Below are 71,611 nucleotides of genomic sequence, written 5' to 3'. Positions count from 1 at the left end.
GGATGCTCTTTGCCATTCAGTCTGACAAATTGCTATTTGGAATTGTCTACTTTTCGTTTATGTTGCAATACAAGCGATGCCAGCACTTTTAGTATTACAAACACGTAGACAGCCCGATGCAGTTAAGTGGGTGGGTGTTCCTAACGATTACGCTGTAGGATGCACCGGCAGCAGCGCTGTTGTGCAAAAGCGACGCGTTTAAGAGCGCTGTTCTTAGGCGCCCCATTCCCGCGGCAGCGTCGTGACAGAGCGAACGAGCACAGCGAAGGCTGAAAGCGAACGCGCAGCGCAGCGGGAGAAGAAAGACGGTGACAGCGAGGAGAGCGCTAGTAGGAAAGCAAAGGAGGAGGGTATGGCGAAAGCGTGAGAAAGGAAAACGTAGTGCCGCGCAAGACGGGCTGTGCGGCGACGGTATATCTACGAAATGGCCTCCATGGTAGGGCGTGTCGTCTGTACGGAAACAAAGCGCTGCATGAGCGGTGGTCTGCGTGCGGCGGCTGTTGTGAATCGCGCCCACGCGTCACCCACGCGCTGCCTCTCGCGGTATTCCGATTAGCGAGGCAGTCGCGGCACACTTCGCTCCGTTTGCAACGTGCCGCACGAGGCAGGCGCGGTCCACGCCAGCCAAAATCTTGCGCAGTGAAAAGACGTATAGAGCTGCGCTCGAATTTCGCAATAGGGAGCGTCGTAATCGTCGGTGATTTTATGCGAAGCATATTACTAGAGCTCAACCCAGCTCCTCAGGCGCGGCGGTGTCGCCTTCAATACCACGTGACACCGTGACGTCACGACAGAGGAGAAACGGGGCTCCAACTCGCGGCGGTATATAAGCAGCTGCGCTTGCCTCTGATAGACACTCACGAGGTGAGATGCCTCCTGGAGACAGAGCTGCTCGTTGGAATGAGAAGCGAAGGTTGCGGCGTGCTACAGAGACTGATGAAGAGCGGGAAGAACGTCTGGCCAAGCAACGTGCTCAGTATGCGGCTCGGTGACAAGTTACTTACCAAGTTTAGCCACCAATATGCTTCGCATCTGACTAGGCTTAACCAAGCTAAGCCCTAGCCAATTTTTTCTTTAGCATATCGGCGTTTCTTGGGAACTGTTTCAATGCGCGTGGAGACAGAGTGAGCAGGTTCGCCTTTGTGGGCGGTAATTGCACCGAATTGGCAAGTCGTTAGCGAGTGTACATGCACACTATCTCACTAGCAATTCCATGCAGCAGGGCCAACGCTGCGAGGCCTGCAAGCGCATGACGCTCGCACGGGCAACAAAGCGCGGGCGACAAATCGCCGAGAGGGGCCCAAATCCACACACATGTTGTGTGTGCCACGTCGGATCCTTCTGGCTAAGTTTTAGTATTTGTTCGCATGGAGTGCGGTCGTGACGTAGTAGTTCCATTTTAAAATTATCTTAAAGGAGAAAACGTGTATTTTCGTGCAAAGCTCGGATATATAGTGAAGAATTTGAAAAGGCTCGTCTGTATTAAATGTTTATTTTTCTGACATTTACACAGCAGGCAGGGAGAGGGGTCGATCGTAGGGCAGTATGCTGCTTATCCTGAAGCGTTAACAACGTCCTAGTATAGCGAGTAGATTTCGGGCAGCGGCACCACACAGACAAACCCTCGGTATTTCTCGTGGGTGTGAGAACTTTACTTTTATATACGAGTCGCTCGGAAGGCACGTCTTTTTCCGATCGCCGCCACAACAGGCGCGCGCCCAGCGGAGCTTTTCGCACTCGCGCATGCGTCACCTTTGAGGTAGCCCTCGCCCCAGGTCGTCACTTCACCGCAGGTCCTCGTGTGAGCTCTCGTCTCTGCGCTGTAGAAGTAGAAGAAGACGACGATGCCAACAAAGGCAGCGACGGAGCAGCCGAGGCCGAGTGCCATCGCCAAACAGGTGGGCTGCGTGGAACGACGAAAGCGGTGGAGCCAGTCCAGTTTTCCACGAAGGTCTTCCCAAAGAACAAACATCTCTTTCTTTCTTTATTCATTTATTCAAGACATTCCTTACAGAAATGCCTTGGGGGACGCGACAAAAAATCAGTTTGTATGACCAGTAAAATCAGTTTGTATGACCATAACAAGAAAGAAGGTGCCTTTGTGGTACAAATACAGCATAGGTCCACAGGAACTAAATAGAGTAACAGAATATAAATATCTAGGACTAATATTTACTCAAGATTTGAGATGGAATGCGCATATCAATCAGGTGTGTAGCAGAGCAAATAAAGTCTTATGGGGTCTCAGGCGAAGACTGTACAGCGCAACTCCTGAAGTGAAAAGCTTGGCATATAAAGTATTAGTAAGGCCAATTATTGAATACGCTAACATTGTATGGGACCCACACACTGTAACCAACCGTCATAAATTGGACAGAGTTCAACGACTCGCCTCCAGATTCATATTTAATAAGTATCGGCGCGTGCACTCTCCTACAGAGCTATGCAGACGTGCAAACCTCTCCGCTTTAGAACTAAGGACTAAGTTTGACCGGCTGAAATTTTTCTACCTAATTGTTCATAACCAGGTTAAACTTAATTTCACTGATTTCTGTATAATTTCACCAGATCAACGCTCCAGACACAAACACAGTTTATACATACACCCGCCAGTTACACGGAATGATATATTCAAGTATAGTTTCTTTCCTAGGGCAATCAAGGAATGGAACGAATTACCCAATTCACTTGTCACATGTTCCTCTGTCAGTGCTTTTACTGCTGGTTTAGAGAATCTTATTTTTCCGGATATGACTGCATCATAGCATTTGTTTCTGATGCGCATATTACGAGTGTTTTGTCTTTGATCACTGCATGTCACTTTTTACAGATACTGCTATTGTATTGTTCTTTGTTCAACATGTACCGATATTTTGTATATGTGTTGTATTTCTATCCACTCCTGTAATGGTCCATCCTTGGACTGACAGTATAAACAAACAAACAAAAGGCACTGAACGTGCCTGACTGGGCCTCGCCACCCTTGGCAGCAGCAGTCACACATGAACAATAATAACAAAAGTATTGACTACAATAGGCTCAATTTGGAACACGGTAGAACTTAAACATCAATAAGTGTTCCTTATCAATAACATAAATCAATAACATAATAACATAAATACACATACACATCAATAACATAAATACACATATAATTAGATACATTGTACAGGTATGTCGCACCTATCGTCCTAGTACAGAAAATATCTCGGACTTTCACAATGAAAAGCCAAGACACAGAGTAAGAGGAAACCAACTGGGATCAGTCCGGCACGATTTTTAGTCTGTGTTAAGGAAAAAAAATTTGAGCATTTTTCTGAAAATGTGCACTGAGGTAGCTGTAACATGCCCATTTGATTCGCCGGCCCTTCCTGAGCCACAGTTCCTACAGTGCAGGTGAAGCAAATGCCGAGGCGCCGCACCTTCGGCTGAAGCGAGCGCGCGAGTCAAATTCCGGAATTGCACTGGTTCAGGAAGGGGAGCACAATCATTTAGCCAGTGCAACGTGACGTTGTCTGCACGCCGCCATTCGATTAACTCGGTGCAGGCTTCGGGCAGAACGAGCTCTGAGCATTCCCTGCACTTGGTGCAAAAGTGGTGCGGCGACCTGCATGCCCTTCTCACTTCACGTCAATTTGGTACGATGCACTGTAGCTTTACAACTCGCAAGTATTATAGAACGTGGTTTTAAGGTGCTAATTTACGCGGGACAGGGCTTGACACTCAGCTTTCAATTCTTGCCTGGTTGACCAAGACGAAAAGGGCCAAGGTACCTTCGTCTAGGCCTCTCACGGTAATTGGCGCCTAAAACATGGACGCTATGACGTCGCCTGGTCGCTTCCGTCGTTTCCCGTATACAGGAACGCATGACCTTTGAGATTGGTTTCCATTACTCGCTGGGAGGGTGGCGATGTCGAGGTCACGATGGGCGCAGAAGAAGGCCGATTAGCATTGTTGTGTTAACAATGCAAGCAAAGTTAAGACAAGTTAAGAAAGAGAGCTAAGAAATCAGGTTTTATGGTATTCAATGAAAACAGCGAGCAAACAGCGTCAATACAGGGCCAGGAAATACATTGATTTATGGATAAACGAAGGTAACAGAGATATAGAAACGCAGGAAAAACCCGTAATAGCAAAGAGGAAGAGAAATGCGGCTATATGAAACACAGAGTGCTATGGGGATACAATAGGTACGAGGTGCTACGTGGTATGTGAAAAGGTGTAATGGTCCCAGGACTTAAAGTGGGAATGTGGCTGCTTGCTTGGTGTCAGGGGTACAATTTGGACTCGATGGCAACCAAAGGTCAGTGGGACGCCTTACATTAGGCGCTCACGGGAAAACTACAAATGCAGGGTGATGTGGGCTTGACAAGTTTTGAAGTGACGGAAGCTCGGAGTAAAATTGATCGTGAAGTATACGCCTGAGGAAAATGAAAGTAAATGAGTTGCGAGAGTGTTCAGGTATCTGTGCCGGAAAAAAACATTGACTCACAATGGAGGAAGAGGACTACAAAGCTTGCCAGCAAGTATGCTACGGGTATAGTAAACAACATGGCAACAAAGAACGTCAAACGCAAAGTCAGAGAGGCTGAGACAATCTCATGGATGGCGTGAATGGAAAAAGAAATCTTCTTTGAGTAACTATACCTGAGAGGAGTAAAACGAAATCAGGAAAGAAACAATTTATGATAACTTAAAGAAAAGCTCCTCACTTTTCCAAGTGAGATCAGGATGCCTTAGAACGCGCAGTTATAAAGCGTGGTACACCAAGGTAGAAGTATGTGCTTGCTGCGGTAAAGCTAGCAGAATGATGGAACACAGGTTCAGCGATAGCAGAGGGTAAGTAAACGTTTCCGCAATGGATAGTAGTAGTAGTAGTAGTAGTAGTAGTAGTAGTAGTAGTAGTAGTAGTAGTAGTAGTAGTAGTAGTAGTAGTAGCAGCAGTAGTAGTAGTAGTGTGTGCGTGCGTGCGTGTTTCAAAAAGGTAGGTAGGAAATAGGCGTGGCATGGATCAGGTGAGACGAGTCAGCATTTGTGCACGCGTGGCACCAAGCACGCGTCGTAAAGACACACAACGCGCGATGAACCGGGCCACGTGTCCCGCCGTCTGCGCCGTTACACTGCACTCTTGTTCCTACTCGCCCAGCTCTCGATACAGCAGCAGGGCACATTGTATACCCACGTCGTATTCGCATCCTCGATTGCGGGCGGCAACCACCGGCGGGCTCGGGTCGGCAGCAAGGTCAGCCTCCTCGCGGGGCTCTGTCTCTTCCGGCTGCTCCATCGACTTGGCTGGGCTGCGCGGCAAAGGAGGCGTCCCCGCAGTTGCAGACATGGTCGCCGATCACAGCGCCACTGCGCGGATGAAGAAAACGGCGCGCCATCACCCTGTAGGCGGCGACTACGACGTTCTGCGAGGAATCTTGACGACCTCAGCTCGTCACACGGAGGAAGGAAACTAAGGAGAGGCCCTGACGTCACTCTTTGTGAAGCAAAAGTGAAGCCGGAAGTTGGCGTTGCTCATGGCGATGCTCCGCCTTTTGTGCCACCCTCCTCTCTTGTTTACATCTTTCGCGAAACCACGCCGCGCTGCGCGTGGTTTCGCGCGCGGAGCGCGCGCGCTCGCGCAACATCCGGCAGAGCACGGTGCAGGTAACACAGCGCGACAAGACACGGTGCCTAACGCAAACCCGCCCACACAGCGCCTTTGCCACGGCACGAAACCTACCAGAGCAACACGTGTGAGCGCTCAAAATCAGAACAATGCCGCCATTGTGGCCCAAAAGACGTGACCATACAGCAAAAAAAAAAGCAGCAAAAAATGAGAACCTACTACGTCATTTCCGCCACACTTTCCTCCTAGCGCGCGGAGGGGGTAGGGCCTCTCCTTAGTTTCCTTCCTCCGTGGCTCGTCAGGAGTGGTCGTCTCTTTCTTCGGCTCGTGACAAGCCCTGCTGACAACGCAGGTGGCGTTATAACATCACTGAGTTTACTGAAGTCAAATTTTTTTCTGAATATTTGCGGATGTATTTCTACGTTCTAACCATGCATGTCAGTAAGACACAAAACGTCGATAGACTGAGCCACTGTGGTAGTTTTTCTTCTAAAAAAGAAACGTGAGCGTCAGCTTCCAACTAAACGGTGTCTTGGTGATCTAGAAAATGCACATTGTCTACGAAAATACACTCTTTAAAAAGTTCCCGCGCTTGGTCTTCGTGATGTGACGAGGCTCGGACAGCACTCCGATCAGGACTATATAGTAGAATGTGGGTGTATAGGCCAGTTGGTGATTCATGATTTTGGGAAGTTACTGCAAGCAAAGCACGAGACTTGAAGAAAGGGACAACACGAACCGCTCCGTGTTGCCTCTTTCTTCAAGTCTCGTGTTTTGCTTGCTGTATAACTTCCCAAAAACTATGCCATAATTTGTCACTAAAAAGGGATTATATTGCAGTCTTTAAATAATTGTGCTGAAACCAACGAAGATGATTGCCAAAGTAAGCGATACTTCTACTGTTTTGTATCACAGTGCACGTTGCTTTAATAAAGTCACAACCTATAGTGGGTTTTGATAATTTTGTTAATCAGAACAGCCTGGACAACTGAAAATACTTTTTCATGCGTTACGTCATGCTATCGTGCCAGCCATGCAATTTGAAGGCGAAAATAAAGAAAGAAAATATTGCGCTTCGCATTCCTCGGCCACCTTGGCCACGAGTGCTTTTTTTTGCTATATAATCTCTTTTAAAAGGAGTAAAACGGTACAAACTAGTATTGGTTCGTTAAAAGTACCATTTTTCATTCGCCGAGAACTCTGCCGCACAGAAACATTTCCAACGTCACAGCCGGACTGAAGCACACGCAGCGTATCGTTTTACACCCTTAAGGGAGTTTTCTTATCGCACTCATAGCACGCTTCCCGTTGGGCTCTTAGAAAAATTTATAGAGGCCGACAACGGAGCTCGAACTAGACGTGCGATCACAAAAGACGTAGTTGAAAACTATGTAGTCATTCTGACAGCCTTGGGCGCACACAAATATCTTACAAGAGAATTTCACAAGGAGAGACATAAAACTCTCCTGGGCGCCCAATGCTGTCAGAATGATTACGTAGTTTTCAACTACGTCTTTTGTCATCGCACGTCTAGTTCGAGTTCCGCTGCCCTCTATAATTATTTGGAAGGCCCGAGCGGTAAGGGCGTTACCAGTGCGACAAGAAAACGCGCTTAAGGGTGTAAACATGTGTACCATGTAGCATGCTGCCGCACAGGGCGTCAAAAGGTGGTGGTGACAGTACTGTAACTGCTGTCTGCGTAACCACGGTGTTCCGGCGTACCCGCGGTGTTCTAGTAATCTAAGCACAGGTTTTCGGATATAGAAGACAGCACGCTACATGGGTTAGCTTATTACGCGTTTTCAGTTTGTGTCTATCTCGAGCGATGACCCCCACCCCGTCCTGGTCACTATATACCGACAGTTCATGGGGTTTTGTGGTTCGACAAACCCTCACGATACGGCGCTGCTAACGCTGTCGCTGCGGGCGTCCACGGATGTTTTCGTTGCGGCATTCCGTAAACTGCGATATGCATTACAGACAAGCTCAATCTCTCAGTTGTGTCACAAGCATATCGTGTCAGCTTAGGAGCGGACAGGCCGTGATCGAAATCGTTTTGCACATTATTATGTGTTAATGGCGGACGAGGCAAACTTCTGCCCGAGTTCACGTGATCACGTGTGATGTGTTGACGAAGCGGACAGTTCTTCACCGCGAACACGCCTGAAGATTGCTCGGGTCAGGGCAAATGTGTAGCCCGTTACACGCCGACGTAACCAGAGGAGCGTATTCTCTCTTTTCTTTACACATTTGTTTTGAAAGCACCAGCGACGCTTTCGCTACTTCGAGAGGAAAATTAGGTGCAGCATACAGGTCGAATTCATAAATCCGCTCGCTCGTAAAATCTGCTGGCCATTGGCTACCCGCTTTCACTAGTAGAAAATTCAACTACACTACTGGATAGCAACTTCTCCTGCGAACGTCTTTAGCATAAGAACCTGTTTGTCAATACCGGCCCAGGGAAACAACAATGCGGTAATTTTGCCGTCTTCGGCAAGGTCAAGGCATCAAACATGGCTGTCCCCATGTATATGAGCTACACAGTTCAAAGCAAGCACGAACAAGTAAATAAAAAAAGAACTAGCATGACATGAACACTCGGAGACAGAGTAGGGTATTGGCTCAACTCGATGTATGAAGACTAGACAAATGCGACTATACCAAAAGGCACGTCGGCTACACACAACTAGGGTACGAGCTTAACGTCGAAATTTCACGCAAACACCACGTCGCGGCAAACGTTAATGCGCAAAGGTGCTAATTACTTACGTAACAAGGGTCCCTGGTCTGCGAAGTGGACTGAACTAGAGCACTGTAGTTGCTGACGCCCGTAGTGCAAGGACGATCAACACCGCTTCTTCCTCTTTCTTCAAATTTTGGCACGTACCCACGAGGGAGGGATTGGCCACGGTTCTCAGTGGAAACGTAATATGAACTTATTGCTTCCCGTTAATTTATCGATCTGTACTATCCACCGCTTGTCTTGTCTTGTGGCCTCGAGGGTGGCGCGTACCCACTATGGGGGATTGGCCAAGAAACAGGCGGTTCTCCGTATGGTTAGAAGTAGAGACAATCTAGATTTGTATAGTGGAGCGTGGGACGATAGTACTGTAAATTAGAAGTTTAATTAATTATTGTTTCTCGCCTTCTGTCTAACTTTTCTTCTGCTACCCGTTCGCTGGCACGCGTAGCAAGTATTTCTTCACTTATATCCTCGAACCAGACGTGAGGGAGCGTAGCGAAGTATTTATAATTAAGCTTTGTAGAACTCTCTCTCTCAGGTCAAAATTTATTGCAATATTTAAATATTGACTTCGGGGCTACTTGGAGAAATGGATAAGGGGAAGGAACGTAGAACTAACCAATCATAGCCGGAGTCCTGACGTGCTATTTTTGACCGCCTGAAAACTGAATCCCTTAGTCACGGCCTCTCGTCAATATACAGGAGACAGACAGCCAAGAGATAAGAGGCTAGTTCCGTCTGGACACACTCGTATCGACAGTGTCCAGACGGGGACACAAAATGGCGAATACGACAATGCGGCTGAATTAGGGCAATGTACAGAATGCTTGGTTTAGTGGTGTGATCTACTGTGAAATCTTGACATGCGTAGCTCCGTAGTTAAGTTCAGTATCTGTTTAACGTTAGCCCAGTCGAATTTGTCGAGTTCCTCACAACAGTGTCAAGTGACACAGTATTATGCAATAGTTATGCATTGTGCAATACAGCAATAGTTATGATAGTAGTATTGTTGCTACACGTGAAAATTGTAATTTATCGCGCACTTAGGGTAGCTTATATAGCTTGCAGAGAGCTATATAACAATGAGAGAAAGAAAGAGATAAATAGGAAAGAGTGGGATTCTCGTACTACATTTGAGCGAGAGGTATGCGTAACCATATGTATCCTTTCGGTATCTTTATATATTCCTCATTTATGTTTTACTCAGTAAAATTTGCTGCTGGGCAAGTTGTTTCATGGCTGAGCAAAGCATGATAGCGCGACAAAGAAAGACTTAAGCGCGAGCTCGAGCTAGGACTCTTATCTAACAACATCGGAATGGAGAAATCGTTTTTCTCGGCTACCACTGTGCATAATGTGTTAAAGTTCGTTTCGTTTGAAAGAAAACATAAGGTATAGTGATTCTAGCAAGCAAAATTTTATTTCCGGCCGTCAATACATTTAAAATATTGTAAAACTGTAGAGAACGAGGCTGTCACGTTTACAACACTGTTGTGAAGTGATATCTCAATTTTGTAAACTGCCCCTAATAATGCATCTAAAGCTGACACAATTAATGCATTATAGGCTGCTGTGAAATGTACCATGAATTTGCGAGTAGAATTAATTATTGCAACAAATTCACGTACGCTCTAAATTAAGATATCGAATTTGTCTGCTTTAGGCACTCTAACGATGCAGTTTGCGGAACTGCGATATCCACGTTTCGTGTAGAGTTATCGATTTGTATACTTTCCGCTTCTATTTTGTACTTTTGATGTAGCAATTTTCGGCAGTTTTTAATTCTAAGCCCTAAATCGATATTTCGCTTCCTAAGGTCAGCAGAACTTAACTTTCTCTTCTAAATGCAACAAATATCAAAGTTGGCTTGTACGTTGTTTCACGACAGTGTTTCTGCGTTTTGTATGTATTTGAATACGCGGCATCGGTGTTGGCCCCGAGCTAAAGCTTCCTCGGGAGGAAGGGGGAGTGGAATGGAACAAAGTAAAGCCTCTGGATTTCCTAGACGTAGCGAAGGGCTTTGATCTCGCCGCCGAGCTACGCGATTGGAAGAGGACTGAGCGCGCCCCCTGGTTTGGGCCAGGAGCTGCTGGTAGATGGCGCTTGCTCCGTGCGCATCGTTCTCCGTTCTCAACGGGCACGCATATTTGCGCCCGGAAGTGTCCTTCGATATGATATGGCTTTTGATAGATAACCGCCATGGCGTAGCAACAGGGGGGGCCGGAGGGCCCCGGGTGCAAGGGGCCAGTGGGAAGGGGGGGGGGGTGTCATATACGTCTGAAGACACCGGGAAATTGTCGATATCCTCGCCTTCCTCGACTACACCCGGGAGGGGGCGGGGGGTGACAGAAGACCTACGGGCCCCGGGTGCCAGACGACCTAGCTACGCCACTGAATAACCGTTTCCGCCGTTGCCGGGTTCTTCTCCGCTTATCCACGCAATGGCAAGAGAAAGGAAAGGTTCGAACGGCTTTAAGAGAGACGCGTAACTCCCGAAATGACCTCGCCTAATGTCATGTAGTCGCTATATGCAAAGCGCCTCGCAGACGGGTCGCGAAAATATTTTGTCTCTTGGCACAAACCAGGAGGCGTTGCCGGCCAGCAGTTGCCGCTACATTTAGAAGATCCATGGGTTTTAGGCGCTTCCGACACTGCGATGACGTATGTAGGGTTATAGCAGGGTTATATAAGGTTGTAGGGTGTGTAGGGTCGCAAATCGGGCCCGACGCGCCGCCCCCCTGCCCGGGAGCCTCGGCCGGACGACGAGCCTTCGTCGCGTCGGCCCCACAGCGGCGTCATTGGAAGAGCTGCGGGTCGGTCGTACTTTTCTCTGGACGGACCATTCGGGCATCGGCGTTTGCTTTGCAGAGGGCCGGGGGGCAGCACCTCTTCCACCGTGAGCGTACACACGGGCAACTAACTGAAGCCCTGTGCAGAGTTGAAACTCCGTCGAAGCGTGGGAAAAGGTGGTCACATGCCACACGCCAGCAGAGGCGCGCGCGCGCACTCCTTCAAATCCGGCGATAAACGGAAGTTCCCGGCGGTAACACTACTCGACGACATCTCCCGTTCGGTTTTATTGAGGCTATAGCGCTGACACTAGCTGGAATACCACAATCATAACACAGCGCTGTAGAGGTTGTAGGACAGACACACAACAAACACCAGCACAGACGGGGAGGCGCTTCTGATAACCGATTTATTGTAGAAAACATCGCAGGCAGCGGCCCCGCTGCCTCCTCGTATAGAATGTCAATACGGCAGAAACTTGGTCCGGTTGGTGCAGCATAATTCAGAATCTGCAGGACCTGCAGTGGGCACGCAGAAAAGAGCGAATGACGCGCACATTGGACTGACTTTTTGGCAGCCGTATTAGTTTGTTGCGTTACGAACCCGCGGTATCTGATGGCACAATGCGAACTGCATGTTCAATGCAACACTGAAGCATACTTCACATTAAACTTAACTTTAAGGCACTCCTCGGTCTGAAAAGAAGACCCGGGGTAAACATCTATTCTGCGCGTGCTACCACAGCTCATTATCACCCTGGACCTCTCTATTCAAGCATTCCATAGTCACGCTGCATGCAAGTTTATGTCGTACAATGCCCAATCGCCCATGCTCCACAGGTGGACACGTTCTTTCTCAACTGTGGCATCTTCGCCAAGCAGGGCACAACATTGTTATTCATGGGTGTGCTTCGTTGAGTACATCGACTATCCCAAAGACACAGTGACTAGAAGTGAGGCTTCAAAGAAAGGCTCGGAGGACGCGTACAAATAATTGATCAGACGGTCTCTGGAATCCTGCGCCACACACTAATAATGTGCTCGTCCTCAACAATCTCACGCACTTGCCGCGATATAAGTTTTCAAACGTATCAACGATGAAACAAACAAGGAATCTGGGAGAACTCATATTCCATCACTATGTATTGCGCCGGTCAGCACACCGACACCCGGTTTTATGCATATCCTAAATATCGTCAATCAGGTAGGTGCCGTAGTGCTCCTCGTTCTGCGACAAACAAACAACAAAAAGAAAAACGATGAAAGTAAGATCATTTCACTAGACCACCGCGAAAACATGTTACCGCAAATGCAAAGAGAACGAGACAGTGAGACGCAAATAAAAGGACGTCTTGTTGGGCGAGTTGGTCACAATTCATCTTGGGTACTAGGCGCGAAAACACACACGACACAAGAAAGGAGACGGGACAGAGCGCCATTTACAACTGCTTTTATTCGGAGGCACACCACACACTTATATACCCGTCTTAGACGGGTATATCTTTATATATGGCTGAAAGGAATATTTCACCAGTTCGCTTCCACATCAGTCTTGATGGCATTGTGGTCCTTGCGTCTAAGACGGGTATATAAGTGTGTGGTGTGCCTCCGAATAAAAGCAGTTGTAAGTGGCGCTCTGTCCCGTCTCCTTCCTTGTGTCGTGTGTGTTTTCGCGCCTAGTGCCCAAGATGAGGAGTGAGACGCAAAGACGGGCGAAATCCCTTGCGGTCGTACGCATCGCGCTAAAAAGTGAACTTCGCGCGCCAACACGCACCACAGCCCGTTGGTCTCACCCAATCCTTGCGCACCCCGTCCGGACCTTCCTTCCGCGCTAGTTCCGCGCCCTGCCGCGAGAGGTCCTAGCCGTCCGGGGACTTGTGCGCATGCGCCCACAGGTCCACGTGCTCCCTGTTCCACTGCGGGAACCTGGCCGCGCAGACGGAGCACGTCGACCAGTCGAGCTCCAGGCGGGGCGCGTACTCCGCCAGGAAGAGGCGGGCCTCGAACGAGTCGACGGCGACGCGAGCGAGCGACGGCAGCGCGTCCACGGTCATGCGCAGGTCGCGCTCCTCGAGGCCCATCTCCCTCAGCGACCGGTCGGCGTTCAGCGCCACCTGCTCGAGCCGGGCCAGGCGGCCCGCCTTGGGACACGAGGCCTCGCGCAGGAAGCCGAACGAGGCGCCCCGGTCCCGGATCGACAGCGACCGCAGGTTCGGGCAGGCGGCGATCAGGCGCACCAGACCCTTGGGCGGCACGTAGCTCACCTGCAGTTAGCACGCGAGAAATTCGGAATCGGAGAACAGGAGGAGAGGACTGGTGGGAAGAGCGTGTCTGGGACCCGCCACTTTTAACCGCGGTATGCAGGGAGAAAGGTGGCAGTTCACGATGCAGCTACATAGTCAGCTATTGCTTATAAAAAAACCGCAATAAACGCACTCTATTCAGTATAGAACCATGACGCCGAGCTCCGCCCGGCACATCCTTCTCCTTCTCTTTTCTCCCCTCACGTATCTACTCCTCCGCCTTTACTCCGTAAAGCTTACGAATATGTACACAATGTCGAGTACACCGCATGTGTATACTGTACATACAACTACGTCCACTCAAAACAATAGCGCAAAAGCATTTCATACCGCCCCACAATCAGGAAACCGGCCACACGCGCATGCTATAGAGGCCAGGGTATATCATGCAGAAACTCCAGGAGCGATCTTGTTCGACATTCGGACATGCTCAACATCTCTGCGTGTACTAAAAATTTTGCCCTCCGATAAGACCAAGGAAGTGAAGTCGCAAGGCTTCTCGTTCGTGTTATTTACACTGACCACCCGATTTCGCTAAAAGAATGTCCGACATTGCAATTGGCGGGCAGATATCTTTCCAGTTCGGAGTAAAAAAGAGAGATGGAGGACGCTTAAGCTTTGCCTTTAAGAGTGGAACGCGATAGCGTTCAAAGATCCCTGACTGCTTCTCACGCTTCCCGGCAACTGGAGCGTATGTAGCCGTAACCGCGAAAGCTATGCACGAAGGCGGGCTTTCTGGTAGAAACGCGGCCTCTAGCGTAGGCCGCAATGCGGCGGAGGCGAGCGCCATCTAGAGGTATTGCAAGGAACGGGGCGCACCGTTCCGTGGCCCCCGAGATACTCACGCGCCGGCACGCGCAAATGGCGGACGCCGTGGCCAATGTATGAATAGTAGAAACGCTGGAAAAGGGGTTTCTTTGAGTGCTCGCGTAACAGAATTATGTTTTCTAGTATAGTCAAATTACAATGCGAGAGCTATCATTTCTGTAGGTTGTGTGCAAGTCATAGTTTACGATTTTTCTACGTATTTCAGCTTGAGGAATTCAATTAGTTTAGTAGCTTCCTTGCGCCACATGGAAGGCCTGGGTATGGGTGGTTCGAAAATCTTTTTGCCGAAACGACGCCCGACACCGGATTTTCTTCAACATGACACCGTTAACGCCGTCGCGTTAAAAATTCGGAATACGTCTGAGCTATAGGAGGTCTGGACCGTCCACCTTGGCGAGGCAGCAGCTGAGACCCTGGGGATTCTGGCCGTCTGCTAGGCGGAGGGTGGCTGCATCCGGCCCCGTGATTGCTGGGATCATTAAAAGTTCTCTCTCTCCCTCTCTCTCTTGGAAATACGTGATGCGCAAAGCACGGCGTTTCCGGCCCTAGCTATTACTTTCGACGCTTGCTTTTCACGAAGGTCCGGCATTCTAGATTGACTTTTGTGTGAGGCGGCATTCACACCGCCGACTGACAGAGGTCGCGCGACCAAGTTGGTCTCGAAGCGACGGTAGCAAATGGTAGCTTCGATCGAAAGGCTACCGCTTCCGTGGAATCGCTGACTGACCGATTCTAGTACGCGGCTGTTGTCGCAAAGCTACTTAACCAAAAAGCGGCGCACGATCAGGACGTCGGGATACGCCGACGGTTATTTTACGTGGTCAAGGTTGTGCGGGCAGGCGTGAACTGCAACAATCGCGAGACATTCCAGTCGTGTGGCGAAGGGCAAGTTGTGCTAGCCGGCCTGAACATTCGGTCGTCGCGAATCGCTTCCTGGTCGCCAGTTGCGGTCGTTCGCGCGACTTCTGTCAATCACCGGTGTGAATATGCCTTCGCCGGGGGTTGTGACTGGGACACCATAGGTCCAGGAGTCCAGGAAATGCTCTCCTCGCGGCCTCGCGCTGAGGGCTTGGCTGTTTGCATTGGGGGAGGGGGGTGGTATTCTGTAAGCGTCCACCTAGAGGACATGTCCATTTTGGACATGGCATCGAGAGTATATCCGCTTCGCTATTGCAGGAGCTCCTTTATACCGAGACAACTGTCGAGTGCGCCCTTTATCAGCGACCAGAACGCCGCGTTCGTTGCCTTCGCGTCCCACACGACCCAGTGCGTGTCCGAATGCGACTTGGACGGCTCACCTCCAGCTCCTCCAGCTGCGGGAACGCGTCGTCCAGCAGCTCGAGGTCGCGCAGCTCGCAGTCCACCAGCTGCAGCCGGCGCAGTCGGGCACAGCTGGCGGCCAGCCCGGTCAAGCTGACGGCCGAGAAGGCGCGCAGGCACAGCGCCTCGAGCGAGAACTTGGACAGCACGGCGGAGACGGCGCGGTAGCGACACTTCTTCGGCGGCGAGCCGTCGGCGGTGCGGTACAGCACCGACAGGGACCGCAGCTCCTGGGCAAAAAAAATGGCTGTGGCTTAGCTAAGGTTAAGCCCAGGATGCGAAGCATACTAGCCTTTATTTTAGTTGTTGAGCCACTGTTTAGCCTGGTGAACTGCTCTTGCTTGTCTATATTTGGTTCGGCTAGACGAAGAAACAACTCATGCAGGCGAGCGCACGAGCTGAGACCCGGCTACGTAGCTACGCGGCCGCAAGCGAGCGCACGAGTTGAGCCTCCGCTTTTGCAGCTGTTATGACGTCATATGGTAGCTACGCGGCCGCGCGCGGCGCAGCAAGGAAGAGCGTGGTTGTGCGGCTAGTATGCTTCGCATAATAGAAGCAACTTAATAACAAACATAGCAAACTTAAAAGAGAATAGACCCTCATATGAGACGCACAGCAATGAACAATGGCTCATACCCTCAATGGTAGCTACGCGGCCGCGAGCGGCGCAGCAAGGAAGAGCGTGGTTGTGCGGCTAGTATGCTTCGCATAAAAGAGAGAACGCGGGAAGCACCCGACAAGGCCTTCTGACTCGATTCGCTTTAGTTTCGCAGAACTGTGTGTCTACGCGAAAAAAAAAGAAACGAGAAAGAACAGTAGGGGTAACCGACAAGCAAAAAGTTACAACAAGCGGACTCGGAGACTTTCCACAGATCAGAGACTTCTGCGTCAGTACAGCTGAAAACATTCAGGATATATATGCCAACCGTTCACAAGTTCCTGGCTGGCTTAACAGGTAGCAGTTTTAGAGATGACTGGCTACGAGCTCCTCCTGTTGTAGACTATCCCTTTGGCCCGTATTCACCAATAAGTAGTTACGCTGTAAGTGTTAGTAAACGCAAGTGCCAGTCAATCGTGATGACGAGTATATTAATGAAAGCGCCTGGCCAAAGGAAGTGCGCTTAAAGTGGCTTTACGAACACTTACGAGCGACCGGCTCTGCGAATTCGGGCCCTGGCCTTGTGGTATTTGGTCGTACATTCTATACAGGTTCTTTTACCGAACACTTTAAAATATTTTTTAAAAAAGAAGTTGCCTGCGGCAGATAGCAAAATTCTAGTCCATGAGTTGGTCTACCCGAAGAGGCTGACATTGCAATGCACCGTAGTTCCACTTACTTTCTTAACAAAACGTCGTTTTATGCATTGAAGACAAAAGTAACAGGAACGCCAGTGCGTTTCTCCCCAAAGTTCGGGAATTTAATATCTCGAAAGTGGTATCATCCTGAGAGTTCGTCCCAAGTGGATCCGCCTTTCGAACTCAAAGAACAGATGTGGGTGAGAAGTGGATGTGGGTTTATGGCCCGGTTGGCCTTCACCCAAAAATATCACGTTCTCGTGACGCCCGCGGCAGAAAAAGGATGTTCCACATCCGCCACCAAGGTTTGCGAGGGGTGGCGCTGGCTAACACTCCCAGGGTTCTACTAGGAAACATAAATACCTAAAAAAGTGGATGGGGAAACGGCGCCGCGGTAGCTCAATTGGTAGAGCATCGCACGCGAAATGCGAAGGTTGTGGGATCGTTCGTCACCTGCGGCAAATTGTTTTTTCCTCCACTTTCATTTGTTTCTGAATTTCATTTATTAAGCGCAAGTAATTTGCCCTGTATTGTCCTAGGCGTCCATGTTTGGTGGCTTCTTATGATGTGACTAATAAACATCGGGCCCCACGGTTAGCCCCCTTTCTTCTCGTTCATATAGACTTGCCACAAACAATCAAAGTAGGCTTTCCGCGACACACGTTTTCGTATACTTCCGCTGCAGGAGTCCAGCCATCTCCTCGTGGTTTGGCTCCGCCTGCATTTCTTGAATAAGTGAGCCCGTTTTCTTTCTTTTTCTTTGTTGTTGTTGTTGTTGTTGTTGTTGTTGTTGTTGTTTCCATAACGCCATCCCTCCCGCATGGCCCAGCTCGCGGAGCCCACCTGGAACGCGCCGGCGCTGTAGACGGCCGCCTCGTTGGACGCGACGATCTGCAGGTGGCGGAGCACGGGACAGCGCTTGGCCGCCTCCAGAACGATGTCCGCCGAGACGAACACCTGCGGACAGCGGCGAACCACGCTGGATCGTGTCAACGTGTTTCAGAGGGACAGAAAAGAACGTAATCGCTCAATAAATCGATCAATTTTGTCGACGTGCCGAGCACGTGACAGTTTGTATAATACAAATAATACGACATATGGTGGTCACATGGTGGACATATCGACAAATAATACGACATATGGTACGACACATGGTGGACATATGGTACGACACATGGTGGCACCCGCCGCGGTTGCTCAGTGGCTATGGTGTTAGGCTGCTGAGCACGAGGTCGCGGGATCGAATCCCGGCCACGGCGGCCGCATTTCGATGGGGGCGAAATGCGAAAACACCCGTGTACTTAGATTTAGGTGCACGTTAAAGAACCCCAGGTGGTCGAAATTTCCGGAGTCCCCCACTACGGCGTGCCTCATAATCAGAAAGTGGTTTTGGCACGTAAAACCCCATATATTATTATTATTATTACATGGTGGACATATGGTGGACATAGGGTGGACATACGACATAGGGTGGTCATTAAGGGTTACGGACTGGATTCCAAGGGAAGGGAAGCGTACCAGGGGGCGGCAGAAAGTTAGGTGGGCGGATAAAATTAAGAAGTTTGCAGGGACAACATGGCCACAATTAGTACATGACCGGGGTAGTAGGAGAAGTATGGGTGAGGCATTTGCCCTGCAGTGGGCGTAACCAGGCTGATGATATATATTGTTACGCTCTTAGGTGTGTAGTGGATTCACGAATGTGACACTCTTAGGAGCATAGTGGGTTCACGCCTCAACAAAAAAGTATGCGGGGGCACCGGAGGGTGGTGAACGAGGAAGACGACGTGTGGCTGGCTGGCTGAATCTCGCCAGGCGCTCAGCTGATCCAGGCCATCGCTGCTAACTCTACCCGGCTTCAAAGTAACGCCTTTTGTGGGCGCAACAATATATATATATATATATATATATATATATATATATATATATATATATATATATATATATATATATATATATATATATATATATATATATATATATATATATATATATACCCGGTCAATCGTCCACCTCGCAGAATTTCGCTGGACACAATAGGTTCACTCAGTCGCACTGTAGCTTATTCAGGGTAGGCATATGGGCCGACAATAGAAAGCCATGAAACAGAGGCAGCATTCCAAGAAGCGTGGTAACCGTTACATGAAGTAAGACGGGTACTGGTACGTAAATCAATAAATGTGAATAAAAAGTAGACATTTCATACATTGCGGGTTACAATATTCGACGCGGACACACACACATACACGTACACACATCAGCAAACACGAATAAAGAGTACACCTGCTATACGATAACGGTTTGCCACATAACAAATATATACAATAATTATATTAATAGCGATAATTCGCGACATTGAGTAAATGAAATGAATAACATGCCTGAATAAGTTAGCGCTCCCGAATAATAAGCACGCGACATTCGTGGCGAATGAATCTTCCAAGGGTGGACACGGCACAGTGGCGATGGTTTAGTCCGTCTTGCCGGTCTGAGTGGTAACGGTGCCCGATCCAAAAGCTTCACTGCCGTTTGATTCGTTATTCGAATGGCATCGTGACGTCACGAAAATTCGGCTGCACTGGCGTCCGCCTGGCGGTGTCGATAGGCGAACGAGGCGACCGCGTCGTCGCAGCGGCACGAGCACGCGCTTCGCTGTCCTGAATTTCCCTGCCCGGGCCGGTATCGTTCGAGGAGGGTTGGAACCAGCTGCTGACAAGAGCAGACAAGAAAACGCAACTCGTCTTGTGGGCCCAGGACGTCGCCCCCAACTGGGAGCCACACTAGGCCTACCTGCCCTAACTTCCTACCCTGCAGTGGCAAATACAGTTCCCTCTCTCTCTCTCTTTCTCTCTCTCTCTCTTTCTTTCTCTCTCGTTCGAACCCGTCGAGCAGCAAAGGAATCGGGAGTCGTCCGCTCTGCTCACCTATACACCGCTGTATGCTGGGCGACTTTTCTTATTAATTTTATTTTTGTTTATTTCATGCCGCAGACCCAGTTCAGGTCCAAGCAGGGTGGTAAGACAACAATAATACAATGCCTTCATCGATCAGGAAGGGCGTTAAGACAACAATAATACAATGCATTCGTCAATCAAGCAGGGTGGTAAGACAACACAGTAATACAATAATGCATCAGTCAATTCAAACATGCAACAACGAGTTATTCCAGTCTGTTATAGTTAGGGGGAAAGAAAGAATACTTCCATACATCTGTCCGTGCAAAATAAGGTGTTAGTGAATTCGGGTGATGGTGTTGAGTAAACCTAGACGTCGAGCTAGACAGATTGGATGCAGGATTAATTGCTAAATCTAGATTAATAAGCATGGAATGAAATCAAATTCTTAAGTTTTCCCTTCGCTGCTCAAGGATTTCGATGCCATTTTCACGCATTATTTGTGAGGGGGAGTCATATCGACAGAATTTTGAATATGTGAATCGCACGGCTTTCTTCTGCAGCCTTTGGAGACATGTAATATTTTTTTTTTAGTAAACGGGTCCCAAACAACACATGTATATTCATGTTTCCGTCTAATTAATGAATAATAAGCAAGCAGCTTTACGTTAAGTGGGGAATTTTTAAGTTTATGTCGCAAAAAAAATATACTTTCTGCACTATCCGCCGATGCGCCTAAATCTGTATGAAACAAAAAAAATGCGCGTAGCTTGTTCGCGTGAGTTAGAATGTTCTGTTATGACGTCCCAAAGCAGCACGTGCATGCTGGACTGTCTTTTTCTTTATATCATGCGGTTCTCTAACATATACCTCCAGAGTTCTGACTTCATACAACTCAGCGTGCTATGTGTTGCCTTCAACGTGGTCGCGTCTTTCAACAACAGGCTTGAAATTAAACCATCTCCTTATATAACGCCTGCACTAACACGGCAAACAAGACAGCATCATCCGGATTCACTAACACCCTATTATGCTCGAACTGACACGTTTAAATTTTCTTTTTTTTCCCAGAACAGTATCAGACTAAAACGACAGTTTACAGACACGGTGTGACTAAAATTTGTATAAATTTGTATTTGTTTGTTCTTAATTTGTTCTTTTTTGTTTGTATACGTTCTATTGCCCATCTGCTTGGACCGAAAGGTCTGCAGTATGTACTAAATAAATAAATAAAATAAATAAATATACAGGTCGCAGTCTTGACATCGTTCGTACGCTGGCGACCAATTTTGGGAACCAATTCAGGTAAACGTAAAGGCCATTGCGAACAGTTTTCTTCCAAATGCAGCGCAGATTTTTTTTTAAATTCTTCCTAGCGCATTTACACGATGCTTTGGTGCTATAGCATAGGCCTGCATCGGAACGGAGGTCTGGGAGTAGGCCTGTGCAGTTTGACGACATTGGGCAGATCACTTTTCCAAAACCCCTATCAGCCACGTTTATATACGGTCTCTCAACCGGATTTCGTCAACGTAGCGCTCGCTTGCCTCCACTCTATATGCCTATTTCTCCATTAATTGCAGCACTCGCCTGTGTCGTCTGCTCGCCTGGCAGCGATCTATAGCGTGTGTAGTTGCAGACCTCAATGACGTCTCCTCGAAGCGACAGTCTCCTCTGCAGCCTGCAGCCACGAGATTGATAACACCGACTTACGATGGGGGTTGTGCGTAGACGGAGGCAAAGTATCGACTATTTAGGCGATGAAATTTTGAACGCATGCATCTAAATGCTCGGTGTACAAGTGTTTTTTGGATTGCACCTCCCGTCGGCGGCACTTGGCCGTTACGGCGATAACTCGAACACGTGACTTCGCGCTCACGCAGCAGAAGGCCACTGAGTCACCGCGACGAGTGCTGCCTCCCCATACGTGTGTTCATGCCCTCACGTAGGCAGGCTCACTCACCTCTTCCCTGGGTAGCGCGCAGCCCAGCACCAGGCTGCTCCATGGGCGCGGGGCACCGGCCTCCGCATCGAGCTCTGGAAGCCTTGGTGGCGCGCCGGTCGCCTGCTCCACAATGTTGGCCTCCAGGTCGACCAGCTGCGGAAATAAGGTATTTTTAAATAAGTTCACCGATGATTATGACACTCCCTAATGTGAAATTTGAGCGCAGCTCTATACGTGTTTCCATTTCGCGATATATTGGCTGGCGCGGACCATCGGTCTCGTGCTGCACGTCGAAAACGGAACGCATGTGTGGCGCGACTGCCTCGCTAAAATCGGGAGATCGCGAGAGGCGGCGCGTGGGTGACGCGCGGGCGCGATTCACAGCAGCCGCTGCAGACAGACCTCCGCTCATGCAGCGCTTTGTTGCCGCACAAACGACGCGCGATACTCTGGCGGCCATCTCGCATATAGCCATCGTCGCCACAAAGCCCTTCCTGCGCGGCGCTATACGCTTCTCGCGCTTTCGTCATACCCTCCTCCTCCGCTTTCCACCTCGCGCTCTCTTCGCTATCGCCGTCTTTCACCTCTCGCTGCGCTCCGCCGAGCGGCGGCATCGACTGCGCGGAGCCCCCTCTCCCCTTTGCGGCGACTGCGGCGCGATCGAGACACTCCAGCACCTGCTATGTGAGTGCCCCAACTTCTCGCTCGCGCGCGCGTGCCTTGCCCGTGTTTACCGTGGGCACGGCCTGCCGTGCGACACCGTGAATGAACTCCTGCACCCCTCGGGCTGCCCTTCACGACACAGGACACTTCTACGTGCGCTCCTGGCCTTCGCCGAGGCTGTCGGCCTCGCCGACCGCCTTTAGCTCCATCCATTTCCGCGGCGTGCTGCTGTTTCTGGTGCTTTTTCTCTCCCCCTACTTTCATTCTCTACCCCCTGTGCAGCGTGGTTGAGGTGTCCTCTGCTGAGAGACAGTTACTGCGCTGCACTTTACCCCAACCTTTCCTTCCCATCATCAAGAATCTCCTCTCTCTCTCTCTCTCTCGCTGCGCTCCGCGTTCGCTTTCGTCCTTCGCTGGGCTCATTCGCTCGTTACGAGGGACAACGCTAACGCTCGCCGCAGGAACGGGGGGCCTAAGAGCTGGGCTCTAAAAAAAACTTTCCGGTGCTTTGCGATTGACGTAACGGCCAGACGATGGCGCTACCAGTGCTGCTAGTGCCCTCCACATGTGCAATTTGCCGACATTCGGTGAACTACAATGCATAAATACAGAAAGGCTAAAGCTGCCCACTCCAACAACAAGAATGCATACGTGTTCCGCGGCTTGTGCGATGGTGCGCACGAGTTTGTGCCTGTGCGTGCTTGCGCGAGTGTTGGTGCCCGTGTGCGTGTTTGCGCATGCGTGCGCAAGTCCAGGAATTTTGGACATTGCCCCTTCGAAATTATATTGAACGTCACCACGTTACACGACCCTAACATTATTTATATTATATTTACTTATATGTGCAAAATTACATTTAGAAGAATGGACGAGTTTCAACAAGTTTCAATGAGCAACGTCGAGAGGGTAATTCCTTCTAGTAACATACACATTTTCGGCACTTAATCCTATCTTCGCTGCTGCTTTATAGCAGTGTTTTGGTACCGACCAAAGCAGCGCTATAACGCAACGCTAAGTGCCGACTTAGTGTCCTACATGTGCACGTTATTAGAAGGAAGTAGCTTTTCGACGTTGCTAACGAAAGCTTGTTGAAACTCGGTCACTTTTTTTAAACATAATTTTCGAAGGTTTTGCCCATCGAGTTACGCTGGTGTGTTGCAGGAAAGTTCAACATATTGCCGAAGGGGCAATGTGCAATAGTCCTGGGTATGCGTACGTACATCTACGTGTGTATACGCGTCGTTTTCGGGCATGGGCGCGTGTGTTAAAAAAAGAACGTCAACAACGATATGAACGATGGAAATAAGGGGTAGAGAATACGCACGTTGGGGCATTGTTGTGCCAGGCTTAAGGTCGCCCCGGTGCCCAGGAACAGGTGGTTCAGGCGGAGAGCGTCGCAGTCACCGTACAGGAGCCGAAGACTGGCGCGCACCGGCGACAGCGAGACCTGACGTCACAGCCCAGGAGTGCGCGTGTGCGGAAACAAAAAAGCAAAAAAGACCAGCAGTCTCGCTGCAAATCCGAAGCAGCGAGAATGACATCTAAAGAATCCGCTACCCTCAGTGAGACTCACGGTGATCTGCGCAATATAAGTCGCAGATGGCAATCGTATAGCAGGGCGCGAACAATCCGCTTTGGAGAATCACTATTCGTTGACAGCCCAAAAAAAAAATGCAGTGGCGAACGACCTTATAGCCCTCATCATAACTGCGTCGGTGAATCACTTCGTCCTCTTATTCTTACTTATTCTCTGTGCATATATCTGTAACGATGTTATCCTCACCTTGTATGCGCTTGGAAAACCACACGCAGAGTGACTGAACGACTGGTGGAACTGCGAACACTACGGCATGACGCGAACCAAACCTCGGTGGGAGTTGCCAGTGCTGGTTTATTTCTATACAGCATAGAGTAAGTGTAAGCAACTCCAGAAAAGACTCTCCCCATAACAGCCAGGCATTGAAATCGGCAACCGCAAGGGCGCCGTCATGTTGCTACTCTGTGCAGGCGCGCAGGCGCAGAATACGAGGTGTTATTCAGACGAGACGCGCAATCGACGCGATCGCCAGCTTCTCTTAGCACGGTGGGGTCATCTAGTTCAGTCACCTGCAAACATTTACATAAAGCGTTTTCGAAATGGCCATCCGGTTTCGCTCAACCAGCCAACGAGGGCGCACAGAAAGTGATATCGCCGAAAGCGATCGTCCGAGAATACGTCACCATAAGCGTTCGTTTGACACCAGTGTAATACGAACCACGATCCGCTTACCCAACTGATCCAGACAATCGAGACTTACGTGGTCACCCGACTCGCCGTTGGCTATAGCGCGCGGCACCCCGTCGTCCTCCGCGGGTGGCGTCCACTGCTGGTGCACCGCGAGGTCGTGCAGCAGGTAGAGGGTGTCCAGCGCCGGGAACAGGGCGAGCAGGTCCCACAGGGTGTTGAGGTTGTGCACCAACACCACGGTGGCGGCGCGGGAGCACAGCTGCGTCGCTGCCTCCTGGAAGCGACGCGAGCAGCAGAAGCGGGGACAGCCCGCGAACACCGCAACCTGCGCTTTGCAGCACCGTCGATAAGCGAAACGTTACCCATATGACAATGGTGCAGGCAAAAGGACATTTTTCATTTCATGGTGCTCACCGCTGCCCCTTTCCGATTTTGTGTACGAATGTAAGCGCGTGCGTTGTTATTGCGATAGCTATTATATGGACACTCCAGGCGCACTTCTGGCGTCGGCGTCGCCGTGATGTTCCATATAAAGTTTTAAGAGAGATAACATCGTCGCCGCGCGGGCCCTATCTTGAAAGCTGTCTGCAATGGGGACATATATATATATATAGTCCGCCCAGCGCTGATAGCTTCGTATGCGCTGTGTCTCCGCCGCTTATAGTTCGCGTCGGACCGAGAGACAGCACGAAGGTCAATTCGCTCGCTGCTGCTGCCGCACTTCCTCACTCCAGCGTTTTGACGGCGAGTTTCCGCGGTCATCGAGTTAGATGCGTTCATGTTTACTCGTGCGCGCGTGACACCCTGCTTGTTAATTTCGTTAGTAAGTGAATGTTTACAAGTTTATGCGGCCCATAAAACTACTATCCTTACTTCGTATAGCCGTCTACTAATTTGCGATCGCAAACGATGCTTCGCCTTTCGGGCGAAACTGCGGCTTCGTCTTTTCTTTTCTGCCGTCCTTCAGTCTCTTGTTATATAATAAACCAGTAGTAGCATACGAAGCCTTTCGCTCGGCTAACCTCTGAACTTTTCATTAAATTTTCTCTTACGGCCGTGCACGTACTTTAACACACTGGTATATGTACACGGTTTCCTCGTGATACATTCTTTTAATAGGCGATTTGTGTGCACACTTAATTAGTAGGTTATGCAGTGTCGACATGTAACATAGCAGTGCGTGTTCAGGAGAATAGTCCCAGACTAGCGGTCGGGCATAACGCAACACCAATATCCTGAGCAGTTTAGCTCACGGGACGCAAATTCAAAATACCATTCTTTTTCTCACTGCTGTGTAATATACTTAGGTGCTGGTCCAAGATTTCTACAGCGACGTAATCATTGATATGTAGCCTTTTTGTTTCTTCTATGAGCACACTCATCTAGTGCGTTTTGGCTGAACACAGGGTCACGAGATGTCGCTACCACGCTGTTGCTTCAGTTTACGTCTCCAGCAACCCAGTATACCGGAAGCTTAACACGCTTGCGGTCGAGCTAAAACACTAATTTTATTTAGTCAGTCCGTAAATCTATTACATTTTACGGAATACCGGATACGTCAACAGCCGCAGCAGCGCTGGCAGCGCCATTTTGTGACGCTTTCTGCAACTACAACACGTTACAGACGGTTTTATGTTGCGCAATCGTACACGCAGAAGGGAAACAGAAAAAAAAGATCGTTATACGCTGTTTGTCGCTGCCAACATCTTTGCACCAGCTGATGCACCTTCGTTAAAGTTTCATTACTGTATGGTTTATTGACAACAGCGCCACCAGGTGCTGACGGGCGGTCTGATGGGCTGCCGATAAACCAGGCAGCCCCTTTATCAGAGCTGGGCGCGTTCGCTCCCCGCTTCTCTCTGAACTGTAATACGTTACAGTTTACGTTTACAACGCTAAGCTAGAGGCATATCTTATTTTGTTATAGCGCAAGCTTGACACGGACAACAGAAGGCACGTCTGACACAAACAAATGTGTGTGAGATGTGCCTTCTGTTGTCCGTGTCAAGCTTGCGCTATAACAAAATAAGATATGCCGTACCAACAAGCCCCTAGTGCTATCCTCATTAAGCTAGAGGCGCCATCTGGTGCATCTAGCTTAAGAGAGTATACGACGCCATTACCAAACACCTCCTACAACGCAACTGACTGTGAAGCGAATGCAAGTGCGGTGTGGAGGCAACCTTGACGAGGATTCGCAAAACCCAGGGCTGTATACCTAAAGAATGCTTCACCTTAAAACGTTTCTAACGCTTTGCGGTTGAGCAATATACTAGCACAAGGTTTCTCCGGTATTCCGTAAAATGCAATATGTGCTCGCTAAGGTTCGTACAGAACATTTGACTCAAAGACAATTCAGGGATTTCTAAATTTCAAGACGCCGTACGCCAAGCTTCAAGGAGTAAGAACAAACCTTGTTTACACACACACACACACTGGAAAATAGTGACATTTACTTCTAAATTAGCTCCAATTTCTTGCATCTAAGCAGCTGCTGAGTTTACACAGCTTCAAGTTCTACAGGTGGCTTTTCAATGCTGGCTTTCCCACTGTAACAATACCAATCGTCTTCTAGCATGGTGGTTAGTACTGTCCGGCTTCAGCCTAAAATACTCGTCGTGGCTGAAACTTACTTCCCACCAGGCATTTCTAGAGCCTAAGCCTCGATAATGTAGCCATGGCGGTGCTGTAAACCAACCAGCAAATCAACAAAAACAGTGGTACGGCTCGGTCTCTTGGTCGGGGGCTTCGTTATCTCCACGATGGCAACGGCAATTGAAACGAATTCCTCTCGTAGGCAGCTAAAGAAACGCCACGTCGCACACCTTAGCGACTTTCTGAAAGAAAAATATCTAGGATTGTTTCCGGATAGACGGCGCGTCTGTGACATACACCCGTTATGTAGAGTTGGTTAAGCTCTACCTGTTCGAAAGTCGCCCCAACCCAAGTTTTCAAGGAACTCAAGGAGCATATCTATGTTGGGGGAGTCTTAAGACCCCTTGAATCGGTCTTTTCTTTCCAAATTCAATGTTTTCCAGTATTTCAAGGAGGTGTGAGCAGACAGTACAGAATATCCATGTTCATTCCGCGTTTGAAGCAACGGACCATTTACGCGTCCACAATGCGACGATAACCCAACCCATATAACCCCTCAAACTCGTAACGTACCCCACCCTTTGTAGTTTAGAACATGGTCCACATGTAAAAAAGAGGAATATATATATATATATATATATATATATATATATATATATATATATATATATATATATATATATATATATATATATATATATATATATATATATATATATATAGTGTCGCGCCCCTAAACGTCTCTCATCACCTTGGCGCTGATCTTGGCCAAGTATCCCGCCTTGAGTCCCGCTACCAGCGAGTCTCGACCGAGGCGCAGGTAGGCCCCGTCGCGGTGGGCGCGGACCCCGTCGGGCAGAGGCTCGAGCGACGGCCACGGCTCGTGGGGCCTGACCAGCACCAGGTCCTCCTCCGAGGTCAGATCGCGCGGGTCCAGGCCCGTGAGCTCACGCAGGCTCTGCATGGCGTCGCAACGTCCCGCAGGTAGCCCGACAGCGCCGCCTCAGCGGTCGCTGGGCGGCCCCCGGCCTCCGCCTGCTGCTGCTGGTGCTTCTTCTGTCCGGGCCGATGAAACCATGCGATAAATAATGCGAGATGTTCATGGATATCTCAACGCCAAGTCCATAGTGGGCAAAGAAAATTCAATGGAAACGACAGAAGTGTTGTAGTGATTCTGAAAGTGGAAACACCGAGCAGATCGAGACAAGCCCCCCTCTGCTTGCTGATGCTGTTGCTGCTTCTTCAGTCCGGGCCGATGAAGCCACGCAATAAGTAATGCATGATGCTCAAGAAAGTCTCAACGCCCAGTCCACAGAGTGCAACGAAAATTCAATAGAAACCACGGGAATGTTGTAGCGATTCTGAAAGTGAAAACACCGAGCAGATCGAGACAAGCCCCCCTCTGCCTGCTGCTGCTGCTTCTTCTGTCCGGGCCGCTGAAACCATGCAATAATGCATGGTGTTCAAGAACATCTCAACGTCAAGTCCATAGAGTGCGACAAAAATTCAATAGAAGCGACAGGAATGTTGTAGCGATTCTGAAAGTGAAAACACAGAGCAGATCGAGACAAGCCCCCTCTGCCTGCTGCTGCTTCTTCTTCTGTCCGGGCCGATGAAACCACGCAATAAGTAATGCATGATGTTCAAGAACTTCTCAACGCCAAGTCCATAGAGTGCAATGAAAATTCAATAGAAACGACAGAATTGTTGTAGCGATTCTGAAAGTGAAAGCACCGAGCAGATCGAGCCAAGCCCCCATGTGCCTGCTGCTGCTGCTGTTGCTGCTTCTTCTGTCCGGGCCGATGAAAACACGCAATAAGTAATGCATGATGTTCAAGAACGTCTCAACGCCAAGTCCATAGAGTGCAACGAAAATTCAATAGAAACCACAGGAATGTTGTAGCGATTCTGAAAGTGAAAACACAGAGCAGATCGAGACAAGCCCCCTCTGCCTGCTGCTGCTTCTTCTTCTGTCCGGGCCGATGAAACCACGCAATAAGTAATGCATGATGTTCAAGAACTTCTCAACGCCAAGTCCATAGAGTGCAATGAAAATTCAATAGAAACGACAGAATTGTTGTAGCGATTCTGAAAGTGAAAGCACCGAGCAGATCGAGCCAAGCCCCCATGTGCCTGCTGCTGCTGCTGTTGCTGCTTCTTCTGTCCGGGCCGATGAAAACACGCAATAAGTAATGCATGGTGTTCAAGAACATCTCAACGCCAAGTCCATAGAGTGCGACAAAAATTCAATAGAAGCGACAGGAATGTTGTAGCGATTCTGAAAGTGAAAACACCGAGCAGATCGAGACAAGCCCCCTCTGCCTGCTGCTGCTGCTTCTTCTGTCCGGGCCGATGAAACCACGCAATAAGTAATGCATGATGTTCAAGAACTTCTCAACGCCAAGTCCATAGAGTGCAATAAAAATTCAATAGAAACGACAGAATTGTTGTAGCGATTCTGAAAGTGAAAGCACCGAGCAGATCGAGCCAAGCCCCCATGTGCCTGCTGCTGCTGCTGTTGCTGCTTCTTCTGTCCGGGCCGATGAAAACACGCAATAAGTAATGCATGATGTTCAAGAACGTCTCAACGCCAAGTCCATAGAGTGCAACGAAAATTCAATAGAAACCACAGGAATGTTGTAGCGATTCTGAAAGTGAAAACACAGAGCAGATCGAGACAAGCCCCCCTCTGCCTGCTGCTGCTGCTTCTTCTGTCCGGGCCGATGAAACCACGCAATAAGTAATGCATGATGTTCAAGAACGTCTCAACGCCAAGTCCACAGAGTGCAACGAAAATTCAATAGAAACGACAGAAATGTTGTAGCGATTCTGAAAGTGAACACACCGAGCAGATCGATACAAAGGGGCACTAACGAGAAGCACTGAATCAGTTTAGATTGATAAAATATTCTGGAAAAGCTCGATATTTGTGAATTTCACGGCATTATGAATTGTGTGTGAATTTCAATATTGACAGAATGAAAATAAAGATTGATTGATTTGATTTGAATAAAAGAGAATACGATGGTCAAAGCTCCACTTTCAAATTTCGCACGGAAACCTCGGGGGCCGGTACTCAGTGTGACGTCACAGATTAGAGAGTATCTTTTTTGTGCATTTCGGTCTTTGTGGTTCAGTAAAAATTCTTGAAACTTCGTAAGTTCAGTGTTTGGCTATTTTAACACGCAATGTAACTCATTTTTAGCGATAAAAGTTCAACTAAGCCCGAGTTGACTAAGTCAAAATCCATGACGTTACATCCATTACATTATGGGGTTTTACGTCCCAAAGCCACTTTCTGATTATGAGGCACGCCGTAGTGGAAGACTCCGGAAATTTGCACCCCCTGAGGTTCTTTAACGTGCACCTAAATCTAAGTACAGGGGTGTTTTCGCATTTCGCCCCCATCTAAATGCGGCCGCCATAGTCGGGATTCGATCTCGCGATATCGTGCTCAGCAGCCCAACATCAAAGCCACTTAGCAATCACGGCGGGTTTCCCTACCATCATACATCCGCAGTGTCATCCTTTAAATTTACATGCGATAACCATGTGTAGTTTCTGCAACTTCTAAAGTAAGTGTCCGTGCTCCTTTAAAAGGATATCAAAGAGGACTGTTATGATAAGCTCGATTTAGTCACCTACTATTTCGACCACTGCGCGCAGAAGGCGGTAGTGGCGCCTTTGCTGTCTTTGCCGTCCTCTGATCATTTCTCGCGCTTCTGCCTATGCTGGCAACGAAAGACATTCAACAACCCGGCCCTTAGTTCTTGCGAGGCTCACAATGGGTGGTCAAGATTACACCGATACCAGGATCGGTAGTGCAGCAGGTAGAGCTTATCCGCCACTGGTAAGCCACCTTGTGTGGGGGTTTCGAGCGCCTGCGCATGCGTGAAGACTCGAAAGCAACTTCGTGCATTTGGAGGCGGCCACGTGTCTGGAGCTGTACATAACCGCGACCGGCTCACGTTAACGGTCTCCTACTTTTTATCGACTATATAAGTCATTAACACTAGACCGACAGAAATAGAGGGGCACAACGCTGTCCGTCCATACGTTTCTCCACCGCACGTATAATCCTGAATCGCTCAACAAGCCAAACATCACGCTGTATACCCGCCGTGGTTGCTTAGTGGCTTCGGCGTAGCGCTGCTAAGCACGAAGCAGTGGCATCAAATCATGGCCGTGGCGGCCGCATTTCGATGGGGGAGAAATGTAAAAAAAATACCCGTGTACTGTGCATTGAATGCACGTTAAGAGAATCCACGGCAGTCAAAATTAATCCGGAGTCGCCCACTACGGCGCGCCTCATAATCAGATCGTGGTTTTGGCACGCGAACCCCGGAAAAAATTTACAGCGCAGCCCTTAGGTATACCGTTCCTGCGGCGTGCGGCGTCGTACCTCGTAACCGAGCTAACGAGCACAGCGAAGGATGAAAAGGGCCAACACGGAGCGCAGCTGGGGATGAACTACGGTGATAGTGAAGAGAGCGCGAGGAGCAAAGCGCCGGAAGACGGTATGACGGAAGTGTGAGAATAAAAGCAGTATAGTGCCGCGCAAGACGCGCTCTGCGGCGGCCATGGCTACGAGATGGTGCCATGCAGAGTAGCGCGCGTCGTCTGTTCTTTGACAACGCCACCCATTCCATATATCTGGAAACAAAGCGCTGCATGAGCGGATGTCTGTTTGCGGCGGCTGCCACGCTTCCCTCCGTTTGCAAGGTGCCGCACGAGACAGAGTGTTCGCGCCAGCCAATATATCGCGAAATAAAAACGCGTATAGAGCTGCGCTCTAATGTCGCATTAGGGAGCATCGTAATCGCCGAAACCGCCGTGGTTGCTCAGTGGCTATGGTGTTGGGCTGCTGAGCACGAGGTCACGGGATCGAATCCCGGCAACGGCGGCCGCATTTCAGTGGGGGCGAAATGCGAAAACACCCATGTACTTAGAATTAGGTGCACGTTAAAGAACCCCAGATGGTCCAAATTTCCGGAGTCCCTCACTACAGCGCGCCTCATAATCAGAAAGTGGTTTGGCACGTAAAACCCCATAATTTAATTTTAAAGTAATCGCCGGTGAATTTATTTTTACACTGTGTTAACATACAATACGATTTTCCACATACTGAACCGTGCCTTCGTCTGAGCGCGCTCTCCATATGGTGCAATGTGAAAGACTGCCATGCAGCGATGAAAACGTGTCTCTCTTGGAGATTGCCGACTATACGATATTGGACTCACCTGCCGTCTACAGATGCTGGGGTTCGCCGCGGTCGCACACCACCACCTGCGTCGTCCGGCTTGCTCAAGGTCGCCTGCCGGCTCGCTCTTCCTGGCTCAGATGAAGCGATCCATGTAATGTGGTCGTCGCCGCACCGCCGTCATACAGGGTGCATCCGCAGGGACGTCGCGCACCGTCGCCTGCGCTCTGGAAGCTCCCGTCCCCACCGTGACCACAAGCCCGCCCTTTCCTGGCGTCCTATACGGCTCACCTATAGGGAGAGAGATAGGAAAGATAAATGCAGATCCCATAGTGTGGCAGTCGGTGTCATCATAACCATCATCATCATCATCAGCAGCAGCAGCAGCAGCCTGGTTACGCCCACTGCAGGGCAAAGGCCTCTCCCATACTTCTCCAACAACCCCGGTCATGTACTAATTGTGGCCATGCCGTGCCTGCAAACTTCTTAATCTCATCCGCCCACCTAACCTTCTGCCGCCCCCTGCTACGCTTCCCTTCCCTTGGAATCCAGTCCGTAACCCTTAATGACCATCGGGTATCTTCCCTCCTCATTACATGTCCTGCCCATGCCCATTTCTTTTTCTTGATTTCAACTAAGATGTCATTAACTCCCGTTTGTTCCCTCACCCAATCTGCTATTTTCTTATCCCTTAACGTTACACCTATCATTCTTCTTTCCATAGCTCGTTGCGTCGTCCTCAATTTAAGTAGAACCCTTTTCGTAAGCCTCCAGGTTTCTGCCCCGTAGGTCAGTACTGGTAAGACACAGCTATTATACACATTAGTCGGTGTAAGCGAACGCTTCTGTAGTGTTTGCGTTAATGGAAGGTAATTAACGGTGATGTTGATGGCGAACGTTTAACTTGTTGAGCGTTCGGTGTAATACGATAGCGGTGAGGTGACGTTCCCCTTCCGCGCGCCATGCGTGGTTGTCCCCGTAGGACACAGAACAGCTCACGTGCGCGTCACGTGTACCAAGATCTAAGTACACCACGAGCGTCTTTTTCATTTCGCCGCCATCAAATGAAGCCGCGCTGCAACAGGAAATCGAGCCCGCGACCTCGTGCTCAGGAGAGCAACGGAAGAGCCACTACTTGCCACCGCGACTTTCTTCCTCCTTTACTGCCTCGCATATAGCAGTGTTTACATACACAGAACAACAGTACACCAATGCTGTGCTACGATAAACCGTTGTTGTTGACCGACTTTGTTGAGCTTTGTTGACTGACTGCATATTAGAATTATTATTAGTCACTAATTGCCCCTGTCACTTACTCCCTTTATTGACTCGCACATAATGCTTACATACTCAGAACAACTGTACACCAATGCTGTGCTACGATAAACCATTGTTGTTGACCGACTTTGTTGACCGTTGATCGTTGTTGACCAACTACATATTGCTAGAATTTCGGCATGTGTGCCACTGCATCGCGACTGCCGACGGGAAAGCTGTACGGCATTCTTTATCCCCTTGGCAGTGCTCCGCCAGCAGAATGCACTTGTGCCGTCATCCGACGAGAGCCGGCATTGTTCACCGAACGCACGCTTGAGAGCAACACGATATACCACTGCGCGAGCGCTCCGTCACGTGGATTTTTCATATTTCGCGGGCTGTCTTTGTGACTCCGAAAAAAGGACTACGTGAGATCTATCGTACAGGAAAGAACTCGATCGGTGGTTTCTAAAGGTGCTCTACCAACCTTCCTATCCTAATCGGAGTCCTCAGCCAATAACTAAAAAGTTGGGTAACTGAACTTATTTAGTGAGTTATGGGGAAAATAAAAAAAGTGCCTGAGTTACTATAGGGTATTGCGAATAGTATGCGCTCGGTTCGAATTCCTTCCGACGCGCCTTTCATTTTTAAATTCTTGGCTCAAGTTACGTGGGATACCCTGTACATGTCAGCAGGTTCTGCAATTCGACAAAGCAGGACGCAGATTCGCAAAAAAAAAAGAAATATTTGCGCACAGGTCAAACACCGACATCTCCATTGTGCGCGGTCGTTATGGGGTCCCAAAATTATTTACCTCTGCCATTCGTAGGGTCCTGGCAACGTTTTAGAACCACTGATCCACAGCGACTGACGCTTCTCCCTTATCGCACACGTTGGACAAGAAAACAAAATTATCTTACCTCTTTAAGGGCTGGCCCGAACAAGGGCGAAGTCCGAGGTCAGCGGGAAAGTGGCGCTCCAGCTGGCTCAGTTCCGTGAAGGCTCAGGCTGGCACGGGCTGGACGGACCTCCACGGCCGATCCGGAGGCCACGAAGGGAATCGCCCTGTCGAACAACGAGCTACGAGGCGTTTCGCCGGCATTCACGAATTACTAGTCCCGAGTTACCACGAACAATAGCAGCCTCAGTGCTGCCTACAGCCACAGTACTGTCTACAGTTCACTTCTGCTCACTCGATGTCGTCTGATCCGACACCTCGCTTAAAACAGTAATGACACGACATCTCCCACTTGCCATGCCTTCATCGTTAAACCCAATCAAAACTTACTTCCCAGTAAACCATCGAATGGTCATTTGGCGTTAAACTACGCGAGTGACCTGAATGAAAAGTTTAAACTTTGACTCAGCTTGACAGATGAAACTCTAAACCCTCTAAACATTAGAAAAAAAAAACACTGGCAGTTACCTGAGCGCCCGAAGTAATTTCCCATAATACTTGTTTCCACAAACCGTGCTCTTTTTTTCGCACGCAAAAGGATGAAGCGTCATAGCTATGGCTACCACACGCGAGCGCTATGGCTACCGATATGGCTACCACACGCGAGCGCAGTCTGATGAAACGCGCGCCGAGTTTCTGCTTACTTTATTGCAAGCATCACCATTATATCCAGCCTTCTCAACTGCTGCACAACGTCAGCATATTTTGCCGCGAGTCATGACGTCAAGGTAATGCGCCGATGACGTTTCGAAACGCGCCAAGCGTCTCAACGCGATGGCTTACCCGCGTGAAACACTCTTACAAACATTTACACCCTTTGGGGTTTATCTTGTCCCACAACGATAATCGTCATCTGTCTTGCCCGCGTTTCCTTCCTTTAACGCTGCGAGCCCGGTACTTCCCAGTCACGAACGGCATGCGCGTTATCAGCGTGACGCATCATTCTCGACAGGAAAGTAGCGAGCGCTGAGTTTTCAGGAAAGGAAACGCAAGCAAGGCAGATGACGATTATTGTTGTGCGACAAATATACACCCCAAAGGGTGCAACCGTTTTAAGAGTGAAGGGGTGTTCTAGGCCGCTTGTCGACGCATGCGTCTGTGATGGTTTCAATATCAGGCTTGTGTGCTAGAGGTTCTTTGTTCGAATGATGCCACCGGGAAATTTTATTAATGCTCATTTAATCATTTATAAGGCGGTGCTTTGTTCAAAATAACGACTTTGCAAAGTCACAAAGACGTTTGAAGCCGAAAGGACGAATTCCAGGGTGAATTCGATCTTCAGCCCATGCTGGCTGAATCGCCCTGCTTGCAGCTCCTATAGACGCTGGCGCCACAGTTCCCTCTAGTAATTGTAGTATGTAACTCTATCGTTGACTGACTGATTGCCAAAAAATACTTGCGCATTAATGTGCAACTCTGTGACTTCTTTCCTATAGGACACCGTTCGTTCTCGATTCGTGCTGATAAGGAATGCGCTGGACACTTTATTGCGGAACTGAAACTGAATGGCCAAACCATAGAGTTTCTCACTATAATACCTAGAGGGTAATCTGACGCCACCGTCTATGGGAGTTTCTTAAGGGGGCACCGTGCCGTCATGGGGATGAGGTATATGTGTCTGCGAGGCTCGTGTTGGCTGGTGTTGTAAGAGGCTTCGTCTAAAACGTGGATATGGCTACGCAAATAACGCGTTCTCAAAGTAAAATCTTCATAAAATGTTTCCATTCACGCATATTACATCTTTACTCACCCACGATGCATGACCAAGCGAAGAAAAGCAAGAACAGACGACCAACTGTTTCAAAGCGAGCGCGAACCCTGTCGTCTGTCTTCCAACTTTAGCGGCCCGCTGATACTTTTTACGTAACATGTAGTCGAAAACACAATACCAAGTTCTCATAGTTAAACAAAACATGTTTTCGCGTAATAATAAAGCTAAAACAGCTTTTCACGTGCTGTTCTAGTAGAAAATGAATCATTGTGGCAGACGGAACGGTACTTGCCAAGCGCGTCTTGAAGGTGTCCTGTCTCTATACGAGAACGATTCCAATCCGAATCCACAATATACCGGCATTCCCATGCATACCACAGCGCAGCAGCGCCAGATTTCCCTCTAGGTAATGTAGTGAGAAACTCTATGGGCCAAACGCTCACAGCTGCCTCAGAGATCTGCGTACTCGGGTTAGAAATGAAGGACTCCGGATCTGCAGCCACGTAAGAAATGCTGTGCGCACCAGAAAGCCGTTGGCAGTTTGCACCTCATCCGCCGCATCGCCCGGAAGGAAGAGCGGTGGCCCTTGCTCCCGCATGACTTCTGTTTTGATACGGTCCATTTCGCAACCTCAGGTGGTCTATCAAGCCCAGTTTCAACGCTTCACCGTCAGGGATTGAGACCGGCTCGTAACTGTCAACCGCGAGGTGACGGGAGCTATGGTATGCCTCCCTCGCCGAACACCTATATCCCTTCTTTCAAGACGTCGTAACGCTCGCCGCTTGGAAATCGAAACTATACCGGCTGCAGCGGAGTTAGCGCATTACTCCTATGTTGCATCACTTCCGATATTGTCACCTCCGTCAGACGCATCCCCTCCCCAACCCCCCTACGCCTACATGGAAAAAAGATTCAAGCCAGCGACAACCGGCCGTTGACAGCTGCGCCAGCCGAATTTACTCAGTGGTACCGTAAGCTTGCACAAATTCTGCAGCAACGAATGCGCTATACGTATACGCAGGAATCGATTGCCGCATATTGTACGCAGACTTTGTGTGCACAGCTGTCCAGGTTTCATGCCATACGCGCACGTATTTCACCCAGGAGCCGCTACCATCTGTCGCGGCAGAGCTTGCTGCTATCCGGGACGCCCTGTCATCTGTGACCACCAGTATTCGCCGAGATATGCTCGAACGCCTGATCACACATATTATATACACATATATACAGTATGGCGCTGCACGTCGGAAGTGATGCCGAGAGAGCCAATAATTCATCCGGGATCTCTGACAGCTTACGTGAAACACACACGCACACACGCATATATATATATATATATATATATATATATATATATATATATATATATATATATATATATATATATTATGTGTGTGTGTGTGTTTTAGTTACACGTACGTAGAGGCTTCACGTACGCAAACGTGAAAAGCCTACGTACCTTACGTGCACGCCATCTGACACGCTTTTAGCTACACGTACGCGACGCACGCCAAGAGGGACCCCGTAGCTACATCTATCGGGAAATGTGAACACGGTGGTAGCCAATTCAATCCTGTCGCCGTGTTTCGACGCAAGCCGTCTGCGCGCGCGCGGCCCGGTATTGCTTGTTCATGATCTCGCGGAACTCCCACCCGAAGCTGTCTACGTGCGCAAGAAACGCACGCAAAGAAATGAATCTCACGTACGTCCGTGAGACCAGCGCGCGGCCGCTACGTTCTGCGCATGCGTACTGCTGACACGTAGAAGCTCTACGTGCGCAAAGCCTCTACGTACGTGTAACTAAAACTGTCTATTGGCTCTCTCGGCATCACTTCCGACGTGCAGCGCCGTACTGAATTGTACCCGTGCCCTGTTCGCGCGCAGTGGATCCGGCGCTCTGTACCAGCACAGACATTGGCCGCCCACGTCGCGTGTCATCCGCGGGGTGTGGCAAATACATTGTGCATGCGTGACATACCCTACTACCGTTTCTTCAACTGTCTCCCCGCGGACACATATACTCCTGCACAAGGAATCTACCCGGCGTTCCGCGCGGTGCACTTATTCCGCAGCGTGGATCGGACCTTCCCGGCGGTTTAACTCGTCGAGAGGGGGTTACGTTCAGGAAGATGTGCGTGGGCATCGCACTGACTCCTGCTATTCGTAAAGTCCCAATTTTTACTGGCCGCGAACTTGCGATTTCGCCGCGGCAGTGCTTCGAGGAGGCACATGGCGTCCCAACGCACGCCTCGCCGTGGATATTTCTTTCTCTCTCTCTCGCTCCCTAGTCACTACTGCGCATACGCCAGTAGTAGCACCGAGCCACAGGTGTTCCGCCGCTGCGCAGCGCCGCGCTTTTCCGCTACCGCCATTTGGTATGACGTCACACCACGTTCCTCGTCGTTGCGCTCGCCTCCTCTCGCTCCGCCAGCTATGTCGCATGCCTGATAACATGTCGAAGGATTGAAAAGGAGAGCTCGCGTGCGCCGCAACCACAGTTGAGGTGGCAGTATGGTAGGCTACAATTCTGATAAGCAGGAGGAGGCCTGGAATCGACATCGGAACGAGATGTAGAGGAAACGAATCGCCCAGGAAACAGACGAACAGCTCGCCGAACGACTGGCTAAACGCCGCAACATAGCTAGACAACAAGATTAACCTGGACTTGCAATCAAGATCAACCAAGGCTAACCATACTATGCCTTAGCTTTCGCTACGTATATCCTGGCATAGCCGAGCTAAGTCACTGCCAATTTTTTTTTCTAGGGACTATTCGGACCATAGCTATTCGGGCCATGTGGACGCATGCCGTTCTGCCCCTTCTGCCCCGCACCTTCCACGGAGGAAGCACTATAGACCACCACCTCTGGAGCTGTCCGGGCCTTCATACGGTCCGTACTAGGCAACAGTAATTAACACCCTTGAAAACGAAAAAAATGGTGCAAATCTGTCTATAACTCACACCCAAGTACCACTTTTGGGTGCAAGGGTGCACATCGATTTACACCTTTGTCGCTTTTAAGGTTTTTACAGCGCACCCCGGCCGTCCACCTGACCTTCGCAAATGGACACACGTGCTAAATTTGTACCTGCCGCTCGTGGACTTTATCCAGGAAACAGACCCTTACATTATCAATTATGCCATGGGAATACTTGCGCAATAAGAAAGAAAGAAAGAAAGAAAGAAAGAAAGAAAGAAAGAAAGAAAGAAAGAAAGAAAGAAAGAAAGAAAGAAAGAAAGAAAGAAAGAAAGAAAGAAAAAGAAAGGGGGCCCCTGTTGGTGCGATTCATGGTGCGAAGGTGTACTACAAGCGCACTCACTCGCACACAGCGTCCGCACGCGACGCCACTCCTGGCGCGCAAACCTATCAGACGCTCACCTCTTTCACCGTGGCCTCGACGGTGACCGTGCACCGGGCCGGCCGGTGGCGGCCTGTCGCACGACGCGTCCCGACTTCGTCGACAAGTGCTCGTCGGCCGAGAAAGGCGGCTAGCTCTTGGGCACTCGCGTCCTGGACGTCTCACACCAACACGCAGAACAAACGCGGCACCGTAAACGATCCGTCCAGGTCGGCCGCTGAGCGTTGTTTGTGTACGGCGTCTTCCGACAGAGAGAGCGGCGACCGGGAATGCCGCAATTTGGACGTGACAGCGACGTGGATCACAGCCGAGCGAGCGCCACACGCCTGGGATGCTCGGTGGGGAATCGAGAATCAGCTAAGGTAGACGAAGAAGGTGAAGTTCCGGCGGTGTCTTTCTTGCACGCGGATCTTCACCGACTCGGGGCTCTGTACTGGAACAGTCAGCTTTTTGCCCAACGGTTAAGCGCGAAGGAATCAGAGGAGGCAAACTGCTGGTCAAACGCAGGCGTCGCGAATCTCCCGCGTGCGTCCGACGCCGGAGAAAAACTCGAGAGACTGTCATTAGAGCAGCCGTAGTTGCGTATCCGGCAGCCAGCTTTTTCGGCGTTCATAAAGCCCTTACGGACGAATAAACGAGAATTGCTGGTAAAACTGGAGTCGCGCGTGTCAAAAGCCATAAAATTCTATTTTGCAAACGATGTTTATGCTTCACATATATTTAGTCATGCAAATGACGCTGTCGTCATTTGCAATGGTACAGTGTACTAGAACATAAGGGTAGTGGCATTTCTCTATGGTAGTGGGCTCAGTGGCTCCGGGTGCGCGAAGCCACCAATGTAATGGGAAACTCTATGGCCGATGGCAACTGAAGTCAATTAAGTCGACGCTGCGCCGCTTTGTGTGCCACAGGGAAACGCACATTGCTGCACGTGCGAAGAGCGGCGTCGTGCCGTCGATATCAGTGTAGCGTCTGCGACCGCGTTTACGCCTTTTTCTGTGCTTAGACGCCGCGGAGTTCGCTGTGCAAGTTCGCGACGTCTCTTCTTTGCATATGTAGCAATATGCGCTTTGCCTGTGGCACACCAGGCTTCGCACCGTCGATTTCAATGTACTTTCTCTCATAGTTTCCTACAAAACATTTTGCGGGAAACTCTATGCTTTCTCTATGGTACAGCTCCTTTTCCAAGTTGACATCGGCGGCTACACCACTCCCCGTTGCCGCTGGTGCGCAGTGAGCACACGACTCTCTTATCTTAGCACACTGTACTAACGGCATGTTCGATGGGTCTTTTGAAGCTCTCCGCATTCGCTAGATGTGAAAGTTCAAGTTTATTTTCTTTTCAACGAAAACAGGGCGCCAAGACAAAAGGCAGGAGCCTGACAAGGTCCTGGTCACCCGTAGCACAGCTGGCATTGTGCACGAGCACTTCACAACATATTCACAATGAATTTCTCAAGCGTCGTAAAAAGCATGACGCAGTAAGTTAACAGTCAAGACAACGCTAGGAGGGAGGGGGCAGGGGGAGGGTATCGCGTATCTCTTCTACTCCAGCTGTGGCGGCGCATGGAGCAGCTGAGAGCGACCGCGCGCGTCCTATCCTGGAGGTAATCTTCGGTGGGTTCGAAGGCTAGGCGACCCAAGATAGCTGATGGCTTCGTGTACGTGCGCTGTGTCCTCGCGCGCCTGGTTCGCGCTGAAGCGGGAGCCTTCGTGAAGGGGAATTCGCTCGCCGCTGCTGCCGTTTTTCTCCACGCCAAAATTCTGACAACGAGTCTCTGCGGTCACCAAGTGAGGTGTGTTCATATTTCTCTATGCGCGTGACACCATGCTTGTTAATTTAGTTCGTAAACAGCTCCGCGTACAGCTGGTACGATATTACAGCTGATAAAACTACTAACCTTAGTGCGTATAGCTGTCTTATAATTTGCTATCGCAATAAATGTTTCGCCGTTCTGGTGAAACTAGGTCTTATTTTTTTTGCCATCAACACTCAAACTTCTCTCACTTATCTAGACTGTTTTTGACCAGTTAACTCTTCCACCTACTTTGAATTCCAATGCTTCTGGAAAATGGACGCTTCCTACAGGTTTGGCAGGGAGAATATCTTGGCATTCCATTACGATGTGACGAGTGGTTGTCGGACTTTTGCTGCAGCAGACACGTCTCATCTTGTTGCCAACGTTTGCTCCGGTATATATTTGCCCACCGGTAGCCAGCTCGGTCCTCAACATAGCAGGCCACTGACCTTTGTGTTATCGTACAGGTTTTGCTTCCCGGTTTATTTCTTGCCGTATTTATAAATCTCCATGCCCTATTTTGTTTCTCCTTAATTTGCATCAAATTTACAGTCTCTGTTTTTCCTAATTTTCTTTTTTGGCGACTCCTGCTTGCCTATCTACACTTCCAATTACCTTGTATTTCGTTGCAAACTTTCTTGACCTCTTTCTCAATTCCGTGTCGTGCTTTTGAGGCATCTGTGCACTTCAGACGTGCCTTTTTTTCGTCCATGTTCCTGCGTCTTTCTTCAAAACTAATTTTGCTCTGCGCTTCTCTGGCTTCAAAAATGGCACAACCCATGTCACTCTGCCCTGCCTCATTTGTGGGTATACCGTGGGCCCCCAATGCCAATCGGCCCCACTGACTTTAGGAAACTTCCATCGACAACAAGGTTTCTCATTTTAAGCACACGTTGGTACTTGCGAACATGAGCGCTGGCACCATTAATGCTTGCGAAATTCCTTGCAGGCCCTCATGTTTATTTTAACGCCAACGTGCCTCTACGCTTACCCTTCATCCTCAGATTATCTTGGTGGGTGTTTGAGCAGTTTCCTTCGTTTATGTATACATCTAGGTATTTATATTGCTTCTATGTCCACGTGTATGACTTGCTGTTGAATTCATGCCGCGTCACTACTCGTACGACTCTTCATCAAAGATCATAATTCCCGATTTCTCAGTGCTACAATCAATGCCTAAATATGTCGCTTTATTGCCACACGTAACAGCAGGTTTCTGGAATTCATTCGCATTGTCCGCTGTAGTAATGCTATGTCGTCCGCACGAATCAGCCCAGGGATTCACCGTTGCACCATCTGCCCATTCGCGGTTTCGCCCGAAAGGCGAAGCACCGTTTGCGATAGCAAATTAGTACACAGTTATACGAAGTAACGGATAGTAGCTTTATCGGTCGTATAAACTGGCAAACATTCGCTTACCAACAGAATTAACAAGCTCGGTGTCAGCGCACACAGGCAAATATGAACACATCACACTCGATGACTGCGGACACTCGCTATCAAAACGCTGGCGCGAACAAGCGCGGCATCAGCAGCGAGCGAAGTGACCTTCGTGCTGTCTATCGCTTCAACGCAAAACAGCGGCGAGAAAACAGCACGCACAAAGGTATGAGCCATCTGCAGATCACTTTCGAGATACGGCGGGCGCGACCACGCGCCGCCGCGCAAAGTACTTATTTCTGGCGGAGTAGCCCCCCACCCTCCCTCCCGCGATGCTTCCCCCACCTTCCTCTGGTTAACGCACGCGCGAGTGAGCCGCAATCGTCTAAAACCCCTTTTAAACTTCGTAAAGTAGCGACACTCTCCTCCTCCGCCTTCACTCCTCCTCGTTTCTTCTCTCTTTCACGCTTCCTCCTCGACCGTGGCGCCGCCTACGCTGCTCGAGCGTAGCAACGGCGCCAACATGCGCTCCTCGCCACTCCTTAGACGCTTCTCGAGCAAAAATGGCGCTGATGCACGGCGCGGGGGCCCACGTGATGCTATTAGGCCAATAGCGACGCGGCGGTGGCCTCGGCCAGAGCGCGCGAGGAGGAAGCGGCATTCTTCAAAGCGTGGCACTACTTTAAGAAGTTTAAGGGGCTTTACCATCGTCAGTTCCCCTTGCGCCCAGTCGCGAAATACGCAGTTGCTGCCGGAGCCCAAAGCCGCCCCCCCCTCTCCCTTCCCCCCACGGCCTTTCGCGCGACGGAAGACGGCGCGTTTTCTCTCCGCCTTCCTCCCTAGCGCGCGCCAGATTGAGCATCGATCGTCCTTTCCCCTCGTGTGCTTTCACTCGCACATACAGCATACGGCGCACGGCGCGCGGCGACGCTGTTATTGCCCTTGGATTTTATGCGGAACATCACGGCGACGCCGACGACAAGAATGTGTTTGGGGTGTCCATATAGTTGCTATTTCAATAAAAGTAATACAAACGTGCATATATCACCTTTGACATTATGATTATGCAGAAAGTAATGTTAGTTTTGGCCACCAGACGGTGAAATGGCAAGACGAAAGGCTATCCGAGCTTTTCGTCGCTATAAGGAAAACGTCACCAAACGGGGCCTCCGAAGCGCAGCCAGTTTTGTCTCAGCGAAACTGCAGAATCGGGGTTCAGCGGGTGTGGGTGTATCAAGAAAGCGAATCCATCCTTCTCATTAAAATACTTGATCAAATAAATCCTTGTCGAGAAACATTAACCAGTACTTCGATAGCCCTCTCTGCTGTGGTTAATGTATCATAAACTAAAACGTAAATGCATCTGCGTCATTTAAAAAAATCGTGCTTCAGGATACTTATGACTGAGTGGGGGGGGGGGGGCGGAGAGGGAGGTCATATGATAGGTATGTTGCTATTAAAGGAGATCATTATTGGAAAATGTTGAGAAACACTCACTTAAAAGTGTGAAGGTGAGATGTGACCAACCAGTGGACAATGAACGATGGATCATTAACAACGGATTTTATAAGTTCCTTGTGCAGCATCCGCACAAAACGGGCCTACATGCTTATATTTCGAAATAAAAATATGATACAAACACCAAGTTTTATCGCTTCACAACAGTGTATTGGGAGAAGGAACGCCGCGAACGGCGGAATCTTCTCGTTCATCGCATGTACATATATGATGTCTTTTTCTCTTCCTTCATTTTGTGCTGCACTTGTAGCTGACGTCTTGTTTGTAGCCCACTTTCTTTTCAATCACAGGGCACCAATACAACGAGCGGTTTAGCGCTGAACACTTTTGCGTTCTTGGCAGGCCACATTTTGCCATTTCTCAATGACCGATGCCGCGAGCGCATTTTTCTTACTTGTTTAAATTCATGTAGTGACGATCGCAAAAGCTGGTCGCCAACGCAGAAGATAATTTTCGGTAAGCATTTTATGGAGAGTATGAAGGCAAATTAATGAGGTCATCCGGGACACCACCCGACCAATTTGCTTTGCACTAAAGAGCAGCTGAACTCATTAGAACTCTACTAAAGGTATTAATTGTCCCCATTACGCAAGTCGTTTCGCTACCTGTGTGATACAAGCTGGTGACGCCACGGCGACTCCGTGTTCGGGCGGAAAAACAAAATTTAAAGGAAAGTAGCCCAGCGAGCGCAGCGTTTCAGTGCAATGGACACTTATCAATTGCGACGCGCAGAGACTGCCATTCGCGCGTACGCAACCCAGAGGAAAGAAATACATTTTGAAGGGCCTTGCCGAGCACTTGTGGAGTGCTCGTGCTCGATTAGACGTTTAACTCTTTGCATACCGTGCCCGTTGGGCGTCGTTAGCCCGCTAACGATGGTTTGAAACGCCGCTTTCGAGACCTTCCGCGCCACTCACGGACACACTGCGTCATAGGACGTGAAGGACGAGAACTACATTTTTGTTTTGTAGGGAGTTCGCTTGTTTCCCGCCAGGCGTTAATTTTTGAACGCACTCCCATGTTTCGCCACCGTCAAAGCACAAAACGGCAGAGAGCAAAAATGGCCGCCACCCAGGAGCGGCGCGTGCGCTTCTAACGATGGCAAATCTCGCGATTCGGCTGCGTCTGCGGCCAATTTTATCGGTGGATCGAGCAGCAGCGAGTCTGAGGATGCTGCCTTGCGACTTTGAGAGCGACGACGACGCGAGCCAACCCGGAACATCGGCGGCCGCAGCACGGCACGTCAAGCTGTATGCGTGCACTTAAATTGGTTTTTAGGAGGCATTGTCTACTAGACGGCAACACATCTTGTATATCTTTTTATGCGAAGCATATTACGAGAGCTCAACCCAGCTCCTCAGGTGCGGCGGTGTCGCCATGAAATCACGTGACACCGTGACGTCACGACAGAGGAGAAGTGGCTTTGGCTCAACTCTTGCAAGACGGGCTGGGTGGGAATCGAACCAGGGTCTCCGGAGTGTGGGACGGAGACGCTACCACTGAGCCACGAGTTTTTTTTTTCTTTATTCACAAAATGACATACATAAAAACACGTTGGACTACTTGGACCAACGTGACAAGCTAGAATTTCTTGAAATTCACTAATTCATCAAGATTACCCAACCAGTCAGGCGGATCTGCCTGTACACGATATATCTCACGTATGAAAATAATGCTTTCAACAAAATTTTCTCGCGCTGGGCGCGCATTCACATCGGCGTGCGTTACCGCCATCCGTGTCTTCCAAAGACTATGGAGGCCCAGGAGCATTATCATGTCATACGGAAAGCCCTGATGGCTGTCTACCGGCAGGAAACGTATACCCTGTGCTGTTATCGGCAGTTCCTTTTTAAGAGTTCTTTGCAAGACATCCCAATAAAAAATTGCATCCCAGCACTCAATGAAAGCGTGCTCAATGGTCTCCGGCTTGTTACATAGCGCACAGTTGGTCGTCCATGGTACAGATATTCCTTTGTCGGCTATCCATGTTTTGACCGGAAGGGTAGATGTATGCAATTTAAAGAAGAACGACTTTACGCTTGCTCTCACTGGCATCTTTTTAACTCTTTTTAAAACATCTTGTCCTGGGCCTCCATAGTATTTCATTCGGTACAATGGCACTGGCATCATAACGTCAACTAAATCCTTGTAAAGTTTCTTTCTTGTTACTGTGCTCAGGTACTGAAGGGAAAACCGAGCTTTTAATATTCGAAGGGAGTCGACTACCTCTCGCAAGTAGCCTTTAAGCCGGTAGTGTACAGGCTGTGCACTAGACACAATAAATTCAGGCAAAACGCTTTTCAAACGGATCTGGATCATCGTACGCAAGAATGAATCCCTTTGATCTCGTAAGAAGACAAAACGAGAAACAATCTGTCGTAAGAACAAATGCGACAATCCAAGACCACCATGTCGAACAGGACGAAACAAGTTGGTACGGCTGACCCTTTCCCAAGTGGAACCCCAGATAAAAACAGCAAAGACTCTGTGTATTTTCTGTACATTCACACGGGTCATCGACAAAAATTGGAGGACATACCACACTTTGGCAATTAAAGGGACCCTGAAACGATTTTGGCGATTTTCTACAAACGTACTGAGTCGTTAGAGTAGGTTCTTCTGATCATTAATTGATGCACCTAAGTGCTCTGCGTAAAGCGTGTAATTTATTATAAGGTTTTAAAAATACACATCGCTGCCGATCGCAGCGCACTGCTCGGCGGAATTTTAAGCCGCCCCTACCCATATGATGCAAATAACCCATATTACGTCACATGGGCGAGCTATCTGATTGGCTGACCAGGGCGCGTGGTCGATAATTTTTCCAACTTTATGGTGAACAAATGATGCTCGTAATAGTTGGAATGTTAGTTACTTTGTTTTTGTAAAAAGAAAATAACTTAAAGAGAATACACAAGAATAGTTTTTTAGTACACTTCAGCACTTCCGGCACACAGCAAGTGTCGTCTGCTTGTGTTACAACGTACTCCATTTTGACGAGAGCTCCGCGGTCAGAGTCGGTCTCAGTCTTTTCGCGAGCACTATGATTCGACTTCGTTGCCTTGTGGACTGCAAACCTATCGACCTGCAAACCGCGAGTCCAGTATTAGGGCAAACGCAAGCGCAAGGGGACAGGGTCTGGCCGCTTGACTGTGCCGGGATGAGCCACGAGATGAGCAGAAGGGCAAATGTGAACGGTCTGCATGGTGCAGCCACCTTGTGGCACAGAGCTCAACCATACACAGTAGCAGCAACGAAGTGTATTCTTTGCTGCTGGTGTGTATTTTTCGCAGGAGTGTAATCATCAACACGTCGATTTATAAATGTTTAAAATGCTTTATACTTGGTTAGAGCAATATTAGCGCTTTGTTTGACTGGTTAAGCGCTGCGCCAGCAAGTGTCTGGACCGTGCAGACCGATCAGGCTGCTCACGTACGTCTACGCTAAAGTTCCTTCATCAGCTTGAGTTTATGCCTCCAGTCATTTGCCGAAATGACCAGCTTGCCTGTTTTTAGCGGAGTACCGGACACGTTCGGCGCTACGACAGAATGCTCGCAACGCACGCTGCTTCGATAGCTCTCGGTCGACGGCCAAGCGGCTAGCGGAGAGGTCTCGCGCGGGAGGGGGCGTGCTCCTAAACAACCGGAAGTGAGCGATGTGACGTCGCATCGTGACGCTGAACCAGTGAAGGCGGAGCTTAGCGCCGCTCGCTCGGCGAGCGAGTTGAGGAGAAAAAGCATAGCTGGGGAGGAGGGTAACTTCTAATCGCTTGCAGCTCCATTAATACGTAACGCTTCACTTAAATTGTGGTGCGAATGTTCTACTGAAGCTGTACCCTACGCGCCTACAAAATTTGTCCGAACAGTTTCAGGGGCCCTTTAAAAACAAATTACAAACAGTTGCCCTTGCAAACATTGACAAATCACGACCCTGCCATCCTCCGGTTTTCTCTTTTACGCGCGACGTCTCATCCTCCCAGTACTGCGCGGCACTCTCGTAGTGCTCAAGCGGCACCCCCAAATATTTCGGAGGAGACACGGTCCATTGTAACTCCGCAAAGACAGACGGTGTGTTGTCCCAACTTCCATGCCAAAATCCGATGCTCTTGTTCCAATTGATCTCGCATCCGGTTTGCCTGCAATATCTTTTAGCACCGCTTATCGCCTCTAGTACACTTTGGCGATCTGTACAAAAGATTGCGACGTCGTCAGCATATGCAAGCACTTTAATATGGGACGATTCAAGCTTATAACCATTGATTTTTTCGTTACTTATTAGAGATAAACAGAAAGGCTCTAAATAAATTGCAAAGAGCAGCGGTGACAATGGACAACCTTGCCTCACTGATGATCTGAGTTTAATGTTCTCAGTTAGTGTCTTATTCAGCACGATATTTACTATGCAGTCATTGTATATCATTTTTAGACCATCGAGTATAACTGTGCCTATGTTAACGTGTTCAAGGATACAGAAAAGAGCTTCATGCGACACACGGTCAAATGCCTTTGCTAAGTCCAGCTGCAACATAGCGACCCGTCCGCCAAAAATGTCACAGCACTCAAGAATACTACGGGCTACATGCACATTTGTAGAGATAGAGCGACCTTTTATGCCACATGTCTGGTGTGGTCCGACTAGAAATGTGATGACACTCTGCAGTCGTTTTGCTAGCACTTTCGTATAAACTTTGTAGTCGGTGTTCGTGAGCGTTATCGGACGGTACGCGCCCACAGATAGCAGCGTAGCATGGTCGTCGGTTTTAGGAATCAGCACCACGTGAGCAGCACGGAAAGAGAGCGGCATTTCTCTCGTTTCGTACGCCTCCGTGATGACTGCGTGTAAAATGGGCGCTAGTTCATCGGCATAAGCTTTGTAGAATGCGGCACCGAGGCCGTCTGGCCCAGGTGTCTTCCCCAGCGGTAGTTCAGTTATCGCCTGTTTTATTTCGTCTACGCTAATGGGTTTCTCCAAAAGGGCTCGAGTATCACCATCTAACCGTGGCATTAAATCAAGGGTATCCTGTGTCAGCGGAATGCTCCCACTTCTTTGTACACCTATTAAGTTCTCATAGTGCTCGACAAATGCACGTTCAATTTCTTCAATGTCGCTGGTAATAGTGTTCTGATACGTAATTTCTCTGATTTCATTTTGTGTTGCGTATCTCCTTTCGTCACACAATGCGCGCTTATTAGGAGTTTCCCCCAACCATATCTTCTCAGCTCGCGCCCTTATTACTGCGGATCGGTACTTTTCGACGTCCATAGCCTCGAGCTCACCCTTAACTTCACAGATGTCTTTACCGTATATCCCGGGATTTGAGGCTTCCATGCTGATCATAAAATCAAGCTGGCATTGCAATTCTTCGATTTTTTCCCTTTCTTTATGGCGGAGCAGTGTTCCCCTTTCAATAGCTATCAATTTTACGTCGTTCTTGAATTGGTCCCATTCAGCCGCGCGCGACTTTGCTGCAATGCCGGCCATGCTTTCTATTTTTTTCTTTACTTTTTCGTTAAATATCTCGTCCCCCAGTAATTTAACATTAAACTTCCATAACTGCCAATTGAATTGCGTTTTCTTTCTCTTGCCCCCAATTGTCACCATTACAAGACTGTGATCACTAAAAGAGACATGCTTTACCTCATACTTAGTGCACATGCTCACAAAGTCAACCGTGGCGTACACTCTATCGAGCCGCGCACTACTGCCACGCTGGAAGTGTGTGAACACGGGTCGATTTCCATTTGAAAGCAACCAGCCCAGGTCCTCCAAATCATTCTCTTGGATTAGTGCATCTAGTACCTTTGCACTTTTGTCGCGGCAAAGTACAACTTTAGCTCTGTCCTCTGCCATCAGCACACAATTGAAATCACCAAGCATAACAATACGTTTCGTACACTGCAGATAAGACTCGATTCTTTCGAAAAAGGCTACGCGCTCAGTCGCGCTATTCGGTGCATAAACACAGATCACTCGCCAGGGGTGACCAGAAAATAAAAAGTCTATAATAAGCAAGCGTCCTGCTTCCGAGATAACAATGCTCACATCAGAGATGCCTATGTTGTTACGAATGAATATCGCGCAACCACCAGATGTGCCCATAGCATGACAAATACAAACATTGTAGCGCGTTCGAAAGGTTTCCACCATGCGGGCCGTCTGATCCTCACTCTCGATTTTAGTTTCTTGCACTGCGACTAGATCTAAGTCATTTTCCAAAAACAGGCGGCTCACTTGGTACTGTCTTCTCCGGGCCGCTAAGCCCCTGACATTCAGTGTGGCTACTCGCATTGGCTTTTCAGTTTCACCGTGCATATTATGTGAGGAGCAAACGGGTCGCACAGCGCTCACCTCTGTACATGACCGCACAGCATTCGCATCATTGCAGACGGCCATTCCTTGCAGTGTCATGTCTGGCACAGCTGAACCTTCTTCGACGGATGGCTGCCGGCGTGACAATCCATTGCCATCCGTGCACTTGAAAAACTTGCGCGACATGTTGAACAGGCATCCGTGAAGTGCAGACCCCAGCGCCTACTTCGGCGCCGCGTCCGCCTCGCGTTTATCTGGGGGAACGCTGCGCTTCGGCCCGAATGGTGAGCGTCGTACCGGTGCCGCTTTCGCAGGCGGCTCCTCGGCATTCAGGCCACCACCCGGGTCGTCGCTTTTCACCGTCTCGATGTGCGCCCGCTTATTCGATGATGAAGTCACGTCGGTCTCCATTGCGCTCGGCGCGTCGGGATCCGTCGATGTTGCTGAGCCTTCCTTGGCTTTTTTCGACCGGTGCAGCGCGTCCTTTGACAGGTCAGGCTGCCTTTCTTGCAGTGGCTGCTGTTCGCTAGGCACCGAAGTAACGGCTCGCTGCAAGGGGGCGGAGGCCGTTGCCGGGGGCATTGGTTGTGGTTCCAACTTCGCGTGTTGTACTGTCGCCGTTTCCTCAGCTTCTGCCTCGTCCATGACGAGCTCAGAAGAGTCAATACTCCTTATGGGCCCTGTGACGTTCGCGTATGTAGGCGCACACTGACTTTCGTCATGACCGAAACGTTTGCAGCGCGAGCATCGTGGCACCCGGCACTCTCTGCGAACGTGACCTTTTCCGTGGCAGCGCAAACAAAGCGGTGGTCTTCCAGGCACCACTAATAAAGCAGGCTCTCCGGCGACACGCAGCTGGTGCGGGATATCATCACTTTTAACACCAGGCTTCAACTTGAGATTCACCAGACGCGTAGTGGAGCCCTTGTCTGTCACGCCCTGTGCGCGCCAGCGCTCTCGTGAAACTTCCGTAACTTCGCCGTACGGCGCTAAGGCCTCGCGTACATCTTCATCGCTGACGTTATGGAGGACCCAGTGCATCTTAACACGTAGGTCTTGGTTGTTGGGATCAACCACCAGGCATCGCCGGCCCTTGACAGTAATTGTTGCAGCTGTTAGCAGTTTGTTGACGGCTTCCGAGCTTTTCATTGTTACTGCCCACACGTGGTTCATTTGGAAAGCTCCCAAGGCGACAACCTCGGGGAGCACTTTCAAGCTGTCCAGGGCGTCACGGTAGTCCTCAACTCTGTACGGCCGAGCACGGATATCGCCATGCAAAAAGACAGTATTAATAACAATCCGACCTTTCGGCAGTTGGGGCAGCATCACTTGGTAATCCTGGCTGTCTTCAATAACATTCCTGTTTCCGCGGCCAAAATGGGCCGCTGAGACCGCTCCTTCGGAGCACATGGTAGCACGTCCTTCCACCTCGGTAGCCAAGACGCGACCCCACTGAGCCACGAGTACGATGCTTCAAAGCGGTACAAAAGCGCCTCTAGTGAATGCGGTGTTGCCTTAGAAACGAGCTGTTTCTAAGGCGTGCGTCTCTTGCTCAGGCGCACATTTCGTTGCCGCGCCGAACGCTGCTTTGCTCGACGCTCACCGCGTCCAATGCGGGGCGCGTAGTCGCTGCCCTGTAGCCCATTGTCTTACACCCCTTGGCGGGTCGACGGGAACGCTGTCGCGTTCCACTCTTGAAGGCGAAGAAGTAATGCATGAGTTGTTTCTTCGTCTAGCCGAACCAAATATAGCCAAGCAACAGCAGTTCACCAGGCTAAACAGTGGTTCAACAACTAAAATAAAGGCTAGTATGCTTCGCATCCTGGGCTTAACCTTACCTAAGCCACAGCCATTTTTTTTTTACATTTCTTAGTAGATACAAGCATGTCTTCCCAAACTTTCAATTTTATCCCACAATCTTGATTTTGACAACTTTTTATGACATATATCTCGTTAATGAAACTGTCATGCGTTAAAAGTGCATTCATTCTGCTTTTTGTTTATATACTACACAAAATATTGAGTGCAGTTGTTCCTTCAGAAAAAAAATCTGGCATAACCTAAAGAAGCACCCATTTTCCCCATGGTGGGGAAAGAAGTAAGCCATAATTTTGTGACAGTTGCTACGTGTTCCGCTGGCTCGGAACATTACCGACTCTTTTAGATGTCGACATATCGGCGCGCTTCATTTGTGTGCATAGCATTATTATTTTGCTAAAAGTGGTGGTTTGTAGAAGTAATAGGGTGTTGGAATAAGTGGTGTCCAGAACGTGGTGACCTGAACGCGTTTATGGCTCAGCAATCACTTCCAGCATGTGCTGTCCACAAAAACACAGTCTTCGAGATTAGTTTCCATTACTCAGAGGGAGCCATCACTGGGGTGTGAATTTGGACACCACCTATTGGCAAGCAAAGTAAGCTTGCATGGCATGATTTCAGGTATTAGAAAACGGTCAGAGGGGATCGCTTGCTAAAACCGATGTAGCGAAAATACATTGTAGCATTATCGCTTAATCTTTGCACCTATTACTTTGGCGTCATTGTGTAGAGGAAAGAAACCATTACTCAATAATGCGCGTTTCGTGTGCACCGAGCTTCTCACTCCGCATACAGAGGCATAGCTCGGTAGTGCGTTTGTCGATCTGAGCAGAAGTGGTCACGACTGGGAGAGCTCGCTCAGCCATAGTAGGTATAATCCGTCAAACTCAAACATCTGCTCATCAGGAATCACACGAGGCCTTCAAGCATGCAATTTTTGCAGAAATTTCAAGTTTGCTCAGTTATGGCGCCCCTGCGTTCGACATATGCAGGGTCCAGAAACGGCAAGACAGAGACGGATGCCGATTCGCGCCCAATCACCTTTTACCACGCATGGCGGACCCACTGGAAGCATCGCAATTTAAACACGTAAGCTTTATAATAGATGCCATGCGCTCTCTTTTGGTATTGTGCAGAGGAAAGAAGCCATTAGTCGTTCATGCCTATGTTGCGTGCGCAGGTGGCGCTGTTGTCGCGTCATGCATGACGCAATTGGAGAAAAAAAATTTGCCTCTCGAGCACGGCGTTCAGAGAGGCACACAGTTCTGCGGTACAATTGTCCATGCGAGCAGGAATGGACGCGTTTGAGCATACTATGCCACAGTGGGTATAATCTATCAAATTTAAACTGGTGTTCATCAGGAGTTAAAGCGCCTGCAGGTGTGCAATATATTGCCAAAGTATCACGCTTGGTCGGCTTGAACACGCTTGAACAAAACGGCACGCTATCCCCAAACGGACGAGCAGGCAGGCGCGGGCAGCGCTGAAGTCAGTCCGATGGTGGAGGCGCCTGGCGGACGCAACATGCCTTATAAGCTAAGAACAGAGATCCACAATGAGACGTATAATATATATACTTTTTATTCACTTCCAACAGTATTTTTTTTTTCTGCGACTTATTTTCGTATCTGTTCATTGCGTGTCTGATCAATCATGACAAAGCAACGAGACATGTGTACGCTTCAGGCGCGCCATGCACCAAGCTGCGCGGTTGCCAACCAAAAGAAAAATAATCCGACGTGGGACACTAGAGAAAAAAGTAAAAACTAACTCCGCTGACAGTATATCATGCACGCTTATGTACACAGCAGGCACTGAATGAAAAAAAGGAATTCACACACTTTTTTTATCATTTTCATTTTACCACCCATCCACATGTATCAGTGTCGTGCCGTCATGTCTAAACTGCTTATGTGTCCCAAGTTCTGCCGCGGCAGTAGGGAGTTTAAAAACCGCGGATACACGTAAACTAGGGTAGACAACTGCAATACCGTAAGACGTACCATAGAAGAGCAGTGCTGACGGCAACATCTTGCGATGTCGAAAACGCTTCTCTCAACAACTCCGCGATTCTAAAGCATCTGCGCCACGAACGCAGCAGATGCTCCGTCTACGGATCAATCGGCAAAGTCTACGCTGGTATGTCTCCACTTCGCTAAAGCTGCCCTATGTGTGCGTCGATAAGACAAACATGTAATCCAACCCCCGCAATGAGAAATGTGTATAATTTGTGTACCCCCCCCCCCAAGGTCTGGCAACACTTCGGAGCAAGATAACAAATGAAATCAAACCGTGTCGAAATGAAATGACATGGGAAAGTTCATATCATTCGCAAAGATCTTGCCGGGCTTTCTACCAGAATACGAATCTCCTGAACGAAGAAAAAAACGAAAACGACGGGTCGTACGTGCATAGTGCAATGTATACTCTTCGCAGGCAAACTTAAGAACTGCTGAGGTTGCAGTTACAATTCGTAAGCTTTCTGGGCACCACGTAGAACAACAAACATCACTTGCCGGCTTTTCGAGCAAAAAGTGTATTGCGCAAGGCAAGGACAACGTAGAAAGCACATCTGAAACTGCTCAGAAAAGTCACATGACACAGACCAATGCCGTCGTTTTCTTCCACTTCATAAAATGAGCATGATGAAAACTACAACGGCAGCAAACAATAGCAGTGGGCTCCATGCCAACGCGAACGAAATTTTACAGCGCTTCCAGTCACGTGACCCTGTTTAATATTATCTTACAAATGTGCCCCAACACGCCTTGTCAGGTGCAACCTGGGCAATCGAGTATTGTCCTCTGACGTGGTGTCCCGAAGAATTTTAAAAATACGCCTTTATGGTTTACGAGACTGCTGTGAGCGGGCAAATGAGATATTTCACTTTCACGGGATTTACACTAATACGTGTTGCGCCCACTCGTTCAACACAAAACTCCGTCAAATTTTGCCCCCCTTTGGGATACCAAGCTTTGACACCCTTTATGGCGCAATTATATCACACAGCAATAATCGTTACCAATCTAGTGTGCAACTCTCCTTCCAACCTCCCTTTTTTTCTTTAACGCATCGTGCCCAGTACTTTTTTATCAGGAACGTCGTGTGGCTTTAAGCACTCCTTAGCGTTCCCAAAAGAAAATTAACAGGCGCATTGCAAGAACGTGCATGCGACATTGATGACAACTATCGTAGCGAGACGAAAAAAAGTGGGGGTGGGAAGGGCGTACATCCTTTTTAGAGTGCACCGCTTGAAGTGCGAGACGAAGAAACGCCTTAATAGGTCTAACATCAAGAGGGTGGATAACGCAAGGTATTCCACAAGCGCTTCGCCCAACATGGCCTTCGACAACACACCTAAGCCTAACGTTAACGCAGTGCTGTACAGGAGCGCCACCTAGGCTGGGCAAGGCGTAACTGGCAATAGCATTTGCAAAGAACTCGCGACAATTTTGCATTCTCCTAGATAACTGAATCTATGTAAGCCAAGCCAATGAAACATACCCAGTGTTGAGCTTCGCGTGCGACAGTTCTCCGGAGACCGATACTGAAAGAAGTTCGCCTGTGATGTCACGACGCAGAAATGAGCAAACATGACTGGCTGGTACATCTACATAAATAATCTGAGTTAGGCATTTATTAACTGTCCTAGATTATACGCAGACATATTGCCTTAAATGGACAGGCAGAGGCGGCCTTGTATAGTTGTAGAGTAGAGATCATGTTCCAAACATGATGCCGAACCACCGCCATCAGTTTGCATTAAACTTGCTGCTTTTAAAAGAAAAAAAGAAAACACCTAAGTTCAACTCAGTTATGTCAGTGGAAAAATGACTTGCGTTTTTCAAGTACTTTATAAAATGTTGAGGAAGATGGCACAATTTCCGAAATTGAAGCGATACATTGCATTGAGTCACCACAAATAAAGGGAGGGAAGCGGGAAGGAAAAGGCCACGCTCAGTAAAATAACAGATAACACAACTTTTTAAATTGTACCTCATGGAGTTTTAATAGAAAGCAGCACAGTTTTAAGCAAATTTTGCGTAACCCAGTTGACCAACACCTGTAAACAGCAGTTTAACGTGCAGGTTGCTTTGCCTCGCCTAGATGGCGCTCAGGGGATACTGCATGCAGACTTGTCGCATGTGCATTTGCAAGCTGCAAAAAAGTCACTTGCAGAATTTAAACGTGCCCAATGCCCCAGTTTGACTGATCACCTGCTTCGCTGCACACGGTTAGAAATCGTGGACAAGTACCACGTGGTCTAGAGCACAATTTACCACCGTTTAGGGCGTAGTCTTGGCACAAACGGCTATCGATATCATCATTCATTTATTATTCTTTCTGTCACCGCTATGCTCGCAATACTATTTCCTTTACTAAAGTGGAAAGTTGGACGAGTTGGTATACATGGTATCTGTCATCGTTTTTATTCGTGCTGTTACCATTATGAATACTATTTCCTGCCTGAAACTCTATGGGACGCTCAGAAACGAGCTCTTGAAGAGATGGTACAGCCGTGCAGCGTTACATAAGAGAAAATGCACGCACAACAAATGGCCGCATATAGATTTTGAAGCAAGACTACACCCTAAAAGGTGTAAAACATAAGAGTGAGTACAGACAGTTGGGCCTCTGGTAGAGGACGTTGCAAGCTCTCTCACTAGATTGCGCCGACGAACTATGTAAATGCGGGGAAGCCGTGTGGAGCTTTTCAACTACAGATAAAAGAATTGGAGGGGAGAAAAAAAGAACAGGTAACCAAACTTGCACAGTACCGAAGTATGCAATTTAACATTGAAAACATCAGGATTTCTTTTTCTCACGGCGGGGGATTTACACAATGTCTGTCTGGAACGTACCACGGCAGTGGCAGCTTTGAGGTTGGGCTCTCGATGCACACTCTTACTCAACATTTACCAGGCCACCGAGCACATGATAGCAGGACAGTACAGTGGCGGTGCTTGGGTCGCATCCCTAGCCCTCCAAAGCTCTGGAGGCAGATGAGAACAGCTTTACAATCACTTCTTTGTTGGGATAGTTTTCTTATTGGTTAACAAAGCTCTGGTATGATCACATGATCTCAAAAGATACACGTGACAAGATGAGCACCCTATGCTCCGCAATTATTCGCGAGTGTCTATTCATGCCAGAACGCTAACCTAACGCTCTTTGCATCACTGTTTCATGCTTTGAAGTGCCAGGCGGGGCTCTGATGAGAGTGACAAATCAGTACAACATTCTTATTTGCAAACCTCTGCTCAATGCTTGACATGTAATTGGCCAAAAGGAGAAGTGAAACGAGCACAGAATACGGATCACACTGTGTCACCAGTGTCACAGACAACACAGTGGATTGTCTGCAGATGTCGATGTTTTCAGATGCTGTGTTCGTGACAAAGATGACAGATGAAGAGTCGTCGGTGTCACGTGCACTCGCATTACTTCCCCTCTTGCGCAGTTACTTGCCCAGGGTAAGCAAATGTCACCACACTTGGCTCAGCAACCAGCAGACATCCAAGCACTCCCCACTACATTGCCTTGCAACAGTGCTGGCTGCCATATGTGCAGTAACTAACCTTCAATAACTGCAGTGAGACATGAATCAAAACACACACTATAGCATGTTTCCGGAGCAGCATTCACGCAACCACATCCTCCTTTTTTTTTTCGAGAGCATGCAGACATCTAGCCCACTGTGTAATGAAACTGCATGCACGGTTTCTTCTTACACCCTACAGAAAACTTGGAGAGCACTCAGGATTTCCTAGCAAGCTGCGGGCGGTATACCCTCCTCCTAAATGGCAGTGTAATGAATTAAATGACAAAGGAATACATACACGGCTGTTAAGACCAGTCCTGTTTCAAATACCACAGTCTACGTGCTAGACCCAATAAATGACCTCGACTGGCCAATGCAGTTTTCCTGAAGACTAGTTGTACAAGACAGCTTCTCGCAAGCAAAACATAGCCATGCAGACTAAATCACAACGTCTGGGGAAAGCTGCATATCTTGAGCTTGAAAAGCAACTTAGAACGCTGCTTACCGAACCTAACCAAAGTCCAGCTGGGTGATGCTGGACAGACGAATGATTTAAAAAAGAGAATCACGACCCCATAAAAGTTTCCAAGCATGACGTGGTGGCAATGTCAGGGTTCTGAAGGAGTGACAGGTGATTCTATTCATGTTCACAGATATGTACAGTGAATGTTGCCCTAAAAGAATTCTTAAAGATCAAAATAATAACATTGAAGTGTTCTGGTGTGACACACACATGGGTTGACAGATAAAAGAGGTACATCGACACTGGAACGAAAATCAAGATGTGAAATAACAATGCAGTATTGCTGTGGGAAATTTTTCGTGGGACTACAACACCAAAAAATGCAAATGTTTGAGAAGTCTTATCATGTTTGCGCAATCACCTAGATAATGGCAGACAACCAAATAACTTTCACCAACTTACGCAATGCCAATTCTAGTGCATCGCTGTAAAGCTTTGTTTTTAATAAGTCAAATGTCTCTTAACCTTGTCCTCAACATTGGGCGCTGTTCATAAACAAGGCTAGACACTATTGCTAATGCTTGCTGTGCAAGCTTTGGTTTATCTCACACAATCCAACAGCTTGCCCACAAATTCCAGTGCCACCACGAATGTGCAGTGCGTGGAACATGCCTGGCAGTGCACGCTTCTGCAAACATGCATCCATACAATGTTATGACATGCTTCGTTGCCGAGTTTATATGCAATGGTACTGGACTGGCTGCAGTTGAAACAACTTCAGCTTGCCACATTCTTTGTGAATCACACATGCTACATACCCCATGCCTAACTACAAGCGTCTTTCACAAGTGAAAGACGTTAACCCATCACAGCTGCCTATCACTTCATGTACAAAAACAAACAAAAGGAGAAAAACCTGCATAGCCAATCCCACTGAAGATAAGCACTACGAGGGCTTCAAAAACGGAAGTACCATCGGTTGACAAGAAACTTTTATGCTGTTGTAAGCCACGAGCAGAAACAAATAGCGATGAACAAAGAATTTCGTTTCTGCCAATTAGCACGAGCGTGCATAGAGGATCGTCAGTCATCCACACACAAACACTAAGTGGGCCAAGCTGGACGACAGCAGCAAACCACAACTTATAACCTCCAACTGCTGCCCACACATCGTTTGAAACTGTAGTCTCTCAGTGCAATACATCAGTGAATGGCAGTAGACGCTCTGAAATTAGCCCAGAATCTTCCAAATGACCTCCATACCATCAAACCAGTGCCATCAACAATTACACTGTAAAGCAAGGAGAATATTTCAAACGAAACATTTGGCTGATGTTGCACTCACCAATTCTCATGCTGCATGTGCTCTTATCTTAGGGTGAATTCTACCGGTCGCTCTGAAGCACGTTCAAACTACTTCAGACAAAGAATGTGCTTTCTCAGTTCACAACAGACTGAAGTTTTATGTTGCTTTTTTAGGATCAATTCAATCTGCAGTGGTCTGATACCTGATGTACGGATTTACGGATACTTGCCGTACAGATACTTGATGTACGGATACTTGATGTACGGAAACCTGAAGTTTCAACACACTTGAATTTATTCTGGCTGCACATAACTTTCACTGCGATTTGGCGACGAGCATTTTACCTTTGATAGACTTTGATTTGCGATATTTGAGCACTCTCCAAGTGCTCATTCGTGGATTCAAGGAAGCCTGTCCAGAACGTCCAGTGGAATTCACCATGAGTCAATGTTGCAGTGGGCAACAGAGTACCACAACGTACCAACTAGTACAAAATAAGTACGCTGCTGGTTATCATGTGAGTAAGTTGAACCAATGCCGTTTCACCATGTCCAAACATCAATTACCAGAAGCCTACTGCACACACTGTTTGCAAACACATGGTCTTCAAGCATTTACACAAGCACGACAATGCAGAAAACCAGGGATGTCACACACTCGAGCTAGACAAGGCTAACTGCAGAGGAGGTTAATCAGCATGATCACTGGCCAACACATCTGGTAAACCAAACGTTTCATAAAACCCAACTATCCGTTGCCCAAGGCGAGCCTCTTACACAATACGGGGTAACTGCGACACATGATGTTATAGAAAACAATGTCAAAAGCGCATGCACAGTGCAGTCACAATAACGCACAAGTGTTGAATGTCCCTTGTATGTGAATGCCAGAACTGCTGCAAACCATTAAATATATGCAGAAATCCCTGTTGTCAGCTCTGGAAAAAAGTCCCAACACTGGCTGTAGCATTGCTCGAGGCCAGCCACAAGAAACCGCTCAAGGCTATTTGTACTCCGTGGTTGATAATATTGCTCTGCCCATTCGCGAGGGTCACAAATTACGGGCCCACTGACCAAGCCGCTGTCGCAAGTCCCCCTGGCAGTGGTAAAACTTAGGCCTGAAGTTGAAAAACTCAAGCCTTCTTACCAAGACAAAAAAAAATATATTTATCTGAAGACTTCCTTCTTTTTGCGGCTACTGTCCACGAGTCAGACTGGGCTAAAAAGTTTAAGCGAGATCTCTCATGGGCCTGAAATGTAGGGGTGTGCGGCAGCATTAAAACGCACAATAACAGAGTGTGCCTTTGAATACCAGTGACACTCAGTAGTTGGCTATTAGGAAATTGTTTCCCTATTCTCAGGCTATGCAATCTTTCGTGGCTGAAAGTGCTAAGCTTTCCCAAGGAGCAGCAACCCACTTTCGTCAAAGAAGAAAAATATATATTTATTTTTCCTATTGTAATAAAGCTTTGCATATCCGTATGCACGGCATGCGTCCATTCCCTTTCATTTTCACCACAGCAGTTAGCAATATTTGGCTTCATAAACTTTAATTTCCTGATGGGGACTTCTTTAAGTAGGAAAAAGAAGACATTGTAAAGCCACGTGAACATGCTCTGCCTCGCAAAGTCCCACCGGTTTTACAAAACAGCCCTAGTTTTGACGTGCCCCTGTTACCCGTGTTGATTTAAGGAGGTATTTCCTGAGAAGGCTGTCTGAGAACTCGCAGAAGCTATGAATGAAAAAAAAAGGAGGGAAGGAGAGAGAGGAGAGGACAAACGAATGTGGTGGCTTCATTTGCAAGTCGAGGACTATCAGAAACACAATTTCATAGCCGACAGTTTGTTGAAAGGCTCCGCTGTCTTGTGCCAGGAAAGGAACACGAAGTTTTCTTCAGTAATTGGTCACCATGCTTCATTGCAACACAGATTCTGCGGCAGAAAAGAGCTAGACAAGTTTGGGGGGTCACGATCTCGTGCTTCGTGACAACACTGTTTCCGAGAACTATGAACCAAAGGTTTGAAAGTGCAATTCACAAGCTTGTCAAGACAGGAATGAAGAGAGAGCCTGTGCTTTAAAGCTGCGAGTTTGAGCAGGACGATCTTTTTAGGGGGGGGGGGGAGAGGGGGTACAAGAGTTAAGTGAGGGTAACTGTGGTTGCTGGAACTCTGTTACTGTAACTATCCTTGTTGATCACACAGAGTCTTTAATTGATAAGGTTGGAAGCACTGGACACAGAAGGCTGAAAAACAAAAGGGTAGCTTAGCATGCAAGATGTGCTGAAAGTCTTGCATAACGCAAGATACAGCATGACATTTCTGACTATGGCATTGCCTCCACAACAATAACCACGTGCCCTACTTCCAAGAGTGCAGTCATTCAGAACAGGGTGTAAGGTGCAGTATGCACCCACAAAGGGTGCAACACCTTCTGGTGTGGAACTGAACACCTTACGGTACCCTGGGAGGTGACTGTCCCCTGAAGTGCAACATGGTTCTCAGTTAAGGTACACTTCTTTTTTCGAAAAGAAAGTGCTTGTGTCATTAAAAATGTCCACCTTAGGATGTGTTTTAATACACAATAAGCATGATAAAACATGTGTGCATTTCCTCTCTAATGCTGTGCACCCACTACTTACCTGTCGAAAACACAGCGCGATGCTTAGATGCGCATGGTGTTTTCGATAGTAAAGTACCGGGCACACAACATTAAAGAATTAAAATGCACATAAGATTTGTGACAAACACTGACACCTGACAAACTTGCCCTCTAAACGGCAATTTTTGAGATCTAACTGCACTCTAGGATAGGGTTCTTTTTATAAGTAAGTGCTTACAATTGTCAAAGTTGAAGAACCTATTGGAAAATTTTGTCAACAATGAGGGCTATTTTTGATGGTGTACACTTGGTAAGGAAAGCTGTGGGACACAGAAATGCATGTGGCCCACACGACACCAAATTGCCTGATATGAAACAGACTCTTCTGTTACCGCTAGAAATGTGCTCATTGTTGGCGCTTTCATTTGTTAATATCCTCTTTCAAGACGTAGTCTACTGTGATGCACAAAATTATAGCCTGGTCACTGGTGTTCTTAATTGATGTAAAGCAGCAATAACTGGTTAGACAGTTATTGAGAATTTCTATGTGAAACTTCAAAGAAGCACCTCAAGGAACACGAATGAAAGTAATAATTTGCTATTCTTAGTATAAGTACTCAGAGTAAAATAAAAAAATCTGAAATATAGAAAATAGGCACCTGGTTCCAGGTCCCCAACTTTTGCAAGTCAGATCACTCAATAAAATTTTTATGAGGATTTCCTGGCATTGATGCTAGCCATGGCAATGCCCGCGGTGAAGCCCACGCTATGTGGGAAAGCGGCAGCTGCGCAAATGTGAAAATGGGCTAGTTCCTATCGTACAGGGAGCACTTGTTTTTACTCTTTGCAAAGCCAGCTGATTTGTTTTTTATGCTGCACTTGTTAGGCTCGCGAAGAAATGGTTGTCAGGCCAGGAAGCATGCAGAAGGCTCCGCATACTTGATTATTGCATTCGATCAGCCTTCCCATGCAAGGGACATCGTCTAGTGTGCATTCAACCGGCCCTGGAGCGTCCACATGCTTTGTTCAGTTCCCGTAGGGTGCTGTACAGTAATGTGAAGCGTTGCACAACATTGTACAGTAATGAGTAAGGCCACTTGCAGAGGCGGTGTTCAAAACGTAAGAGTTAGTCTGCTAGTCAAGCCTCGGTCAAAGGTCGGTCTGAAATCGACCGCATGCTCTTGTGCGAGTGGAAACCTCACACGACGAGATAGAGTGCTCATAATAACTTGTACCTATCCTGTCAAAGCACCGATGGATAAAAGCAACCCGCGGTGGGAAAAATAAACTTGAACCTGATATTACTCGTCAAAATATCGTACAATATTGTACAATATCGAAATAACACGCACTCTTGACCATCTAGTGTTATTCGAGACATCACAGCCCATACATTGGATCGGAAAACTGACAACCCGAAAGAAGGGTCTGCGTCTTCACTGCTGCTGTCACTTAAAAAGTATGTTGCCAAGTCGACCAAAGGGCTAATTTTTTCGCGTTTTCATCAAAAAAGTGTTAGGGGCACTGGGGGCTAGTTTAGACGATACCTCCAGTCAAAGTCTCATGTTTTTTTCCAGACTCCCCAATCTGCCAAAAATTGTCATATCCGACAAATATTTAAAGCTCAGTCGTCATATCAGACGGTGCATGACGTTGCTAGTAGGAGAACTGCAATAGAAATGTTTAACAACGCATAAAAAAACTCTGTCACATTAATCGATTTCTACAATGGTGCGGCAACAAAAAGAGTCAAGGAAATGCACCCAACACTAGCAGTATTTATTGCTGTGGGACAAATTTATACCCTAAGTGAGGTACAATTTCAGACTTTTCACAATAATTACGTCCCGAAAAGTGTAGCGGGAGCTTCCTCTCTCGTGTTGCATGCACAGTGCATTTCTATCAGGAACTACAAGGTTGCGTGGTGTTCCTGATGGACAAACAAGAGTGTGCATTCTTTGACGTTTCCATACTCTAAAAGTTTGCTCACAATTTCAGGTTATCCTTATAGTAGGCAGCCCAGCCAGGCACTGTGTGATCAACAAGAAAAGGTACAGTCCCAGGCACCAAAAATTGCAATGCATGCTACCAGAAGTCTGTACCAACGCCATGCTGTTAGACAAAGAATGGCTATCGAGAACAGAATCAACTTAGCATCACTGAAATCTGAAATAAGAAAACAACAAACTAAAAAAAATGTCCAACTTTTTGTATGAGCAGCGTGCTGCATAACTTGAAGCCATTGACCCACACTTAAGTCCAGATTGCAGTGCGTCAATGAGTGTACCCAGAGGTCCACAGAAGAACAGTGCAAAACAATGAAAACAATGCTTTCAAAGACCGCACACACGAAAAAGAAAAAGATGCACATAAAAATCCTGCAACAAAAATAAAAAGAAGCTCATAACAGCAGTGACAGGTGAAATGTAGTCTTGCCGAAATGGCAGGCCCATTCTGCAGTAGCTAAATTTTTCTCGAATTCATTACAATTAGAAATTCCTGAATGGTTTGAGAATGCTACATTTTGAGAGACAGCTGCACAACCATACGGGGCGTGCAAATCAAAAGATTGTTGTTTGTGAAAAGTGTTCAGAGTATCGATTGTTTAGAAATGTCAGGCCCTTCACGAAAACTGCGAGTTAGCTCCTCGTGGCTTGGGAAAGCTGCGTTGCTTACAGTGGCCACGCATAACTGGATAGCCATTTCCGCTGTCGCAAATGTCACTTTATAAACACTCTGCGAGGAAAAACAGCGAGATCTGCTTGCAAATCTTTTCCTGGTGTGCTTCCCTCCTCCCCCCCCCCTCCCTACAGACAAAGAATCAATGGCAGTTGCAGCCAGTCAACCATCGAATGATGAGCGACAAAATGCGAGTGTGTGAGCGTGATGTTCTGCAAAGTGCCGACAGGTGCCATCCCTGGCGCTATCATGCGCATGCTTTCCAGCGTCTAGCTTGCTTGCAATGGAAAATGACCGTGATGAGCGACTGGATAAAAACGCACGAAGCTAGCATGAACTGCACAAAAATGCAAACCTACATGTGCCTCCGTTTCCATCTGGAGGCACCCATTCCACTACCGACAACCTCCACCTTCCCCCCCCACAATCCTAGAACTCTCAATTCAATGCAAGGAGCAACAAACATAAACAAGCAGTAAAACAGCGCCGGGGAAAAAAAAAAAGCCTTGCCCACTTTGCTTACAAGGCAAACTTGGGACAAAAGAGTCAGAAGTTCAACAAGATTGCCTGTAATGTATTGGCACTCAAAAAATGGGAGGTGTGCCTTCCCGAAGCGCTCTCTGACGTGGCAGTCTCCAAGACATAAAATTTGCACCACAACAGAGCAGGTTTGTTGAAAATGGTCAAAGGGTCAACACAGGGGAGCAGAAATGCAAACAAAAGGTGTGACAGTCAACAGCAGCAAACAACAAAATAATCTGTCTCTATAAAAAAGAAGAGAAAAAAAGAAAGACACGGTGGCTACAACAGAAACATGGCTAGAAAGAAAAGAAAAGAAAAAAGAAAACATGTGCACAGATGCTTGGCGTGATGGAAAGGGCCAGGAACTAAAATGCACGGTACGGCGCAACAGTTCCGTCGCAAGGTACGCTGCAGCGGCAGGTCAAGATGTTGCATTCCAGCACGTTGTGCGGCGAGCCAAAGTCCAAGCATGGCGCGCCCTTGTGCGCCCTGGCATCGGTCAATCTCACAGGTCGTGGCACCCGCATTGGCATCCTCAAGTCCCCCAGCACACCCACCGTCAGCGGCTGGAGGCCTCTCACGAGGAATCTCAACGAATTGCAAACGCAGTCTGCAGCTTCGAACATCCGCTTCTCCGTCTGTCGTCGGCAGTCTTCACTGCACACCATGCTGGGCCCATGCTTTGATTTCTGTCTCCATCAAACAAGACTGTCCCAACCGCACATGGTCGAAGGTCACGCTGTGCTGCTCTGTGTCGGACACACTAAAATACATAGGAGAATTGCCAATGCACAGATTGTTAACAATCAGTTTAGTGAGTCCTTTAGTACAACTTCAACTGGCACTATTGCTACTGCTACCTCAGCAATTCAGTGCATAGTGCAGGGGACAGTCGTCGCAGGGGCCGAAATCAGAGCACTGACCTCAGTTGCAGCATAGGACCAAAGCAATGGCGGCAAAGGCTTGTCCCGCAGGTGTCCACCTCAACGTGAAGAGGTGTGCGTGAAGCGTGCATGCTGGCGACTCGGTGCGACAGAGTTCAACTGACCTGCTGCTGAACAGACAATGCCACGCCTCGCTGGTGCATCCAGGCTGTGGAGGCGACGTCACCCCCATCTGAACGACTCCGTACGATGCGGCACACTGCTGATTCCTCTTGCGAATGACTTGACCTCGCCTTTCTTCGCCTCTCGATGCAGTCCTCCGCACAATCACACGCGCACAGGCACACTGTTCCAAGCACACGGCAGCACATTTCCAACCACAACACGTAACAACTGTTTTCGGCAACATTAACAGTCAACAAAACAAGGCTTTCCACACCTAAAACAACAAAGTTCCCAGCCCCCAAACACAACGTGGCAAAAAAACCAAACTGTACTCTTGGCGTACAGCGAAGAGTGTGAAACAATGACCTAACAGCAAAAGTTGACTGGCACTCAACCAATTACGTCCTAAAATAGTTCATCTGTGGTGCTTCGCCATCTATAGCTGTACGGTGCGGAGCAGGTCTTAGCACTAATGCGAGAAACGGTCCATACATTTCTACTTTGGGGTACATTTCGAAGACTTTCACTAGGTGCTCACTCTAGAGTGCGAACGCTACAGCAGTGATGAGGTGCCCGCTCCATAAGGGTGTCCTAACAAGCTGTCCTAGAGAGACTGATCCTCTAATACTACCCAGGATTCACTGACTACAGCCCTTCGTATAGCCTCAACGAGAAACTGTTGCGAGCTGCCACCGGTAGAAAGCACTGGCTGCTGTCGATGTTGTCAAAATCTGAGGCCCGCAACACAAATGCAGGTCCGGCACAATCACTATGGCCAGTGCTGCATCCCATTGTGCTGACGTGGTTTCTGCAGATTCCAAGCACTGTGGCTGGACGTGGAATAAATCTGTGAATTCAACACACACCTTCCAAGCGTGCAGTCCTAAAGTATCTGTTTCAGTACTAATGCGAGCGGTTAGGTGTTGTTGAGGCTTGACTAAGGTGACAGAAGAAGTACAAGCCTTTTTGATCGCCTGAGCAAGCAGCCTGAATGACTAAATGCTCACCGATGGCACAACCTTGCGAACTTGCATGCCCAATCAGTTGGAAAAGGGAGTCCTGAACACGTCAATCGCAATACTCTGCTGGCTTATGACGTGGCAGTGAATATCGCGCCAGATGCAACTTCAGCCTGGCAAGAACTTGCCAGGCCACTGCAGCTAGCCAACCAGTTCTTGCATGATGGATTGGTCAACACACCTCATCGTCTACGCACTAAAGCTAGCACACGAAATCACAACAAAGCCCCTTGCTGACTAGCAACGTGAATGTTAAATGGATAGAACTTAGCATGGCCTGATTACAGATGTTGGCGAAGTGCCTTACAACTATTTAAAACTACCCGATTCGGTGTCCCCTAACGTTGGGCACACGTTGCAAACTCCGAAACTTGCCATTCCAGACAGCGAACTTTCTCTTCAACCTGCACAATCAACGTGCCAGACACGATGCCCGGCCAGCAGCACAAACAGTCTCTCGTGAGCTAGCAGTCTGGGACACAAACTGGCCCCGGCGCACTGCCGGCTAAACACTGGGTTGTGCACGATGTCATGCCGTGCCAGGCAGACAAGCTAGCTGCCTCAATCGGGCTCGCCTTCCCTCGACTACCAAATTCTAAGCTATGCCTCAATGATGGGAATCGACTGCTACACGCAAAGCTCTCTCTAGTCTGCGAGCCAGGTGCTACCCACGGCCACCACGTCAATCAAGACAAAAGCTCTCTGCCAAACGTCTGGGCAGTAGAAGCAGCGGCTCACAGTGGCTTCTGAGAAGCCACTAGCAGTCGGCTATGACAGACTGGCAACTTCCTCTGCATTACATGGCTCCACTATCTGCTTTCTCTCTGATTCCCTGCAGTAGACAAACAGCTGCAGAAGAGAGTCTAACTGCCACGAGTTGCACCAAAGCAGCTGTGCATCCTGACAGCTTCGCACCATACTCATCTCTGGTTTGCACCAACCCGAACCAGCAGAAGTCGAGCAATGTCGTCACTAAGTCTGCGCAACACCACCGGGAGCACAAAAGACTGACAGACGCAACAGTGGTATGCCAGATCACGCACAAGCGCAGCTGCTTCGGCATATCCCTGACAAGCCATGTGCAACCTCGAGCTTCAGCACTCGTGCACGGAACTAGAGAAGCAGCGTGCACGCATGATGGGCCTCCACGTCCTCCTGCCAGCTCCCTGCCAAAGGAAGGCAGCGAAGAGGTTATCACGTAACATAGCCTCTGCAACACTGCACAGAACTAAGGAGACGGTGCACGGGTGCATCACCGAGTGACACGGGGCACACTCCCCGCCGGCCACCAACACAGCTTCCCGCCAAAATGAAGAGTGCCACCGTGCGCACGTGCTCACCGCACCAGCGAGTGCGACTCGAGCATCTCGACAAACAGCTTGTTCATGGGCACCGTGCCGTCCCTGCGGACACCATTCCAGAAGCGGCGCACCACCGTGTCCAGCTGCCGCAGCAAGGGCAGGCACATGAGCAGCTGACTTGAGTGGGAGGCTACTGCCGTCGCGGAGGCCAGCTGCTGAGCGGCCGCGCTGTTGCCGTTGGCTGTGGTGGTGGTCGTTGTCGTCGACACAGGCGTTGAGGTGGGAGAAGAGGCTGACCCCGATGAGGATGAGGAGGCTGTGGAAGAACTGCGCTGTGCAGCCACACAGTCGTGCAGGCCCTGGAGGACAGCGTCGCGCAGCTTGTGCACCGAGGAAGCATCCTCAAGATGGATGTCTGCGCAGGAGAAAGGCGATAAAATTCACACTTAGAATGTACAAGTCTGTGATGCAGTACAGTACCCATTACAACGGTCATCCAACACATTTCCAGCACTTCAGGGGGGAAAAATACTGTTTCTTGTTTAACCTCAAACGCTTGGAATGTATTGGATGTCCAAGTTCCAACTAGCCCAGGCTTTCTGCATTAACCCTTACAGTGCTGTTTTTTTCCGGATGTGACCCACTCTCGACATCGAGTTTCTTAGAGCGCATCTCTTAGGCACCCGATTCTGCATTGAGCACCAGCGTGCCTCGGCGTTATGCCTTGCCGTAACCGAGCGCATGAGCACAGCAAAGGACGAAAGAGCAAATGCGGATCCCAGCTGGGGATGAAATACGGTGAGAGTGAAGAGAGTGCAATGAGGAAAGAAGAGGAGGAGGGTGCAGCGGAAGCGTGAAGAGGAAAGCGGAAGAAGCCACCTTGAAGCACCACCAGATGGCGCTCACGTCAGCGCATCCATGGGGTACAGAAAAAAAATGAACCAGAAAGCTCGCTTCGCGCATGGCGTTCGCCGCAAGCATTTCTCGGTAAAGATTACAGTTGGATAAGTCGCAGTTGCCGGGAAGCGACAACAGTGTGGCCAGTCTATACGTAGCATGTGCGTCGTGGCTCTGCCAGATGGTGCGGTGATCAGTGCGATGAGTCGATATATCGTGAAATGAAAAGACATACACAGGTGCGCTAAAATTTCACATTACGGAGTATCATAATCGTTGGTAATTTTTTTCCCTGAATATTATAAAACAAGCACGACAATGACTTTTTTGTTGTGCAAAAATAAAAGATGATATGGATAATGGCAAATGCTTTCCTGGTGTGGTCCCCGCATTCCTATCTGACAGAAAGACTGTCACAAGGTACATGGCTGGTACATGTACATCATGTCATCATCATGTACATCAGGTACATAATGTACCGGTACATCACTGATGCTGAAAGGGTTAATTAACCATTACAGTGGATCTACATACAACATAATTTATGATATAACAGTCCATACATCTCATTTAGTTTGGTCGACCCATATTAACAGTTCCAACAAATTTGACATATATTGGACCTAACTGTAATAAGCGTTATTGGTTGGAACGGAGAATATCTGGGCGAAATTTTGTCTAGACGAGGTGTATAAAACGTACTTCAGTGTACGAACGTGTGCTTACAACAAACTTACCTGCTATTTATAAGGCGAGCAATAGGGCTACTCTGAACCATAGCCTCCTGCATTTTTTTTCCAGTGCCAGCCCAGTGACGCCACTTTCCCGCCGGTTGGTCACAGTTTATCGCGCTAGGTTAGGGTCACATCAATTGTCTTTCACCTCACATCATGCAGAAGCCAAGTAGCGAGCACAGAGCAGCTGCAGTGCACAGCTAAAGTTGTCCATGCTCAAACAACAGCAGGCACAAAATGATAACGAACGTCCTGCCGCAGCAGTGGACCACTGGCTCCCATGCATTGTTGGGCAACTGGGCTAGCATTGAAAGATACAGGAAGCTATGCCAGGACACTGTCAAATTTCTCCATGTTTGTTAGCATTCTGAGACAATCAAAGCCGGCACAGCTGCCCGATGAGATAGCGAATGTAACAATGTGGAGGAATTTGGCGCTGTCAAGAATAGAAACCCAAGGTGAGCTTATATGCATCAGGCTTAACAGTAAAACGCGCAGATATAGTGTCAACGGCTACCTTCTATCGCAACAATAGCTCATTTTAATTAGGACATACGGCGTGACATATTTGGCGTGATCAGCACTGATGCTGCCAAGCGCGAGGTCGTAGGTTCTATCTTCAGCTCCAGTGAATGCATTCCAGCGTGGGCGAAATGCAGAAAAATGCTCACGTAATTTGTCTTACGTGCACGTTTAAGGACCCCAGGTAGTAAGAAAGATTAATCCAGAGCCTTCCACTTGCATCAGCCCTCAAATCCCTAGAGTTGCTTTGGAATGTCACCCCCCTTGAGTCAATCAGATGCATCCTGTTGACAGGGCAGCTTACAAGCCTCCTTCTCTGTGTGATGCCATCCGGCTGCCTACTTGTGCAGGCCATAGCGTTTCCTACAAGAATTACTAGAGCGAACTCTGCAGCTAGTGGCCGAGGGCACTGAAAGTATGACAGGCAGTACAAGGATTTGCCTAAACTTCAAC

General features: G+C 48.5%; 3 protein-coding genes across 8 annotated transcripts in view; all 3 read right to left on the bottom strand.

Moving 5' to 3' along the window:
• LOC139050727 (uncharacterized) overlaps positions 1 to 8,591 on the bottom strand; it is a 10,819-nt gene extending 2,228 nt beyond the window's left edge. The window contains exons 1-3 of the mRNA XM_070527408.1: positions 8,384 to 8,591; positions 5,183 to 5,355; positions 1,753 to 1,903 (exon numbers count right to left, since the gene is read on the bottom strand). Of these exons, the coding sequence (XP_070383509.1) occupies positions 1,753 to 1,903; positions 5,183 to 5,335 (304 nt within the window). The 5' untranslated portion in view covers positions 5,336 to 5,355; positions 8,384 to 8,591. The remainder of the gene's footprint in view (positions 1 to 1,752; positions 1,904 to 5,182; positions 5,356 to 8,383) is intronic.
• Positions 8,592 to 11,535: 2,944 nt separating this feature from the next.
• Positions 11,536 to 40,168, bottom strand: LOC139050485 (uncharacterized). Of its 4 annotated transcripts, none has more exons than XM_070526920.1 (11): positions 39,724 to 40,168; positions 34,595 to 34,754; positions 32,458 to 32,708; positions 27,969 to 28,273; positions 24,693 to 24,947; positions 23,720 to 23,842; positions 21,733 to 21,885; positions 17,737 to 17,850; positions 15,576 to 15,827; positions 12,921 to 13,410; positions 11,536 to 11,665 (listed from the first exon to the last, which is right to left on the bottom strand). In XM_070526920.1, the coding sequence occupies exons 4-10, from the start codon at positions 28,179 to 28,181 to the stop codon at positions 13,006 to 13,008; spliced, it is 1,515 nt and encodes a 504-aa protein (XP_070383021.1). In that variant the 5' UTR covers positions 28,182 to 28,273; positions 32,458 to 32,708; positions 34,595 to 34,754; positions 39,724 to 40,168; the 3' UTR covers positions 11,536 to 11,665; positions 12,921 to 13,005. The 4 variants fall into 4 exon arrangements, with proteins under 4 accessions (XP_070383021.1, XP_070383023.1, XP_070383022.1 ...); XM_070526922.1 differs by having other exon boundaries at positions 12,940 to 13,410; XM_070526921.1 differs by having other exon boundaries at positions 34,595 to 34,739.
• Positions 40,169 to 54,083: 13,915 nt separating this feature from the next.
• Positions 54,084 to 71,611, bottom strand: part of LOC139051027 (steroid hormone receptor ERR1-like) — a 141,640-nt gene continuing 124,112 nt past the window's right edge. For all 3 annotated transcript variants that reach the window (XM_070528035.1, XM_070528037.1, XM_070528036.1), the window contains exon 9: positions 54,084 to 69,420. In XM_070528035.1, coding sequence (XP_070384136.1) covers positions 69,041 to 69,420 — 380 coding nt within the window. In that variant the 3' untranslated portion in view covers positions 54,084 to 69,040. The remainder of the gene's footprint in view (positions 69,421 to 71,611) is intronic.

This window comes from Dermacentor albipictus, chromosome 10, assembly GCF_038994185.2.
Source record: "Dermacentor albipictus isolate Rhodes 1998 colony chromosome 10, USDA_Dalb.pri_finalv2, whole genome shotgun sequence".
Lineage (NCBI taxonomy): Eukaryota > Metazoa > Arthropoda > Arachnida > Ixodida > Ixodidae > Dermacentor > Dermacentor albipictus.
This window is presented reverse-complemented; position numbering and strand designations above follow the sequence as displayed.

What these genes read in the sequence shown, in the direction of transcription:
- LOC139050485 (XM_070526920.1), bottom strand. Translation starts at nt 28,181, where the DNA reads ATGCAGAGCCTGCGTGAGCTCACGGGCCTGGACCCGCGCGATCTGACC. An exon ending in TGGCCAAGATCAGCGCCAAG is followed by an intron (nt 24,948 to 27,968) that starts GTGATGAGAGAC and finishes TGCAAAGCGCAG; the next exon opens with GTTGCGGTGTTCGCGGGCTG. An exon ending in CGCAGCTGGAGGAGCTGGAG is followed by an intron (nt 13,411 to 15,575) that starts GTGAGCCGTCCA and finishes TGCTAACTGCAG; the next exon opens with GTGAGCTACGTGCCGCCCAA.